General features: G+C 35.1%; 1 protein-coding gene across 1 annotated transcript; it reads right to left on the bottom strand.

Annotated features, from left to right (window-relative positions):
• Positions 1-5,858: 5,858 nt before the first annotated feature.
• CARF (calcium responsive transcription factor) lies at positions 5,859-53,750 on the bottom strand. The gene is made up of 14 exons (XM_072617321.1): positions 50,337-53,750; positions 41,449-41,676; positions 34,326-34,446; positions 33,088-33,208; positions 32,196-32,280; positions 25,535-25,724; positions 21,699-21,822; positions 20,142-20,285; positions 18,593-18,826; positions 15,792-15,954; positions 14,063-14,138; positions 13,249-13,379; positions 12,466-12,832; positions 5,859-9,178 (listed from the first exon to the last, which is right to left on the bottom strand). Exons 1-14 carry the CDS (start codon positions 50,352-50,354, stop codon positions 9,105-9,107), a joined length of 2,076 nt encoding a protein of 691 aa, XP_072473422.1. The 5' UTR covers positions 50,355-53,750; the 3' UTR covers positions 5,859-9,104.
• Positions 53,751-54,079: the final 329 nt, after the last annotated feature.

Below are 54,079 nucleotides of genomic sequence, written 5' to 3'. Positions count from 1 at the left end.
TGGACTCCATAGCTTCAATGGAGTCAAAGTTCTGATTGACTTTCTGGCTCTAAATCTATGGTCTTTTAACCTATCTTACTTGTACATCTATTCCTCATACTCTTATGCCAGAATACTTCCTCCTTCAAGATAACTACTTCAAATAACCAACACAAGCACTGAGAATTTGTAAAGTGTTTTTCAAAACAATTATATTTGTTACCTCATCTATCCGTTTAGTACGAGTATCTCCCTTGCTCATGATTCAGTATCATTGAGTTACTATCCTCAAATACTTCTCTGTGAAATAAATTCCTTCTCCTGGGGTATTTTCCATCTCCCAAGACATTCCTTTAAGGATTCCTACCCCTGGATCACCTTTTCCAAACTAGATATTTCCTGAAAATATTTTTCCCTAGAATTTTTCTTTAAAGTGTCCTTTCCATTTTGAGAGTAACTTCTACCAGAATATTTTCCATGAGACAATCCCTAATATATTCCTATTTTTAAATGCTACCATCTCGCCTCTTGGCCCTGCATTAAATTTCAATGATTTATTACTATTTATTGACATGTCAGAAGCCACTAACAACTGTCCTTAGGAGTCAAACTCTATCCTGAATATACTATAAATTACTCTTTTAAAATTTAATTTTTTAATTTACAGTTATTTATTTTCTTTCTCACACTCCCCAATTTAAAAGAAAAAAAGAAAAACAAAAGTCTCATAATAAATGTGCAGTAAAGTAAAACAAATTCCCACATTGTCCATGTTCAAAAATGTATGTGTCATTCTGCATTTTAAATCCATCATTTACTTGTCAGAGGTGGGTAGTATAGTTAATCACCAGTCCTTTGGAATTATGGTTGGTTATTACATTGATCAGAATTCTTGAGCCTTTCAAAATTGTTTGGTTTTAGAATGTTATTGTTATACTAAGTGTTCTCCTGGTTCTATTCATTTCACTTTGCATTAGTTCATCAGTTTCCCCAGGTTTCTCTGAACCCATTCCTTTTGTCATTTCTTACTACATAATATTATTCCATTATATTGGTTCAGACACTCACCACTTGAGGGGACTCTCATAGTTTCTAATTTTCCTTTATAAAAAGAGTTGCAATAAATATTTTTTGTAGATATGGGTCCTTTTCTTTCTCCTTTGTTGTCTTGTGCATAGGCCTAGAAGAGGTATTGTTAGGCCAAAATAATTTCAAATTGCTTTCCTCAACAGCTCTATTAATACACAGCTCCATCAAAACAGTGCATTACTATGCCAATTTTCCCACAGCTCCACCAATATCTGTAATTTTCCCTTTCTGTCAATTTTACCAAACTGAGAAGTATGAGGGTAGGACCTCAAAATTGCTTTAATTTGCATTTCTTTACTTAGTAGTAATTTAGAACTTTTTATTCACATGGTAGTTGTTAGCTTGAACGTATTCCTTTGAGAACAACCTGTTCGTATCCTTTGACCATTTTTCAGTTGGGGGAATGGTTCTTATAATTTTGAATCAACTCCTTAAAGATTTTGGAAATGAGACCCTTGTCAGGGAAACTTGCTGCAAAGATTTTTTCCCCAGTTACCTGTTTCCCTTCTAATTTTTAGCTGCACTGATTTTAAGAGCTTTTCAATATTACATAAAATCATCTGTTATGTTTTCTACAATATATTATTAATGTAAAAATGAGTTCATATTTACCTGAAATTCCCATTTAACAGGAAATTGACCATTAGTTATCTCAGATATAGTTACTTTGACAATTTAAAAATCTTTACATATTGGCTCCCTTTTTGTTTTTACCAGTAGCATTTTTGTTGTCATTTTGAAAAAAAATTATCATCAACTTAAAACCATGAATGACAAGTAATCAAATAAATGTGCCTAAGGAATAAAACCATATATAAATCTCTTATCAATGAATAAAAACACATTTATTTTACTGATTTTTAACCACTTGATAGTATTAATGATTTTGGTGTGAAAAACTCTCATTTCTGGGTAGCTCTAGTTGCAGAAGAGGGAGGTGCACCTGCAGAAACATTTGCCAAGTCACATCTCCATCCCAGTTGCTTCCTAGGACGATGATGGCTGTGGGAGATCCCTAGGTTAGAAGTTAGACTGATGGTATGGAGGACACTTATCATTCATGACACATATCATCTTGGACTTAACTGTCAGTGGCAGTTGATCAGGTATTGGTGTTTGAGGTGGTGAGGAAGGTGAGACCCTTCTCAAGTCTAAAACATCTATTCAGTACTACACGGCAGGAACTTTATTAAAGTATTGGAAATACAAATACAAGCAAAAAGTTAATGCCCCTACTCAAGGAGCTCCCATTCTTATTTGGGAAGAAAGTATATAAAAGGAGTCTGAAAAGAGTACTGGGAAGAAGGTATTAATATGAAAGGATGGAAAAGAAGTCTGGAGAGGAATGCATGTATGGCTTTTCCTTAAAATGGAGGTTCTGAGAGGAACTTGCTTAGTTCAGAGGAAAGGAGCTAAGGGGTGGAATGAAATTCCAGGATGACAAAGCCATGGGTGCAATGAAACCCTCAGAAAGGTGAGGGGACCACAGGGATAGAGGAACTTCTAGGTGAGAAGTCTGCTATGGCATAGTGGAGAAAAAGTCCAGACAGTCAAGAGTAGAACCTGGGGAGGAATGAAGGAATAAATAATGGCAGATACAAGCATTTTCTTTAACATGTAGATTCTGGGAGGAACCAGTCAATCAGAGGAAGGGGTCACAGAGGCATAGTAAGAAAGGTGAGAAGGCTGCTGTGACACTATGAAGAAAAGTCAGGAGAGTCACAAGTAGAGTCCAAAGAGTAATAATCTATCTTTGCAACAAATAAGAGTTATTTAAAACCAACCAATGAAGTAACCATGTCTGGCAGGCAAAGCAACATTCTATACCTCTAGTCTTCCATCTCTACTGATAGTACAGATATGGGTTTCATCAAGATTGTTCATTGTGATTAATTAATCTGAGTTTAGTTGCATTTTAGTGCAACATCTCAGAGTCTTAGTTAAGGTTGCAAAATGTCTAAGAATGGTCATACTACCTCTCTGGCCTCATAACAGAGGAGAGAGTGTAACAGAGCTAGCTTGGGAAAGGATATTTTAGAGAAAGGTGCTAGGCTCAAGAAGTAAAAAAGACTGAAAGACTGGTTGAGGAAGTTGTCTATGTGTAGGTGGCAAATTTTTTAAAGGCTTACCTAGAAGCATGCTTATAGACAGTCAAGGGACTTTGCTGGCTCTTTCACAGAGGCTTCCCTTTTTCATTTTCCCAGATTTGATAGATTTATATTTGACAGTAGCAGAACTGAGAACAGCAATATGGAAAACAGCAAAATGGAGAACTGTAGAAATAGCAGATTGAAAAGCCCTGCTTCTACCTATCAAAGGAATGTTTGTGTGGACAGAAAATATTAAGTTTGTCATACAAGAGCTTCAGTACTTTCAATAAAAGAGAGAAAAACTGATATTTCACTTCTTAAATACAAAATAGCACAAGGAGACTTTTTTTGCAGGCCAAAATACAGTACTGTATTTTGTATGAAGCAATTGGTCTTTATTGTTGACAAATGTGCATAATAAAGCCAGGAATGTGGGTTAGGTGGGTGGAGTACACAGACTATCCTTGGCTAACCTTTGGTCCTGTCTCAAATTCATTTACAGTAAACCTGATAGAATCTAGAGGGGAGAGTGACAAGTATAAGTAGATAAAGTATTTCTCATGAGTTTAACATGAGCCACAAAAGTAAGATGGTTATCTGTAACATGCAGACAGCTTTAATCTATATTGAAGATGTAAGGGTCAAAAGAATAGATATAATGTCAGTCTGTAGCCCTCCACCCAGATTTTGTTGGCTTCTGGTGGAAGGTATGACTAAACAGAAGTCTGCCTACCCTTATCAACGCAAGTTCTGATCACTCTCCCCTAGCTGACTGAAAGCCCAGAAAGGTATTAACCTTATAATGTAGCAAGGTAGCACAGTGAATAGTGTGCTGGGCCAGAAGTCAGGAAGACTCATCTTCCTCAGTTCAAGTATAGTCTCAGATACTAGCTAGCTAACATATCTACTCTTTTCTGGGTTCTTAATTCACTTTACATTAATTCATGTAAGTCTTCTCATGGTATGATCCGATTTCTTTAACCAATCTGAAAAGACTTTCTGTAAACATCATTCCAATAGCTTTTAACAACTTTTAATACTTAAAAGTTCCTGACTGATTGAGATGTGTTCCTACCTGGTCAGGTATCAGGGCACTACATCTCCTATAATAAGAGAGATGGATTAAGGGACTTATTGACTCAAATGCCCCTACTCAAATATATTTTGGAATATACTATTCCTATTACAACAAAAGATCCTAAAAATCATTTATGCTATGTCAGACTTCAAGCAAGATACCAACTACTTTTACTCCAGCCTTCTGGATATTTCATTTGTTAGAAATCATCACAGAACTACAAGGATGCACAGGTAAATTAGTATTTATCAAGTCATTGAAAATAATTAGTAATAATGTTTAATTATAGAAGTCAACAATATTATTTAAGACTTCAGGAATCTGTCTGGATCTACACAATGGATGGTCTTTGGAGGCAGGGACTATTTTCACTTTTGTGTTTGTATACAAAGCACCTAGCACAGTATCTGGAATATTAAAAGCTTTCAAAAAATATTTGTTGAATTAAACTGAATCCAGGGAGTTCCACAGAAGAATAGAGGACTTTGTCCTAATGAGTCTTTTTTTTTTTTTAATCCTAGAAAAGAGGAAAAAACATAACAGCTGAAACTTTTTTACCCTCCCAAACTATAGATTAGATCCAATTTATGATCATTTCTGTGTGTAAAGCAAAAATTACCTTGGAAAAAAGGGACATTTTTTCTTTCATTTCCCCTATCACTGGTTTGATGAGTGGACACAATATTGCTATCAGACAACTGAGGTAAATTCTTCTGCAAAGTAAAACTGTCACCACCTAATGGGCAATGAATAATTAAAAATAGTTGAAAATGATCTTTTTTACTTATGATCTAAGGGCCTTAACCATGTTACCAGTTGATGAGAGGACGGGAGACCACGTTATATGATGAACAGTTGATTTACCTGGGGATGCTTAGCTTGGAGAAGAAAAGACTTGGATATGAATATGAGTAGGTGGTTAGGGGATTAGACAGGCATTTATGAAGGGGTGTCATCAAGACAGAGTATCAGAATTGCTCTGCTTGGTCTCAAAGGGTCAGAATTAGGAGCAATGATAAAAAGTTGCACTGAGGAAAACTTGAACTCAATGAAAGAAAAAGTCTAATAAGAGCTGTTCAAAAGTAGAATGGGCTATTTGAGAATAAGCACATTTCATATTACCATCAATTTTCAAGTGGTAACTGGATGACTTTTTTTGAGGGATGTGGTAGAGGGAATTCCTGACCAGGTCCAGGTAGGACTAGCTCCAGTTCTGAAAGTCTATGATTGTCTACTCAAGTAAAAAAGGTGTGGACCCTTTTTGCACTAAGGCTTGGCTACCATAACTAAAGTTGTTAATAATCACAAACATTACGGTCATCCAATGCTTCTGGACCATAAGTTAATTTGGCACACCTACTGATAGAAGAAAGACTTCTACCCCCACTGATAATGACAGTGAAGTAAGAGTGAAGAAAATAAAGTAAAGAGAGTAAAAGAAGAAATAAATAAAACTAGCAGAGCTACATACAAATGATCCTTTCCCCATCCTTAAAGGAATTCCTTTAGAAGTCAATGGCTGTTATGTTAACAGGGCTTTAAGCTTCTTCCTGGTCTTCTACTAGTTATACTTAATTAAGTACTTTCAGATTCCTAGAACATCAGTTTCACAATCAAAGTAGTCGGGTAACAAGATGTTTATTTTATAGCATCAAAATAAACAAAAAGCACCTCAATCTCCAAGGGAAATATAAAAAATTTTATAACAAGTTTTAAAAAAAGGCTTTTTTGGTTTAAGTTTAAAAAAAATTACATTATAACAAGAACACTATACATTAAGTTACAATAAATATACACTTTATCTCTTTTTAAATTTTATACAAGTTAAACAACATTTTTCATATCCACATGATTAAGCATGTCTCTATGGCATATAAAGAAAGAAATCTTGGATTTGTTTGGTTTAATACTAAAAACTCTAGTCAAGATAAGAACAAGGGACCCAGGTTTCCTATTTCCTGCCTTTTGGTCAACAGTTTCTGCATGCATAAGCCTTTTTTGTTTTAAAGATACTAACTGCCTTTATGAGAAACTGACATTGAGGGAAATTGTAATTGTTTAACTACAAGTGACTTGCAGTGGGGCTTGAAATAAATTTGATGGCCTGGAATATGAAGAGAATAATGATAATTAGTCAATAGTTCAGAAATTTGCTCAAATGTCAATTTTGAATTCATACCTGCTTATTTTAAATGCACTACCTGAATCTTATCAAATATTACACACAAAAAATCGTAATATTTTGCTACATAGCAATTAGGAAGAGAATGCCAACTATGTGGTTATAGAAAATGTTATGCCATTATGACAAATTCAATACATGCCTTAAAACAAATCTGAGACAATATATGTAAACACTTTTTTTTAAATAACAAAAGCCTAGGCACCTTCAAAGACAACACTGATATAACCTGAGCATGCACTCGGAGGACGAAGAATAATAAGTTTCTAGAACTTGTCTGGTAGTCAACTTTTGGAAGAACTACTCAACAAAAAACCCAGAGGAAAATACTGATAATTTAGTGTCTATCTATAAAACTAAAAGAAAGTAAAATCAAAGACTTAAATTTAAGCATTCTTTTACATTTGTTTTCAGGCTACACTTTTACCTTCTGTTCTAATAATAAAAAGCAGAGATTCAGCAAAATGAGATGAGAGGAATATTTGTATAAACATCTCTTCTGATTAAGAGTTAAGGTTATATTCTCTGAAATCTCTTTAGCATAAAGTTACAGAACAAGATACGCTTCTTAGTTAGCATTTCACTAACCAATTCAATAACTAAAAGGAAAAGAAAAATCTCCAAAAGAAACAGTGAAAATGTCAAATCAATAATTTCTATCATTAATAATCAGCAAGACCGAGATTTACTATTTGCAATCTTAAGGAAGAGGGTAATAAAACACCAGTTTGAGAGATGCAATGGAAAATAAAAGTAATTTTTTTTTAGTCTCCATATCCCTAAATTTGAAATTAATATGGACAAATTCGCTCAATGGTTTTAGGTGAATTACCACAAACTTTAGTAGAAATTTAAGTTTAAGGCAAATTATCAGTGGACTTAACACAAAATTTATCAAGTATAAAAGACTTAACATAATTAGATTTGGCAGAGTTGGAGTCATTATGAATGACCACATTAAATATTTTCATTCCTCAGGAAAGAATGTATTTTTTACTAAAGTTTTAAATTTAACTAAAAATTAAACTTCATATTAAATAATATCATGAGTAAAAATTAAATATAAAAAAGCAAAAATGTTTACAATTAAAGTACAGGTTCTATTTTTCATCTACCTGGAATGAAAGAACTCTCCAAATGTAGACAGACACTAAAATAATTGAACTGGATTAAGGATGAGAATCCTTTGTGATTTTAATCACTTTAAAAATCACAAAAAGTGATTCAGAGTAGTCAGAATATATCTTCAAACATCATTTTGCTTTGTCTATGTGAAAGCTCTGGATCTTTAATATCTAACACTGATAAACCCTTCCTTATAATTTTTTAAAGAAAAATTATAATTAAGCTGAATTCCTGACAACTATACTTGACTTTTCTGGCTTAGCAATATACTGACAATAGGGATTTATACTGAAAATGCTATGATGCTTGGCATTTGAAGTAAATATTAATACTTTAATTAGCAAATGCAATAGATCAATACATTTTACTATTATAAATAACAAATTTTATGCACAAATATTTTTAATGGAAATATCTTACTTCTAAATGCCAGTCAATCCATGAAGAATTTTGTGTGGCATGGAAAAAATGTAAATATATGCCCATTTTTTTTTCAATGTAATATTAAAAAAAATCCTCTGAGATCAGTTTAAAAAGCTTTGTAAATTGCCTGTAAACTCTGGGAACCTTTTCATGTACTCAAAAGTTCTCTAATTCCATTGATGGTAGTGTTCTAGCTATAAAGACAGTATATATGCTACATGTACTTCTATTGCTTTTCTGTGTAATTCAAGTTACTTAAGGATATAGGATTCTCTGCACTTAGAATATTCCAAGTATCCTTCTGAAAACTTAATTAACAAGTTCTTTGTAAATGGAAGTGCAAAAAGTTAAAGGGAAGTAGCTGAAGTACAGCCACATTTTACCCAAAGTGACTGTGGTCATTAGTAGTCATACCAGGTGAAACGGATTGCAACCCAAGAGAACATCATTCATAGCGTTAAAAATGATTTGAACAAATGAGATCCATTATATTTCATATTTTCAGTGTGCTTTCATTTGTCATCCATATTTTCTTTAGCCTTGGAATGTAACTTTCTTTCTTACATTCAATCTCTTCACATAAGTACCTTTTCCCACTAGTGCCAAACAGGCTCTGTTATCAAAGCCATGTCCCTCCTTTAGCAGTTTAAGCCCTAGCATCTTGCTTCTAAGAAGAAAAAAAAGGATAAAGAAAAAAGCCTGTCATATGACTGATGTATGTAAGAGCATGTTTTTGTCAGCCAGCCACTAAGCACCAAAATCAGATAAGACTTTCTATGAGCAGAAGAAGTATGTATGTTGGCACTAAACCTTTACAAGTCATTCATTTTAGCCTACTTTTTGAAATATTGGTTAAATCAGACAATTTAGAAACAGCAGATCTATCCAAAATTGAGAAGAGAAACTCTCTTATAAGGGTACATAATGACTTTGAATTGTCACAAATCATTTTCAGTCTCCATTAAAACTATTCTATACAATGTCTTTACAATGACACTATGAAGAATTGCGCACCATTTTGATACCACCCACTTTCATTTCCAAGAGAGGTCAATTTTTCAAAATTTTAAGTCTTAAAAAGTCTTGAGAAACTTAAACCACAGATGAGGTATTTCTGTCCAAGATATTATTTACTTGCTCAGATAATGTTGGTTTCACTGGGCTCTTCTTTGATTTGACTCACAGAAATAGTACCTTGTAGATTTTCTTCAACTTTAAAAACAAACAAAAGACAGATATTAAGGTCAGCACTTTTAAGCTCTTTAGAATTACATATTTTTAGAAGCTAAGCATGACAAGAGTTTAAAACATGATAGTAATTTATACGCTAGGTTGTACACTTGAGAATGCAACAATTTTGTGATTTATAACATTCATGTCACTCATTTTTTTGTGTGAAAAGATGAAAGAATTATATTTCTTGAACATGATTAACAACAGAAAAAGGAGAGAGGAGTGTAGACAAAATTGTAAAGCTATTCTTCTTTAAATATCTCTTCTAAGAATAACCAGTTCATTAAATGAGAAAAAATAAACCCTAGTAAGTAAGACTTTTCAAACAGATGTTTGTTTAGCCTAATTAATTTTTAAAGATAGGATGCCACTGAATATTTATGTGAATAAAAGGAAACATAGTTCCCTTTCTTTGAAGGAAAACTTCAGATGTTTGTACAGTTAGGAACATATGCTGCAAATACTTATACATGGTACCATTTCAACAACCTTTAATTATAAAGGTTTCCATGCTTGTGTAGTTAAATGTTAATGGAAATTTTCTGCTGATCAAGAAACTCTAATGTTTGTCCTAATTTTGGAAAAAAAAAAAGTTGCACCTTTAAAGAATGTTTTAACTTGATTATCTGCACTATTCACTTGTTCTATCTACCAGAAAAATGAAGCTTCAGTACATATAATTTCCAACCTTAAACTTATTTTCAAAACAATTGAAACTAAATAAATCTAAGTTTAGTACATAACAGTAGTTCTACTGAAAACAGGAAAGCAGGAGATCTCAGATAAAATCTTCATCTCTCTCTGGGATGTCAATTTTTTTCCCAACTGATGAACAGAACAGAGGTTAAAGCAACCATACATTTCTTGAAAGGGAGGGTTGTGTGTACCAAACGTATATCCGTGAAGCCTTTAAGCCTCACAACAGAGAAGCATTGATTATCTGGTTTGAGTAGCTCTGGGAGTTCTTATCAAATTCAAGTGGCCTCTCAAATTCTAATTCAATTCAAGAATTCCTGGGAGTTTACTTCAAAAAGGCCGTCTTGTTAGGCCTGCCGCTGAACAGACCTCTTAGAAGCCCTCTGCCACAAGGTTGTGAGCCTTTAGTATTCTTCAGTGACATATAAGTAAGATGCTTCTAGTCAGTTACATAGTATTTAAAACTATTTCAATCAGTGGTTTTTAAAAATGAATGTTTTCTGAAGGAAATTACCACAGTTCTTCCAACTAAAAAGTGAACAGGGAAAAAAAGAAGTGAATAGGAATGGAGATGAGGATATAATTTCAGAATAGTTTCTACAGTGTGTATTTTGTTTTTTCTCAAAAAAATTGTAAAAATTCCTCCTAAAAATATCCAGCTCAATTATTTGAGTAAAAAGAAGTGATCCAGTGAGGCCAGCTAATAGTAATTATCAGTTTTACAAAAACATATCTTATGCTGTCGGTGACTGGCTAAGTTGATTAGAGCATGATGCTAATGAGGCTAAGGCTGTCAGCTAGGACTGTATGATTCCACTGGTCCTGCTGGCCTCACTAATCTCTCCAATGTGTGCCGCTGACTATAACGGAGAGTGGACCATAATGTAAAGGCATCATACAAATTCACTACCATCACTGAAAAGACAATTGAGAATTCATTACCTAATGACAATCCATAGAATCAGAGGAAAGCCCACTATTTCTACTTCTGATAATAAAAACTCATTACCAGAAACAAGTGATTAAAAAAAAATGATTCTCACTTTAAGTCTCTGAGAAATGCAGTTATATTTTCAGTTATTTCTATGGAGATACTACCTAAGTCTCCCATTAAAATGCAGGCTTCTTAAAGATAGCATATAGGCTGCTCAGATGATAGAGCACTGGACCTGCAGTCAAGAAGGCCTGAGTTCAAATGTCACCTGAGACAAGTACTGGCTGTGTGACTCAAAGCAAGTCATGTAACCTGTCCCAGTTTTCTCATCTGTAAGACAGGGGTAATGATAACACCTCCCTCCCAGGGTTGTTGAACAATAAACTGAGATAGCATTTATAAAATACTTTTTGCAAACCTTAATGTGCCACATAAATGCTGGCTATTACTGAGAACTGGGACTTTCTCATTTTTGTCTTTGAATCCCCAGTGCTTAGGCCAAAGCCTGGCTCATGCGAAGTTTTTAATGAATGCTGGCGACTGAACTGACTCCTCCACTGTTGGTCATTTTTACATCGTTACAGCTGATCATTCTAACATGTTGTTCTTGATGATTTGCTAATAACTTTCACATGAGGTGATATACTGACTGTCTTGTTTTATAATTATACTATTCCTTCTTTTTTTTCTCTGAATTCACTGTGGTCAGCTCATGATCTTTCCACGCCTGTAAAATGTTACCTTGTCTTTAATTTCCCATGCTATTTTACTACTCTTGCAAGAAATGCTTGTTACTTGTGGCTGCAACAGCTGATTATGATGTCTGTTTTAGGAAAGAAAAATTTACACACCTGCAACAATCCGAAGACAAAAGCACTGGAGACAGGAGTCCCTTCTTTTCCTCTCTACCTTTAGGGGTGGTTTGTCTACCCTAGATGTCAGACTTCAAACAAATAAACTGCTGCCAATAAGAAAAGAAAGGAAGAATCTCCTCCTCTCAGTTGCTGTTGTGGTGTACTTGAAATTGATAAAGCTCATTGCTGCTCCCCAGTAACTAGGGAAAATGGGTTCATTCATCCTTTCCAGATATACTGAGGTCACAAAACTCAACCTTAGTGGTTCCTAGCTAAAATTCTTATTTCTTTTTCTTCCTCTGATGGTTGACTAATGTCAATTCTACTTTTTCTTCCTTTTTTCCCTGAAGTACTTCAGTCCCTTCACTTTATATTTAAGGCTCATTTTACTATATTGTGAGTTCTCCCATTAGAAATGTCTTCATTTTTATTCATAAAGTAGATCACTCTTAACACCTTCAAACCCACCCATGAAAACCTTTATTGGTTTTGCACCTTTATCAATTTAGTTTTTGAGCATTTATTGATTTTAGTTTTGATTAGATTTAGTGATTTTAATTTTTGGACTAAGAAGCTGGGAAGGATAACAGAAGGAAGAAGCAGAGAAAAATAAAGTACATGTTTAATTCTAAGTAGTGAGATTTTTTTTCCTCTTTCTTTTGCAGTCTTATTGAACTTTACTGAGATTGTAAATCCACTGAGCGGACTATAAATTTTTTGTTTTGACATACTAATTTCACAAATATTAAAAGTAATAATAATGTAGACTGGTTTCAACTTACTAAGAGTTGGGTGGTTGTTCACAATCCTGATTGGAATGGTTTGTACATCTCCCCAAAAAATCTGATGAACACTTCCTTCCAGGCTTCCTGTATCCTCAACACCTCCAACTGCTACCAGCTGGCCCATTGTAACAAGGTTCTGATCAGACCCTGGAAGGTTACTGAGTGTAGAGGAAGCAGGATGACCCTGTGTCAGGCAGGCTCCTGCTTGAAGGTTATGTCCTTGAGTGAACACAAGAGAATGGTTCACTGCAGTACCTCCTATTGAATCCAGAAGGTTTGCAGAAGTAGAATGAGAGTGGCTATTTACTGATATCAAAGCAGTCGTTCCATCAGTAGAGGTGAATGCTGGTTGTAACTGTAAACCCTGTGAAACATAAAAATCAATTACCAAAACGATTAACTAAGGCACCTTTTTTTCTTACAGGTTATTGTTCACCATTCAGACACCTGTTTAGGACAAAAAAAAAAATAATACTGGTTAAGGTCTTTTCTTCTAAAATTCTTTGAATCTATCATTATATGATACTAAAAGGGAAAAGGAGAGTATACTAAGAAGGTGAGGACTAAATTTCACTTTATTCATATTCAATTCAATTCATACTCAATATATCTTCAATCAATGGAAAGGTGCTAGGTTATTTCTAAAATGGGAATTTATAAGGAATAAATTCTCTGTGAAAATTATCATAACCTTTCCATCAAGAAATAAAAAAGAAAATATAAATGCTTTGAAAATCTGAATGGAAATAATTAAACTTGACTACTTTGTTGAACACCTACCTGCAACTGTGCAAATATTTTGGGCTGAAATGAAGAAAGTGAAGAGAGCAAGTGGGCTGTCTCTGGAGACAAAGACTCCCCTGTCCGATTCGCTTCCACTTTAGTGATAACCGATTCTCCTGGGGAGCTTCCTAAAGTATATCACATCACCAATAAACTGTTAAAATAAGAACTATTTCTATTGAATTTCAGGGCAATTTATTCCAGTCCCTCATCATTTAAGTTGGTTTGAAAAACTGGATTATAGAACTTTATAAGATCATCTTGTCAGTCCATTCTTCATGATTTTACGTAGAGCTACACCTAAAATTCTCCAGATATATAAGAACCCTATCCTTTTCTTTTTTTTTAAGACCCTTAGAAAAGAGATTTTGTAATCTCCCTTCATAATTAATTCCAGGACTTAAAACTTTAACTCTCTTACTGCCACCTCCTAATGTGCATAATAATCAGTAACTAATCAGTAACACTATGCCTATCATGTATATTATGGGTAGATAGGCACAAAGCTTTTTTTATGTAATGATAACCAATGTCTGAAAAGACTCTTGGAAGATAAAGATTGGGAGAAAAAAAGTAACAAATCGCAAAAAGAAAGAGGAAAGCATATAACTATTGGGTCAAAGGGACCTTTTTGCTTCAAACCACCTCAAGGTGGTTGCTGATGGAACTGTCTCAGCCCTCCAGTTAGTTAGCTTAGCCACAGATTATCTTTTTTATTTATAAGAAAACATGCAAATTGGTCTTCAGGAAAATTTGGAATTCGTCAGATACATTTAAAAGTATTTTAAAACTACATTCAGCATAAGCCTACCCTCGGTGGATGGCGATGCAAATGTAACTGTTACAGTCTCTGTGAGAATGTTCCCACTGTCTGTGGTCCATTGGAACTGAAATGAGAAATAAACTATTCAGTAAAGATGTGAAAATATACATATAAAAGAACGATATTGAAAGTTATCAATAATTGTTATCCTTTATATTTTTCCAACTGCAGTTATCTTTTAGTATGTAGTTACTTAGATTATTATGCTATGACGACCGCCAATGTATTACAAAGCAAAAATACTGATAACTTCCATATAAATTTCAAGATTTTAATGTCACTGAAAAAGTGAAAAAAGTGTTACAAGGTAAAAAGTAATAAGAATGACTCTAAAAGCTGCAAGAAAATAATATTCCACTGTGGTATATTTCATCTTCCTCAAGTGTACCTAGAAATCTGCAATCACCTTCGATATGCAAGGTATCCCATTTGAAAGGTAACCAAGAAGAAATCGAGAAGCCCCACTATTCCAGTGACACCTCTTATGTCTCTTCCCTTATCAGAAGATAAATGGAAGAACAGAGAAATGGGTTAAAGAAAGGATTAGAGATGGGAACCTAAACCTTTCCTCACTAGGATTATAGGGTAAATGAAGGATTACCCTGGTGCTCTGACACCTTGGGCTGACAAGACATTTAACCATGCTAGTCCTCAGCTTCCTTATCTATAAAACGAGGGGTTTTGATTCAATGGCTCCATCTATATCATGTTTGAACATAGCTGTTTTCATATTCTCTCCCCCATTATACTGTGAGCTCAAGAGGAGGGATTGGTTTTTGCCTTTCTTTGTATCTTAGGCATTTAAGAAAAGCTTGCTGACAACTGGGAGGGCCCTGCCAGTCCTCTAACCTTCTCTCTCAAGCTTTGTTTTTTCGGTTAAAATGCCTATTAATCACCTACTAACTCTATACATTTCATCTGACTTAATACGAAATTGAGCTTTCATTCTTCCCAGACCAAAAGATCTCGGAAAATCTAGACATACTACATCTGTGTGGTAGGGGGTCTGAGAATAAAGAGAGTAGGATGGAGTTCATTATCTTTTTTGTGTGAGTCACACATGAAAATCAATCTCATTACTTTATAGTTGCAATTACATGTAAATTCACCTGATTATTTCACTGTCCTAACTATACCATCAGTAAAATTTGGGGAAAACTTTTTTAGTCACAGTTAGGATAAATTTACATCAATAAGTTGTATGGAAAGTGAAAACAATTAAGGACCACTTGTCTCTACTGGGATGAATCACTTAATCCTTAAAGGGCCTCAATTTCCTCAGTCTAAAATAATGAGATTGGACTAGATCTTGCAACTCTGTGATTCAATGAGTCTCTGAAATAATGTGGTTATTAAGGAGAAATCTGGTAATCCATCTATCCTCAGGGATTTGTTTAGATAACAAACATCCCATTATCTCCTATTAACCCTTATTTATAATTTTCTTCATAAAGAAAACACTCAGGCCTAGCCTTTTAAATGAAAAAAAACTATTAGTCCTATTTGGTCAAGAAAATAGTGCTATAAGTTTAAGAGAAATAACATACATTTTCAGACTGACTTCTTTTTTCACAACTTATTTATTTTTGTTACAAATAAATTCCAAGAAGTAAACTAAATTCTGGTTAACATCATGAATGGAACCTATTATGGACACAAGAGCAAAAGAAAGCTAAGTAAGAACCACAAAATAAATCAAATGTACTTCAAATCATACCGTAGCTGGAGGAGTTTCTGAATTATACACCATCTCCCCATTTCTCAAGGACTTCTGGACCTCATGAATGTGATTTTTTATGTCATTCACAGTTGGGAAAAAGGACAAATTATGTCTTTCAGGTATCTCATCAGGCTTGAACAATTCCCTCTCTACAAATTTTCTGTGGATATATGAAAAAGGAAAAATAATTTAAAACATATGTGAAACCAAAACCGGAAAGATTTTTTTCCATATAAAGTATGGTTTATATTTATAACCTTTCCATATTTTCCCACTTTTAATTTTTCTACAAGAGTGTTTTAGAGTCCACATGGGTGAGAAAACTTTAATGCTTTCTTTCTCCAAATGGTTATATGCAAACTAGTTTGGTATTTTATGGTGATAACTGAAAAGAATAAACCTTTTCTGCCCCAGGAAAACCAAGGGAGGATCAATGAAACAGTTGAGTGGAATAGTATGTGAAACATAATGTGCAGAAAGAGATATAGCCAGAAAATGGTAATTATACCAATTAAATGTGAAGTACATGATGAAAAAGAGCATACACATAAAAAGCTGGAGTCATTATTAGATAAACCATGATTATTAGTTAAGTAACATATTAGTTAATACAGAAAATATATTCATGTCATGCCACAACACTATCCTTAAGAATCCATACTTATACAATATTTTCTAGGTGAGACCTATTGTGACAAAGCCCTTCTGACACTATTAGGAAGTCTCTAAAGGATAGGGTTTGAGGTTTACTAAATTCTGAATTTTACCATGTTATATTCATGAAGGGATTCTTAACCTGGAATCTATTAACTATGCAATCCAAAAGTTAAAAAACATTTTGGTAACTGCATTTCCATATAATTGGTTTCTTTTGTAATACTATGTATTGTATTTTATGCATTCAAAAATATTATTCTAAGAGAGTTCCACAGGCTTTACCTGCCTGCCAAAGGGATCCATCACACAAAAAAAGTTAACTCTAGTATATATTAAATATGAAGTGAGTAAAAAAAAAAAGATGTAAAATGAGTAAAAAAAAAAAAAAATAACTGCTGATCAGAATCATGCAGAAATGTTACTGGAATTTCCCCAAAGCAATGCAGAAGAGAATAACAAACATCAGCCTGGATTGGAGGATCATTAATTGATTTTGAACCTTACATCTCTAATATTTACTAGCTATGTGATCATGGACAAGTTGCTAAATTTCAGTGTGAAAAAACTCTCTGAAACTGAGGTTACTGGTCTGTAAAATGGAAATTATAATGATATGTTTAAGTACCTATCTCCCAAAGTTGATAAAAGAAGTAAATGAAATAATGCATACAAAGTATATTGCAAACTTTAAAGTACAATACACATGCCAAGATGTGTGAGAGGAACAAGCCTTCTGGTTCTCAAATCACCTAATTTTAAGTGAAAAAGCTTAATTATTTGTTGCATATCAAAGAATTCTGAACAGAAATCTACAGGTCAATTTCCATTAAAAAGGGACCATCCAAATTCATCCACTATAAAAGGACTACCACAAAAGGTGCCTCATTAAATATCATGTGAAATATTTGGGCCCCTGGGTAGGTCTTAGTATTGAAGGCACAGAAATTTTTCTATGATTATTTCCATTTTAGTGTGATTTGAAATATATATACTATTTTAAGTTAGTTTAGAGATAGTTAAATTTGCTAGACTTTAATACTGTGTACATAGTTGGAAACACTGGACGTCACAGAACTATGATTTGCCAAGACTCTGCTGGGAAATTGTTGGTTCAGGAAAAGTTACAGTTTTTAATAAAATGACAACATCTGGCTTGTCTACTCGGTGAAAAGGATCCAACAGCACATGGTGTACTGGATAGGGAACTGGATTTGAAAATGTGAATTCCTGCCTCAGATACTGCACAACCCCAGACAAGCCATTCAACCAGGCTTAGTTTCAGGTTCCTCATCTATAAAATGGGGATAATAATAAGACCTACAATTCATAGATAACATGTAAAGTACTTTGCAATTTCAAATACCATGTAAATGTTAATTATCATCACTTATTATTGCTATTTATTAAGTGCCCTTGATACGTTAGGTACCAAGGAAACAAAGACAATAACACAACAGTCCCTGCCCTCATGGAACTAACGTTCTGCATTCCCGGGGTGGGGAACTTGTGGCTAAGAGGCCACATGTGGCCTTCTAGGTCCGTGAGTATGGCCTTTTGACTGAGTTAAAGTTTTATAGAACAAATCCTTCTATTAAGGGAATTTATTAAGGGGATTTATCAAGGTTCCCTGCCCCTGTGTGTACAGGTAAGTATGATAAAAGGAAACATTTAAGAGGGAGAAAGCTTTAATAAGGAGTAGATACCAGAGCTGAGCCACAAAGGAAGACAAAGCATGTAGGAGGCAGAGCTGAAGTGGGAGAGCATTCCAGGAAAGAGGACAAAAAAGAACACGTGGAGGCAGAAGATGGAATACTGAGTTCTGGGAATGACTAAAAGTCTATTTTGACTGTAATGGAGATCTGTAAAGGGGAGTAATATGAAATAAAGTTAGAGAGTTTGTATATTACCCTATAAGCAATCAGAACCCACTATTCTTAAAGATTATATGGTCTTAGTGAGATTATTTGAGCACCTGTATGAAGATGGATGAGAGACCCACGAAGGGAGACCAACAAGGAATCTACACATGTAGTCCATGCACAAGGTAATGAGGGCATGAACTAGAGTGGTAGCTATGTGAATGGAGAGGAAGAAAAGATGTGGAACACTTAACTTTAACGCTTATCTCACTTCCACTATACCTTAGTTGTTTCCTCACTGCATAGACTTGCTCTATTCCCTGAGATACCAGTTCTCTGATCTTATCTGCTACTTGTGGATGTAGGCGTGAGGATAACGTACAGTTCTCATCCCGAACTGTATCTTCCTCATTCTCAAGTGAAGACACAAGGAGAGGGGAAGGAGAAGGAATGAGGCAAGGTTTCTGCAGTTCATGATACTGATGGGCCTTTCGGGTTGGCAACTGTACATACCACCTAATAAAGAGGAAAAATTTTAAATTAAGGCATAAAACAGAAATAAGAAAAATCATTTCTCACTCAAACTATCAAGAAGTCTAGTAAGACAAAACTTCAAGATAACACAGTTTTATAGCAAATTATAATATATGCTCTGTGCAAATTGTGGCAGATTGTATCCCAAACAAACAAAAACCTTTATAAACCTTGTGATAGACCTAAAATTGAAGTGGTGGTGGAGATCAAAGCATTATACACAAGTAATTTTCTATTGAGTTCTATATCATTGGAATTTTACCTCACAACAAAAAGACAATAATGTTAACCATCATATCCTGAAATGGGTATCACCCCATTTACCCTCCATTTTACCCCAATTAAGCTTCTGCATTGCACCTACCATCCTTTCATCCAAAGAGTGGATGTGATTCAGAGCCTGTTGAGCTATATGGGATACTCTTCGCTCACAGGGGCACAACAACACTGCCTCCACAGCACTCCCAGCTCCTGTTGGCCCAATGAGCAAGGGAATAAACTGGAAATCAAACACAGGTCTCTTGTATGGCAATGCAGAAAATAGCCATAAGGCAAATGAACTGCTTTGAAGGATAGTATTTTAACTGATGTTTTTATACTACATGGTTGCAATGATAACTTGATGAAATGAAAATTACTTACAAGTATAACACACATTGGATCAAAAAAAGGTTTCATTCTGCTCATTTCCCATGTAACTAAATCTTTTAAAGGCCACATGAAAGCAGGATATTCTATGGTTAAATAACAACAATCAAATCTGGCCTAAGCTAACAAAAGTGAGAAATTTAGAGATAAGGCTAACACTACTTTCTTATTTAATATCTGAAGTACAAAGGGTGAAGGCAATGTGTCATGTTAAACTCTTATCTTATTGCAGTTAGCTTCTATCACATTATAGCAAATTGCTGTCAGGTAAAATTTCTATTAAGGAAACAGAATAACTTATTTAAACTCAATCACCTTTTTCCTTTTTTTTTATTTTTGGTTGTCAGGAAAATCAAAGTTGGGATTTTTAATCTGGTTATAAGACCTATAATTAGATCATTTTGAAAAAAAAAAGTTGAGATTTGGAAAACTCTTTGTTCATGTCTATTTATGATACCATTTGTTAATTCTAAGAATGGCATAAAGAAAAATCATCTTTATCCTTAGCAAACTACTAGTGAGAATATTTCTTTAAAAAGAAAAAACAAGCTAGGAAAAACTGATAAACTGCCCTCCTTGGACTTGTAGAGGGGTTCTGGCAATTTAGGTGGCAAACTGAAAATGTCAAAGGACAGTATGAAACTTATACCTGATAACTCCTCCAGCATCTATCAAATTCTTCTTCAGCATGTTAAAGGCTTTCTCCTGCTCCATTCTGATGATTTTCTTATCAATTTTGGGGTCAGTGGAAACTCGATACTCAGGAAATTTTTGTACCTTTTTAATGTAAATCCTAGAAAAATGAAAGGGTGGGGATAGTATATTATATAACATCCACAAGGAATTCTAAATTATCAAGCATACCGCCTTTAGGTATACTATCCATATGTGTGTATACACATGTATATACACACATGAACAATGATTATACCTCTTAAGAGATTTTTAAAAAAATAAATTAAGCACAAAAGGTTATTTTTCAGTGTAAAACACTATATATTACATAAAATTTCATGAATGTCTAATAATGATCATTTCTGCTGGCTACTTCAGTCAACTTAGGCAAGAATCCGAGCAGCTTTTGTTAATATATCAGAGACCTATTTTTCTCTACTACTACTACAACCTCTCATAATTTTATTACTTTAATAATCTACTAGCTGTTTTTATTTCCAATCAAGACCTATTCAAAGTCACCCTCCACAACAGATTGACATTTTGCTTCATTATATCACACATTCTTCCTACAATGTTTTCTTATTGTCTTGTGATCCAATCTGAAGCTTTCAGTCAGGTGTTCCTCCATAATCTGATCCTACATGACCTAGCCAGCCTTATTTCTGTTTCTGTCTTCCTCTTCAAACCAATCTTTGTATAGTCCCCCAACATAGAATGTTCCTTCCTCTTCTGAACTATGTTAAGACACCCCTTCCCCCAACACACATAGACACACAAACATCATACCCCACCCACCTTGGTTCTTCTCTAAATTCCATCCTTCAAGACCTATATAACATCTATGAAGTATTCCCTGATAACTTCAGGTCACACCATATTCTCTCATGCATATCAAAATTTACTTGTTTTGTTTTCAAAACATTTCATATGTGTACTTTGCTTCTTGAACAAGACTATGAGTTCTTCATGGGCATGGATATTATCTTATATTTTCACATTTACCAGTACCTAGCAATTTGTTAAGGAAACAGTGGGTACTCAGTAAATATTTGTTGGTTTATGCAGAAAAAATCATTTCCTCACCTATAGAGGTGTTTCCCCGTGTCAGACTTGAAGCCAATTCACTGGAAAATATATAGAAGCTTAAATTTTTATACCCTTTGCATGTCAAAATTTTTTAAAATTTCCTTTGAGATTTAAATATAAATATTGCCTAAAATTAATGCTACAAGTTTAAATATGAAAATTCCTATAAACTGAGTTAACAATATCTTTAGAATATTTTGTGATATGAGATCTGATGTTAAAATAAAATATTACGAAGTCCCACAAAATCCCAATTACTAGTTTGTTCCAGTTTTGCCTTTCCTTTTTATGGAACTTTGAGGAACACTTTCAATATCTGAACAAAATAATGAAGTAACATTTTAAAAACTTGTTAAATTCTTCTGATCCTTAGTCTTTTTATGCTTCTAATAACAGTGGTATACTCCTTGCTGCATGGGGTCCTAGTCTAGCTGAAGCTTACCGTGCTGGACAAGTGGCTTTGTAGAGCTGACAGGAGGAGGTGCTTTCCTGCTCTCCATTTTTTTTGGCCTGGAAACCTTTCCTCCTTGGCCCAAACTGACATTCCATCACTATGGCTCTGCTCCCTATGGACAGATACCAACTATTATGTCATTAATTCAAGTATCCATCTGTTCTAGCCACTAAGTTGAAAAATAAATTGTCAATGGTAATGTCTTTTTCATAATTATCACTTTAGGGAGAAAGGATAGCAGTGGATGCCCAACTAAACTTGACTGGGAATGCAAACTGTATCTTTTTTAGGTTAAAATATATATCTTTAATTTTTTTTTTTTAGCTAAAATGTATAATAAAGGATCCCAGACATCTTACATGTAAACTAATAACACATCTTTAAAGTTGACAAATATTTTTGTTCATTGTTTTATAATTTTAATACCTTCAGCAATAGTTAACCTGATAAATAACTGTGAAAACAAAAAATCTAAGCTTTTATTTCACTGACTATCCTATTTCATCTCAAGAGATCTTCATTTTAGTTACAAAAATTACACATAATAAAAATAACTGATATTTATATAGCACTTGTAGCTTTACCAAGAACCTTAAATCCATTATCTCATTTGATCCTCCCAATCACTTCTTTTTTCAAATTTTAATTAAATAATTTGTTTTCAGTTTTCAACACTCACTTCTACAAGTTTTAAATTTTCTCCTCCTCCCTCCCCGAGATGGCATGCAATCTTATATGGGTTTTACACTTACATTCTCATTAAACACATTTTCACATTAGTCATGTTGCATAGTAGAATTAAAATGAATCTCCCAACCACTTCTGAAGTAAGGAAATTGAGGCCCAGATAGGATGAAGGCCTAGCCCATGGTCTCAAAGCTAACACATGTCAGAGGCATGAATCAAAACTACATTTCTCATAACATCAAATTCTTAGCTGCCCCCATGAGATGACAGGTTTACATTATATAAACCCTAGGTCCTCTTCCAGCTTTAAAGTCATTATTCCTATGTATCCTTGGGAATAGAAAAGTATATATTAGTGTGGTGGTGAGATGTAAGAGGCTTCAGTTTCTAAAAATGTTACCCCAAAGCCCTGTTTCACATTCAGTAGGAACCTGGTTTATACAGATCATTTTTTCTTGGGAAGGAGACTTTTTGAGGGAACAGAGAGGAGAAAATAAAAAGTAATTATGAAATATATAAGAAAAGTTATTAAATTGTTCATACTTTTTTGATCCAGAGACCAGGTTTACACTTCAAAGAGGTAAATGGCAGTAAAAAGGCTTACATGTATAAATATTTTGATAGAAGTATCATTTACAAATATAAAAAGTTGGAAGCAAAACATAAAGTCAATGGTTGATCAATGTTGTATAAATTTTGACATGTGAACGCAATGGAATATTACTGAGCTGTGAGAACTAACAAATAAGACCAAAGACACATGAAGATCCTGGTATAATGTAATGCAGAAGAGTGAAAGCAAAGACTAAGAAACAATATGTACAATGACCATAACAAAGTGAAAAAAGGCCACAAAACTAAGACAACAGTTAATGTTGGCACCAAATAATTCAATTTAAAATGCATATCCTTCCTTACTATTAACTATTGGTAAGCCATAAAAGTGGAGAGTTACTTGTATTTAAAGTTGTAATCCTTCTTTCGAGTGGCTTTGCTTAAATATCTCCAGGAATGTACACTGGGGAAGAATTACTGGGTTATGTCTGTCATGTCAGAACCAAACATATCAATTAAAAATATTCTTTTAAAATAACATTTTGTTTTTTAAAGTAAAATAACTTGAAATTTTTTTTACTCAATTTAAAATCTAATTTTAAATTAAATAGTAAAGCAACTTGAAATTTCTGAGAATAAAATAACTTGAAAAAATGCAACAGAGAAACTCAGACCTTGAAGAATTATTGCAGGAATCCTAAACCCTTTGGGGAACCAGCTGCCAAGAGCTTGAAACATCCTTTCTCCACCCCCCACCCCACCAAGAACTTGGTCCCCTACTGGAAATTAAGAGAACTGCCTATGTTGTGCAAAGCCACACTTGGGTAGTATATGTTTCCAAAAGTATTAAAGTCTCTGTCATCCTTTGAGTCACATAACTCATTCTTCAAGGGGTATCAAGTTCGGGCAACAGGTTGCATACAATGCCAGCTATAGAGGTTGAGGTATTACTCCTAAACTATAGCAAATCAACTCAGAAGTGGGGGCTGTCCTTAGGAGAACCACATCAAAACACATTAAACAAGCTAAAAAAATCATACATTCTTTTCTTTTATTAAATGTTATTTGGCATTCTGTTAATTTGTATCTGAATGTGAAACATGGTATTTCAACTGATTATACTGATTGCCGACAAAATAACAGCCTCCAGGGAGTAATGAACAGCCTGTCAGGCAAGGCCTTTGATAATTACATAAATTTGTATTATTGCATACTTAAATTACAAGCCTGTCATCCTAGGATAGGATGACAAAAGGCTTAAAATAAACATTCTGGTCCACAGTCACCCGGGAAAAGAACTCTGGGATTAAGTATGTTCTCATATAGAAAAAACCTGAGCATGTGAGTTTTAGATCTTTTCTCCCTTCCATCACCTATAACATTTCAAGTGAATCTAATCCTCTAAATATTGCACCTGGGATTCCCCAAATTGGGTGTGAGACTTCCACAATACACCATTACCCATAACATAACTCATTTTGTCCTGCTTTGTTCTAAAGTGAATCTTTTGGAATAATATCAAACCACACTCTTAGAAACTGTGGTACTGATGTGTGGTTTCAGAAATGTGATCAAGGGAAATTCCAAGATTCAATAGTATCAATAATACTTTAAATATTTATGCAGTGTGAAATACTAGAATATTACAGAACTTTTATATTATGCCCCAATGATAGCAATTCAATGATTTTATGATGACCATTTTTCTAATCCCCCAAAACTTCTAGCAGATATAAGGTTAAGAAGAGTGATGTTAATGGGAGAAAGGAAACTCAGAGGAACTGATTATTTGTTTTAAATAATAATACTCTACTACTTAATTGTTTCCACTAAGGGCTCATTCTGATGCTTCACTGTAACATGGAGGTAGCACTAGGTACCTAAAGAAAACATCATTCAAACACAAGGTCCAAAAATCCCACCAAACTGGGAAAACTTCAAAGAGCAGCCAAGCAAAGAGTTATGGATCATCAGAGGACCAGGTTCATCAGAGTTCTGATCAATATCAGGAAAAGAAATAACTACACTGATGAAATCATAGTGCCTTTGAAATATTAATTTATATTAATACTGTCAAGAAAATTATCTTTCTTTTCTGCTTTTCTAAACTATAGAGAGCATTATGGATTTGTGTTAAGAAACAGGTTATTTCTAAATAAAAAAGTTGATTCATTTACTGACAGTTTTCTTTTTGGTTTAACTTTTATTTAAATCTGCCAACATTTAGATAATGAGAGCCAATATACAGTAGCGAACAGTGAAAGCTAGCACTGGAGTCAGGTCCAAGTTCCAACTCTGACACATCTTGGCAGTATACCCCTGGGCAAGTCACTTAACCTCTCAATGCCCCATGAAGCACCATGAGACTACAAATTACTGAAGAGTTGCCCATCTATATTGGTAGTCAGGGTTTCCTCCCCATCAGTTCCTTATATTAATGAAATCACAGGATTATGATTATGATTATGAAGGAGGTAAAAAACCTTCACTTAATTATCATCTACCAAAGTGAAAATGCATAATCTCAGGAAAACCTAATTGCCTACGGAAAACAAATTATTACACATACTTTTCAAATTTACCTGCATTGACAAAAGGGATTCCATCATATGGAACATACTGGGATTTCCACATTAAGCGTGTTGCAGGTTTTGCTGGGCTTGGAGATTGGCGTGTTCCCCAGATAGTCTTTGTCTGCTGCTTGTGAAGTGTTAGTACATTTTCTAATTCTGTCTCACTCACACAATAACCACGGTATGAATCTCCAATTTTCTGCATGAATTAGAGGTTAAATAAGAAAAATATTAACAAAAGAAAACTTGCTTTATTGCAAAAGAAAACTGAAATATTTTGAAATTTCAACAGGTAAATAACCTTTTTAGATTCTGATATAACCAGAATATTATTCTGTATTATAAAGTATTTAGCCCATTGCCTGGTACATAGTTGACAATAAATGTGTACTGCTTAGGGAGAAAAAAGTAGCACTCCATTAACGATTAAATAAGAAAATACAGTGGATATGGAAGATGCATATTCTAGACTAGGGAACAGAAACTTTTTAAAGCTGGAAGTACATATGCTTAAGCACCTAGCTTCTCACAGAGTAGTTAAATTGACATTTTAATTAATTAAAGCAAAGAGAAACAAGTGGACATTGTGGTACCTTGTCTCAGAGTAATATAAAATCATGTCACTGACAAGATACAACTTAAAAACAACTTGACTGTTTCTTTCCAGGGACAATGAATCCCAACTTTAGCCATAGAATATGTGCCTATACCCAGACTCAATAAAAAGCCCTACCAAAAAATTCATTCAGATAACTACTCTTCTCTGAGAAAGAAATAAGGGCTGCTCTTTAATGAGGTATATGGAGTTGTAAGACTATACACACTTTTCTCTCACAGATGACAAGAGTAGGAGTGTAGACTAATGAGGAATTAAAGGTCTAGCTCCTCTATTGTCAAATTATTTTAATTTTGGGGAATGCATTTAACAAATATATAGGTACTGGTATATGTCTTGCTATTGCTACACTTTTAACCCACAGCAAAAATGTCCCTTTACTAAAAAGAGTAACTGTTTCCATTTTTAAAATTTAATTGATTTTATTTTTAATTTATAGAATAAAACAAACATTTCCATAACAGTATAATAAAAAAGACAAGTGCAAAGTGCAAAAATATTATGTAGAACTTGCTATTTCTTTTAAACATATAATAAAGTTATCATGTCAATTTTTTTCTTCCCTTCCCCTATCCTGTCCTGCTCTAGAGATATCTATCATTAGACACAAATAGGTATAGATATGTGTATGCATATAAATAATGCATGGGCAAAATTATTTATTCATCAAACAGGAAGATGAAAATTTAATTGTGTCTGCAGGAATTCATATGTATGTATAATAGCTGAGAGCACTAGATTTTTCATTAAAATTAAGTGATAAATTCTGAATAAGATTACATAGCAAGACCATGTGAGGAAATAAAGCAAGTTTTATAAACTGATAGTATAACCAATGTCTAATTCAAACTATAGAAACTATAACATAATTTTACTAGATACACATCACAGCAACACAAAAAGATCCTAAATATTTTTTTAAAAAATTAATTTATTTTAGTTTTCAACATTCACTTCCATTAGATTTTAAATTTCAAATTTTCTCCTCTCTCCCTCACCCAAGGTTGTGTGCAACATGATATTGGCTCTACTTATGCAGTCATATTAAACATACTAAATACTTTTTAAAAAGTGACTTTTTTAAAAAGCACATACAAAACTTTTTTCTGTCAATAATTATAAGACAGACATCAAATTCAATGAAAATTCAGTGAAAATCTGTCAAGTACTCTGTTGTAGAAAAGGCACCACCTTTGAGGGAACATGACTAGAATATGGCAACAACCTTAAAATATAAGCACTGCTTATAAAAGATGACATTGCAAATTCAATTAAGGAAGTAAATGCACTAAAAGAATATCTTGTTATAAGACTTCAGGATTAGAAATTATTTCAGAATATGAAAAAGGTTGGACACTTCCCACCTCCTACTTGCTGAGTATTATAGCGATTCTTTAATATCAGCTATTATTAACACAAAGCTCTACTCTAATGCCTCATCATGGCATGGAGCTGACACTAGGTTTTTTAAAGCCAGTGAAGTCCAAAGTTAGACTTTGATTCTAGGTGTACTTTTTGAAAAAGATTCTCAGGAGAGAGATGTCTTTTCCTAGCAGACTAAACTCTTGATGAATTCTTTGGCCATGACAACTCATGAAACAAAGTAAAATACTAGCTGGCTTTCAGTACTGCACAGTCTTCTTTCATTTCTGCAGTGACTGTGGCAGAGCGTTGAAAAAGAGGCTAAGGGTGCTAGAATCACTCCATTTTCAGAATAAAACTAATTTAGCTGTATGAACTTTAAATATGAGATTCTTGTCCAGTAACTAACAAGAGAACATACTTCTAGAGAAATTGAATTATATCAATCTTGACATTCTCAACAAAAAATGAACCCAAAAGACAAAAAGAAGTTGAGGTTAAAAGGAAAGATGGCTACAAGTTCTTTCTGGAAAAGAAGAAAAAAGAGTTTCTCATTGCCTTTGGTTTTCTTCAAAAGTAGAAAGAAAACATTATTTCATGTTATACTTGGTCATTTTCTATTGAAGTTAATTAATGATAAGTATTTGTGTAAGAAGTATACCATTATGATCAGTAGTACAGTTTTATGCATTAGCACCTATTGTAGAGCATGATAAAACATGGAAATTATTAAATAGCTGTTAAGATCCTTTGAATTAAATCAATATATACTTCAGTAGTGAATGACTATCATGCAAAGGTTAGCGTGGGAGAGGACAGTAAAAAAAGACATCATAATTCAGATTAAATGCAATAATTCATCTTGGCTCCAGAGCACCAATGATCATATGCACTTCCTTCCTTTTAGTAGAGAGTTAGTGGACTGCAAGTGAAGAATATTGCATATACTTTCAGATGTAGTCACTGTGATACTTTGCTTTTCTTAATTATTTTACTTTATTCCAGAAGAAAATTCTTTTTTGTTTGGGGGGGAGACTGGAAAATACTGTAAGAAAAACATAATTTTTTTAAATTAAAAGAAAACAGTTCAAGAATAAGAAACAGGGCTTGGCCTAGAGATTATGCAGCAGCTTCAAATACTTATATATCATAAACACCTTCTTACTGAAGAAACAAATAAAAAAATGAAACTGATTATAACAGAAACTGATTAATGAAATAGTCATTTTCAAATCGACTGTTTTAAAACTGATGTTTTAAAGTAAAGATAAAAATCAATATCAAATAAAAAATTATAAAAATGAAAAAGCATGGTCTATAATTGAGTCAACTCCAACTAGACTATTTAACAAACTTCTGAAACCTTCACAATGGAAAATGGATAAAACAATGGATTACGCATTACCATTTCCTAAAAATGTTAACTACTATAAATCAGCTGCCACAACAGGAGACTGAATAAACTTAGAAATGCCTCATCTTTAATAAATTTGAAAAAAAAAATTGCCTCATCTAGGAAATATTGGGTAAACAGATATGACAGCAAAAGGAAACGTAAGTTTAGATTGTAAGGTCTTTGGAAAAAGATTCTATAACTTATTTGTTAAATTGAAGTAAAAAGCCATTCACTTCAATTTAACAAACATTTATTAAGTACCTTCTACATACAAAGCACTGTGACAGGCACTAGGAACACAAAACAAAACAAAACAATAAAAAGGTCCTGCTCTCCAGAAGAAACTGCATGTAGTCAGAATAAGTCAAAATGAAATATATTAAAAGTAAATACAAAGCACTTTTGAGGGTGGGAGAGAGCACCATCAGCTAAGGAATTCAGAAAGACATCACAGAGAGGAGAGCCTTAGCTGAACCTTACAGGGAACTAAAGATTCCAAAAGAGAGAAGTGAGGACGTAGAACATTCCAGACATGGTAGATGGCCCGCAGAAAGGCAGAAGATTGATGATTACGTCTGAGGAACAACTGGGTTGTAATGTAGAAGGGGCAAGGGAGAGAATGTGAAATCAGTCTGAGAAAATAAGTTGGAGTCAGACTGTGAAGTTTTAAATGCTGAATAGAGCCTTTATTTTGGAGGTAACAGGGACATAGCAAAGCTTCTGGAACAAGGAAGATCAGACTTGCGCTTTAGAAGTAACAATTTGGTAGTTGTTTAGAGAATGGATTGGATAGGAGAGAGACTGGACAAAGTGAGACCACTTACCAAACTATTAAAATAGTTCAGGGCAAGAGGGCTAGAATGAGCATAGCAGCTATGTGAGCAGAAAAGGATGGATATGAGAGATATAGCAGATGTAGGATATCTAAGACTTGGCAAATTATTGGATATTAAAAGTGAGGGAGAGTCACTCAATAAGCATTTATTGAGCGTTTTCTATGTGCCAGACAAGTACTACAGATAAAAAAAAAAAAAAAAAGATGGCCTTGCCCTCCAAGAGCTCACATTTTGAGGGAGACAAAAATATACACATTACAGAGTAGATGGAAGGTAATCTCAAAGGATGGGAAGGACTGAGAAATGCTTCTGATATAAGGCAGGGTTTGAGCTGACTCTTGAAGGAAACCAGGAAAGCCAAGAGGCAGAGGTAAAAAGAGAACATTCTAGGTGGGGAGGCCCATCTAAAGACAGAACTAGAAGAAAGAATATTGTGGGCAAGGAACAGAAAGTAGGCCTGGACTGTTAGGCCTAGAATGCTTGGAGAGAAATCTTTTTTTTTTAAATTTTGTTTTCAGTGTTCTACAATCACTTCCATATATCCTAGATTTTTCCCCTCCCTCCCCCGCTCCTCCTCACCTCCCTACTCCCTCCCTGAGACAGCATACAGTTTTATATAGGTTCTACAGACACATTCCTATTAAATACATTTTCATCTTAGTCATGTTACATAGAAGAATTAAAATGAATAGGAGAAAAAACGAAACAAACCAAAACATAATACAAAAGAAAATGATCTATCTCATTCTGTGATCCGCAGTTCTTTCTCTGGATGTGGAAGGTATTTTGCCTTAAGAGGCCATTGGGATGTGATTACTGAATGATACTTGAAAGATCATGATACCTGAAAGATTATGGCAAACAGGTAAAGCATTACAGGGTTAGAGAAAGGTAAATATTGTTCTTATTTTCATAAAAGAGATGAGGATTATGGGGCAGTGAGTTTCATTCCTGGGAAAATTCTTGCACATGTATTAACAGGATTAATGAACATCCAGGAAAGAAAGAAAAAGGTTCATAAAAATTAGTATGTATTCATAAATAAAAATATAACATTAATCTTATTTACTTTTTGACAGGTTATGAACTTCATAGCTCAAGGGAATACTGTAGATTTAGTTTACCAAAATTTTAGTAAAGTTGCTTGGTCAAGCATCTTAAGTTATTCTTGTGGAAAAGATGAAGTGTGGATTATATGATATTACAAGTAGGAGGGGTTCAGAATTGGTTGAATGGATGGACTCAAAAAAGCAGGCATTAATATTCCCATTTCACTTGGAAGGAGATCTCTAATGAAGTTCCCCAGAGACCTCTACTGACTCTATGCTGTTTAACCTTTTAATCAACGACAGCATCTTTATCAAACCTGCAGACAACACTCCGGACGATCTAGTCAGGATCAAAAAGGAACTGAACAGGCTAGAATATTGTGTTAAATCTAGCAAGGTAAAGTTGTTTAAGGATAAATGTAAAGTTTTATTAACCTTGGGCTTAAGAAATCAATTTCACAAGTATAACACAGGGGAGGTGTGGTTAGCTAGCAATTTGTTTGAAAAGGATCTGGAAGTCCGAGTGAACTTCAAGCTCAACAAGACTCAAGAGAGAAAATGGTGGTCATAAAAATTAAAACATTCTGCTTTGAGAACCAAAGCTTCCAAAATCAAGAAGATGACACTCCAGCTGTGCTGCGTTTTGGCTTGACAACATCCAGAAGATTGTGTTCTGAACCCCACATTTTAAGAGAGGCATTGATAAACTGAAAAGCATCCATAGGAGAATGGTAAAGGGCTTTGAGTCTCTGCCACATGAGGATCAGGTAAATAACTGGGATGTTCAGTCTGGAGAAGAGAAGGTGTAATGGGGAACATGATAGCTTTCTTCAAGTACCTAAAAGAAAGCCATATGGGAGGAGGATCAAATTTGTTCTATTTGGACCCAGAAGGCAGAACTAGGATTAATGGTTAAAAGTTGCAAAGAAGGAAATTTAAATTTGATGTAAGACTAAAAGGTCTAACCACTAGAGATATTCAAAAGTAAAATGGCTTCCTTTAGGATGCCGTAGGTTCCCTTTCAATAGAAATCTTCCAGCAAAGACTGTACGTCCACTTGTAAGGTGTAATGTAGTGAGATCCTTTTTCAGGTATGGGTTGGACTAGAGATGGTTTCTTTTAATTCAGAAACTCTGAAAGTCAGTAGATTTTAGAATCATAGAAACCAGGACAGGAAAGAGATTCAAAAAGGAAGAAGTAATTTACAACAATGAAATAGGTTAGTTGGAACTTAAACAGTCCCCGCACTGAGGGAACTTACAATCCACTCTGAAGAAACAATAGAAAAGACCAAGTTTACTTTGTTTATAATACTTCACATAAAATCTACAGATACAGAGAAAAAGTGCACTTTGACAGTAACGTCATCAGGATTCTCCCTTAATTTAGGTTAAGAAGATTTTTAACCTACCTGGCAATTCCGTAGACGATGAGCCCAAGTAGGAGTATGTGGAAGAAGTGGTTGCAGAGGGACAGGAAAAGGGTCATCAGCGATTCTAAAAGGACAACATACATATCAATGGCAAGGAGAAAAGGCATTGCTTTGCCAGAGTCAGAAACCCAAGTACTAAGACAAAAGATGAAGTTTCATAAATCATCACCAAAAAGGCAATGTAGAAAGGAATTTTGCAGGTCACCTATGGTTTTTTTTTTTGAGTAGTCATATATAATTGATGCAAAGTTACACACTTTAAGATTGCTAATATCTTCATCTCCCAAAACACTGAGTCTGATAGGATACTCTTCTTTAATACAACCTGCAGTCACTACAAAATCAGTTATATTAGATATTTGGTTCCTTTATTTATTACTTAGGGCAAATCAGTTATTTGATTTCATGGGGATTAAGGGAATCCAAACTAATTCTTCAAATCAGTGTTATATTTTGGTAGAAGGGGTAGGAACAAGTATAACTTTCTTAACCAAAAAACTGTTTGAGAAGACAAAAACAAAACAAGAGGATACAAATTATTAAAGTCAAATCACACAGAAAGTAACACAAGCAATGGTGTTTTAAGGTAAGAAATTAGTAACTTTTTTTTCAGAAAGCCTAGAGCAATCAATTCTTTTTGTATTTCCTCAATAGAAAATAGTCAGGTGTCAGTAATGAAAAACGAAACTTTGGCCATCGGCACCTTCTGAAACAGTCTTATTGTTTCCAACATACCTTTAAAAGAAACCAAGACTTACATACTTAATAATAAATGAATTACTAAACTTTTATATATAAGGTCCCCTTAGAACACAAATAATTTGGAAAAGACGTCCATGATGCTAGATGAGTTCTTTCCCTACAGACCTACCTAGCTGCTGCCTTCTTAGGCAAGGAGAGGGATGCTTGTGGATGAAGAATGTAACTACTGGTATTATCTGCTATAGCAGCCACCGCTACAGTCTGGAAGTGTCCATCAGTGGTATTCTCTTCTGAAATAGTTCAATAACAACAACACAAAATAATCTTATTTAATAATATCAAAAGAATTAGATAACTTTAACTTTTCTCTCTTTTGGAAAAGCAAGAATTGTAGCTAAGATAAAGGTGGCAAAACTAAAAATACTTTGTTGAGAATTTTCTAAAATAATTTGTTTTGAAATTTATAGTACTATCACTTTGTATTTATGTTTTAGGGTTTAAATTGAGAAGCCAAGAGATGAACAAAGAAAAAGCAGAAATAGTTGGGGCAACTATCATTTTACAATGTCATAATAATACTTAAAGTGCACAATTTCTGTACGTGTTTATGTCTTTCTTTTAAATAAAAGTCCCCTTCATAAAGTGTATTGTGACTGAGAACCTAGATTATGAATTAACAGTAATGTCATCATAATGCCACCCTACCACAAAATATTATTAAAGTAGCAAAGAAATAGAGCTATAATGTTATAAGAGAAGGGGATAAAGAAATGGGAAAACATGAAGCTGGGAGGGAAAGAAAAAATGCTTATTAACTGAAAAAAGTTTCATTAGAAACATTAGTGAAAACAAGGAAGATCAATGAGAGCGCTCTAAAAGGGAGAACTGAGAAAAGTGCAAATGAAGTGCAGAATAAAAAGAGAAAGAGTATGAAGCCCCTTTCAGCAACTAGGGAAAAAAGGAGAGTAGAAAGTGCAAGGAGCAGAGAGAAAACAGGAACAGTGGGGGGAGAAAAGGTATGAGTAACATGCTCATATACAAATATGCACCAAGAAACAAATGCAACACTCCTCCAGTAGCTGTTAGCTCTATGTCTGGTTATTAGCATTATTATTAATATTACTACTGTTAAAATTAAAAAGAATTTATTTTATGCTCACTGGTCCTTTGGGGAGGAAGCAGGAGTCAACCAGCTTCACAGAATTCCAAACTGAAATAGACAGCTAACCTAGACAGGGGTTGGAAAATGAACTTGAAATTTATTTGGGCCAAGCATCTTTATCTAGTTAATTAATATTCACAATCCTACCTGAAGAAATCAATTTTAACATTGACTTCACTGAAATGATTTTCTGAAATGTTTGATCATCACCCTCAAGGCCCCCAAACAGTACTTCTATTACTCACCCTGAGGACTGGTCACATCCAGGAGCTGCCCCTGAGGAATGATAACTTGTGCCATTCCTGTCTGAGTAGATGGAATTACATGAAGCACCTGTCCATTTTCTGATGGACTAGTAACAATCATCTTGAAAATAGGAAGGGAAAAAAATTAATGTATACTCCTACACTTGTTTAATAAAATTACTTTTTTGTTAATCATATCTTTCATGTGCCCCTTTTTCATCATGCATACTGCCTACTACTTTAATTCTAGATGCCAATAACCTAATCTCACCTGTACTATTATAAGAGCATACAATGTCTCCTCCTCCAATCCTTTCTTCAAAATACAGCTAGAAGTCTTCCTAAGCCAAAATCTGATTATACCCCTCCCCTGCTCAAAATCCCCCAGGGCTCCCAATAGTCCAAAGCAGAGGTGTGGGTGTGTCACAAATCTCGGGCAATCTGGTGAAATCTATGCACCCTTTCTTCAAAAGCATAAAATACATAGGATTACAAAGGGAACCAACTATTTCACATAATCCGGGTTAAGAATTCTCAGTCTAAAGAATAAAACAGCAACTTCACAGCCTGTTATTTGTGGCCCACCATTGCTTCTAACCTACCTTTCCAGATTTACTTCACTTTACTCCACTTCAATGTCCCAGCCAAAACAGACTACTACCTGCTACTCAATCTCTCCCTGCTCTTTTTCATCTTGATATACATACTCCATTCCTATAGCACATTCCCGCCTCATGTTTACTTGTTTAAATTCCTCCCTCAAGGCCCAGCATGAGCCATCATCTCCATAAAACCATCTCTAATTTTTTAATGCAATTTAACTATCCCTCCCATTTTTTACAGCACTTTGTCTCTAGATTCATGTCTTACCTATGTTTAAGTCATATATTTCACATTAAAACATAAGATCTTTGAGAACGGGAGTACAGGGAAGGCACTTGATGAGGTCCTTTGAATCTCTTTAATGTATTTATTATGCATGAAATTTCCTCCACTAAAATCTTAATCCATTGCCTAATTTGGATATGAAGATGCCCTTATTTTTTTTAAAGGTTATACCAGAAAAATTTTAAGTTCTGACAGGTCCTACCAAGCAGGAAAGGCTTTGAGTATAGGTTTACTGATCAACTTGTGTATCTGTTGTCTAAGATTGAGTTTAGCAAGCTTTGGAGAGGCTCCTCAACAGACTGGCCACAGGATAAATTTTTCAGCCACAGAAATTCTTTAAGACCATTTACAATGCAGATTGCATTTCAGTCTGCATTGGAAAAGGGAAAATCTATACCAATGAAATTGTAGATTCTTAATCTACATAATCATATGAGATCTAGTTATTTTTAAAAATCTAAACAAATCATTTGGCCAGAAATAAAAATTTTAATGCTACTTTAGTTATGACATATTTTTGCCCTATGTAACAAGCATGGTTATATAGTTACTTGTCTGACACTCTTAATATGACTTAATTGCTATTGCCCAAGAGGTGCTAATATCATATTAGGTCTCTTTTATGCATCCCTGCCTCTAGGTGGCAGGAGATACCATGTAAATTGCAAATAACCCATTAGTCATTCCACCTACTTATTCTCCTAGACTTCCCTCTGCATAGCAGGGCAACATGTAAACATTGCAGACACTTCATACTTTGAAAAGTTCTAATACTGGTATTTGATTTTGGGGGAAAAACTACACCAGAAATAGAATAACACAATTATAAACATTTCACAGACAAAATCTGGTCAATATTTCCATCTTAAGTCTAATAAATTTCTTTGACAAACCCAGACAGCAGGGGAAAATGATAAAAGTCCTGGATTTGGAATTAGTGGACCTGGGTTCAAGTTTGAGTTCTGTCACTGTGTGATTTGAAGCAAGTTGTCTTAAATTCTCTGAACTTCTATTTCCTCATCTACAAATGATGTTAATATTTGTGTGTTAGATCTCAGGATTGTGGTGACAATCTAAGATATCAATATGAGTTACTATTGTTACTATTACTACCATCAGAGGCCTATTACCCCTACTATTATAATACAGCCAGTATGGCAGTTTTGATGTCATTTACGTAACGTAGACACTGACAAGACACAAAGAAGGGCATTTCCATCTGCATCTGCAGTCAGCAAGATCTGAGCTGAAACCTGATCTCAGACACTTATTAGCCATGTGACCCTAGGTAAATCACTGTCTGCTTCAGTTTTCTCATCTGTAAACTGTGGGAAATAACTGCAGCTATCTCCCTGGGCTGTTATGAGGACAAAATGAGCTATCAATGAGCTATCTGTAGTGTTCTGCAAACCTGTAGACACCATTTGAATGGTAGCTAACATTATTATCTCTTTTATTCCTTCTTAGTGATATTTTGCAAGTACCAAATAACATATAGGATTTCTTCTACATTAGACGATAAGAATGCTGAGACTTCTCTTAAATCTGATACAATAAATGAAAGATTATATGAGAGGGAAAGGTTAAAGCCAATGATTTAAGAGTTTGATCTTTCCCATATTAGGAAGTACTGCCCAAATAGAAAAAAGAAAGTTTCCTCTGCATTTATTCCCTTTACTCTGAATACCTGTCTAACCTTAGAAAAGTAATTTGATCTCTCCGAGCATTCTTTTCTTCATATGTAAAATGAGGCTGCCTAGATGTTTTCTAAATGTTCTTCCAGACCTAACCCTACAACACTGATATTTCACTCTAAATCCAATGACCTTAAACAACAGAACCTATGCCATAAGTTCAGTGGGTATTCAAGAAATACTTTTAGATTATGGCAATATATTTCTACAAATTTATCTGGCTAGCATAATTATTTTACAATGAAGTCAATACAATTCATGCCCTTGTTACTTAGAGACAATGTGATGTGCTGAGAAGTGATGATTTCAAATCAGAGGAAGGGCCAATGCCATAGTACCTATATCTATATCTTTCCCATGCCATTTGAGATGACTGGTCTTGGCTTTCTGCTTTTCAAGATCTTCTGACACCTCCCTAGCTTTTCCTAGAAAAGCTACATAGAAGGCGAAGTATTACTTCTGTTACAAGTTCACGTTGGTCAGCTCCTTAGCACAGTAATTCTGGGCAAGTTGCTCACCCCTCTCCGTATGAAATGAAAGGGCTGGACTAAATGACTGAGTCTAAGGTCTCTTCTAGTTCTAAATCTACGATTCTATGCATCACTCTACTTGGGGCAAACCAAGTAACTAAACCATAAGCTTATCTTATAATCTTCCATTTAGTGTCTTCTCCCATTCCAATTTGTGGCCTAAGTGATAATCATATTCTCTTTAGCAATGGACAGTATAACCTATCCAGCTCACACTCTGAGACTTCTACCCAAATCCTCTTATAAGTCTGCCAGGGGGTAGCTACTCAATACACTGGGGGCCTTCCTCCTATTATCTTTCAGTCAAACATGAGCTATCAATTATCCCTCACTTCTATTACATTTGAAAACACATTTCTTTGGTGACATCCTTCCTTATTCCCTGTCCATAATATGCTACTACCTCTTCATGCCCTCCATTGCTCATGGGATCCTTAATCTCACTTCTCTAGAGATTGTAATACTCTGACTCATAGCCCCACATCACTGCTGAGAGAACAGTGATCCTAACAAAATGGGCCTCTGCTTTTGGTCATTGAAATAATTTAGCAATTCACTCCTCTCTCTTCCTCCTATTCAATTTTCAGTTCAGCTCAGGTCCATTTTCGGTTTCTCTAAGACCTACCTACATACATATTCTACACATACTCACATACATGCATACACATACACACACACACACACACACACACACAAAGATGAACTCTATAAATTGTCCCTCCAACTGCACGGTTTGACCACTGGGCATTCTTTATCCATTTAGTTTTTCTGATGTATATCATTAATCCAAATTCATCTGTGTGATTATGGATCTCACTGAGCAGCTTTAAAATATTCCAGGACTCAGTACAATCAGTACAAGAGTCATACACAAAATTGATTAATAATAAGAATCTCACCACTTGTGGAAGAAATCTGATTTCAACTATATAAGCCAAATTACCTCCAGAGTGGTGGTGATTCTCTGGCAAACACACATCTCGATGTTTTGTTAATCATTTGATATCAGTACTTAAAGGCTCAAAAAGGATCACCTGTAACATCTTTTAAGGACTCATAATTTTGACAAATGCAAGGAAGATACCATGTTGTAAGAAATCTTTTAAGGGAGATCTATGGAATTACATGCCTTTGTGCAGTCAAGAAATCATAAGGGCCGTGGGACTATATATTTTCTTTTCCAATATTGGGACTGTGTATTTCTACATGTTTCATTCAATAATAAATATGTGGTATTCTATGGAATATCACTTGTAAAAGCCTTCCTGTTTCCTCCCCAAATCCTCATCAAGGAGGCCATTTATATACATATATATATGTATATATATATATATATATATATATATATATATATATATATATATATATACACACATACATACATACATATATATATCATAAAAATTTTACATGGGTGAAAAGGGAAGCCTCTGGGTCAATAATGCTCTCATGGTGCCTTTGGGGTGGGGAGGCTAATAAAGCTGGATTTTTTCCCATGCTTTTCATATCTTCTTCAAGTGCCTTGTGAAACAATCCTGTACTGCCTTCAAAATTCTGTCACCTTCAGTACAGACCTCCTCTGTGCATATCTCTTTTCTTTATGGGATTTCAACTTGAGCTACGACTGTGGTGTCAAATAACCAAATTAAATTACTGCTTGATGGCAAAAGGAGTCTGCTATAAAAATCTTTAAAACTTTTCATTTGTTACTCTCCTTCCAATTTCATTCAAATGCCCTCAATGTAGCTTTGTTTAGTTGAGTACCTTGCCAGGCTTTATCATGTTTTTTTCCTATTGCTTCTATTCTAATGAGGTAACATTGTTCATAATCTCCAACAATCCTCTGTAGCATTTTCTAAAGAAGTTTATAATATAAACAGGTGTTTGCCTTAGTTAACTCTGGATGATCATTAGATTAAGTGCTTAATGATTAAAGCCTCTCGTCCTTCCTCCTGAACCATAATTTCCCACAATTTTTTTGGTGACCTCATCTATTCCAATCTTTGTGCTGAAGTCACTGAATATAATGTAAGCACGTTTATTTAATTTCTTTGTAAAACTTCTCTACCTCCTCATTCTCTGCAATAGATATTGATGCAAAAGCTGCAATTTTCATGGTGGTCTTTCTGAAAATACTTATCCTAAGTCCTACAATCTGAAATGACACAGTTCATGAAATGTTTCTTATTACCTTTGGGCACAAGATAAAAGCTTTAGCAACTTGTCTACATGCCTCTCTAAGAAGAAAATATAAGCCATCTTTTTATGTAACTACAATTTTCTTCTTTCTTTTGGTTTGGCTTAAAGTGAGAATGTTGACCATTACAACTCAGTGCTTCCAGTAACATACATACTTACTTGTTGGTTATGAGAAAAAGATCTTACATTTAGAATATAAACATCTAAGTTAATATTTATAAGCTGCCTAAAAACTGTGATTCTTAGCATCTTCTCCCTTTTCCACCACTCTGCCACTGAAGAATTGGAAAGGGAGTCAATATGACTGAGAACCATTTGCTATTTTTTTTTGATTTCTGGTTTCCTGCAGTCAAGGAATTCATCACCAAGTAGCCAGTCAACCAACAACAAGCCTCTCTGTACTTAGCTAATCCTTGGAAAACTGATGTAGTGTGTTGTCAGGTTTACACTCTAAATCTTTCTACCATGATAGAACTTGCCAAAGCTTACACTCTGCTGGTGTTGCCTTTGTGAACTAAGCTACACATCATGTGACTTGCCGCCACACCATCATGGCACTGTTATGGCTAGTTTAATGTAGACCTATGCTAAACCTTTTCCTATCACTTATTCACCCATATCGAAATCTTACAATAATTCCCTGTAGGCTTATACACAGAAACTACGTAAATATATGTGTGTGTGTGTGTGTGTGTGTGTGTGTGTGTGTGTGTGTGTGTGTGTGTATACACACACATATATATATATATATACAGACACACAAATAAATTTTATATTTCTTTTAAAGTTTTTCACTTTTTTTTCTCACATGAGCATTGCCTCTGAACTTTAATAATCTTAAGAATTATAGATTTAGAGCTAGAAGGGAGGGCAGAAGATGTGTAGTTCATTTTACAAAGGAGGAACTGAGGCTCAGAGAGGTTAAATTACCAGCCCAGATTTGTACAGGTAGTAAAGAGTCAGCATTCAAACTCAGGTCCTCTGACTCTGAAACCAGAGCTCTTAAGAAAACATCCCGTTGTTCATTTTATTCTTTCTCCTACTTATTTCCAATCTTTCTTCCATATTCCTCATATTCCACATGAAACAATTCTTTAAGCCACTGGATCATAAGCTCTATTAAAGAGGAACTGTGTTTTCTTCAACTTTCTAACTTTCTCAGCACTTGCTACAATGCAATGCACACAGAAAGTACTTAAATGTTTGTGGAATTAATAATGTCCTTCCCTCATGCTTATCAGTTCATCATCTTACTAGCCACCACACACAAGTAATGTCTAAACCCATTTGCTGTAGGAATTTGAACTGGAATTACTGAATTGGGAGGGATAACTGCTTATTCCAGGAAAACTAATGAAGAATGCAACTTTCAATGACAGTCTGTAACCATCATTTTTAATTTTATAGTTAACGAAGCTTGCCTTACTAACAGAAATAGGTTCTGGTACAACCTAGCTTTGAACAAATAGCAATTGATGAAAGGAGTAACATAACGCAATATTTAATAATAGAACTCCCTGGCCAAGCAACTCTCTCCCCTGGGTCCATTGCATCATTTACAAAACAAGGGTGTGGGGAAAAATGTTCTCCAAGGTCCCTCTGAGCTTTAAATTCTGTGGTCCTAAAAAACTGAAATGAAAGAATGTATGTAATATTAGCTCCATATTGTCATTTATTGGTGATTACTATTTAACCTCATCCCTATAATACTTTGTTGGAAACGTAAGATCTGAAAAGCAAGGTTGTTTACTTTACAATTTATTACACTTACGGAAACATCATGAACACTAGATTGTTTTCAGATATACTCACCATCTGTGTATTATAATCCCCTACTGACTGAAGCTCATATTGAATAGGATGCCCATTTTGGTCTACTAGATGGAACGGCTCTGTGGAAAGAGACTGTGGCTGTGACAGCTGGACTGGTACATGCTGTGATGGGGGCGAATTATCTGCCACACCAACTGTGATGGGCAAAACTGCAGAAGAATCATTTTGTCCAAAGGAAGCATCCCTGGAATCCATGCAGGTTAGGTGCTTTTGTATAGGAAAAACAAAATACCACTTTCAATCCTCCTGAAATATACTGTTTTACAAAAATCCCCATAACACCTAATAACAAAAAAATCCAATTCAAATACATTGTATTTTATTATGCAGTTGTCACTTTATCCAAATAAATAACTCTCAAAAAGTACACTGACATTAAGTTAATGATTTTTATATGTTATGCTGTGAAAGACAGATGCTTTAGTTTACTAGAAAGTGGTATAGTTGTGAGTATACTACATTGTCATCCCATTCATCAGATAACATAACTACCTCATTTAATAAATTTGTGAACTCCTTCCGTTCCTCCTCAGTAACTTTATATACCTTCTTCTATTCAGTTTAGAACAACATGCTCATTTTTGAAGATAGCTCCTTCTCCAAAGTGCCACAGCAGAGTGTGAGTGATCAGGTTGTTCTGTCCCACACATTCTCTGGGTTTATGCTATCTTTGTTATTGTACCTTCACACTTATCAAGTACTGCATGAAACATAAAAATAACCTTAGCTAGCTTACATTTGCAATTTATAAATAATCTGATCAAAAGATTGTCATCATTTCGCTATGTGATTTAAATTTTCTAATGCATCATTTTATGCAATTTTCATTTTTATTGACCATAATTTAGAGCTGAACTTAAGTTTCATCTAGTCCTGCCCTCTTAATTTTACAGGTGAGAAACTGAGGTCCACAGAGGCTAATTTGCCCAAGATCACAGAGTAATCAAGCAGCAGACCAAGGATTCCAACCCAGGACCTTTGACTCCAAATCAAGCATTCTTTTCATTGCCTCCCTTAGTATCATCTCTCTAACTTCAATAATGAAATTCAGTGAGTTTTCCAGAAAATACCTTATGAAGGCATATAACATTTCTATGTTGTTGTTGCTGAATAAATGAAATATAACTTATTCTTAGGCAAGTTAAGTCACTATATGGCTGTTTTTTCCCTCAGAATGAAAATAAGCTGCAAGGAAAGTGCTTTTTCAGTCTAACTCCCACCTGAAACACCTGAGCATCTCTTTCTGACTCTTCGGTGTTATTACAGTTGACTACTAATAAATCATGAGACTGTTCCATACTGGCATCATGGCCAGTTCCATTTTCTTCCATTAAAAGACAGCTGAAAGAATTCAAGTCAAAGTCAATTAAAGTATTTTAAGTGATTTTAAAAAATACTTAGCTTCCCCACTCCCACAACACTAAATTAACAGTTTTCATTTTGCAGGAAATTTAAGATTTGATTGAATAATTTGTCCACACCTACTTAATACTCAAGGGCAAATGTTACTACTATGTAATTCCTACATCTCTTAGGTCACATTTGGCTTTCAAGGATGCTAAGGAAAGAAATTTATAACATATTATATTTTCAAACCATTCTTTTCTCTTTCTCATTTTACAGATTCTTGAGTCTAGAATAAAGAAAGTGGTTTGAATTTGCACTTAGGCAAGGACTGATCTCAACATCTCATTAATATAAATTTGTGTTTACTATACAGAATAGAGCATTGTCACAGAACTCATGTCACTGATTAAAAGAACACACAAAGAAGCCAAATAATAGCCAAATAACTGCTATCAGGACAATCAACTTGTTGCTAAGTGATCTTATGTGTTAATGTGACAGCAGGTACTCTATACCTAAATAATAAATTTCAAGTCTTTAAATTCAGACTATATCAAACAGTAACTGGTAGAAGTCCATTCTTAAAACAACTACTCATGTTTTCTCAGATAAGAAGTCTTTAAAAGTGGTAGTCAAATAGCAACTCTTTTGCCCTTTGCCAAGAAAACGTATCCCAAAACAAAAATATCTAAGGTGCTACATGGAAAATTAAAGACTACATTGTTTTCAACATGTATATACAAACTTTTAATTTTATTAGGTAAATTAAAACCCTGGGATTAGAAATTATGCACCTTATAAAATGCTTCAGGTTTATATTTACCTTTTCTATAAATATCTACTTTGAAACGTAACGCCAGGTTTTATTACACATCACAGCAGATGCATAATTTTTGTTCAATTAATAAAAATCTATCAAATACTGCATAAAGCAGAATCTATGATGGTACCTATTTCTATTTCCCTTGATCTTAAACTTTATATAGTCAGTACATCCTAAATCCTACATATTTCATGAACAAACAAAATGTAAAAGTAATGGGCTAAAAAAATTTCTAAGAGATACCTGTAAAATTATTTACACAGAGCTCCATACAGATCCTCATTTTTTTACATTTTACAAAACTGATAGAATTAAGGTGTCCCTTGGAGCTCAATAAAGCATAGAAGATGAAAGAGGAAGAAAGAGACTCCAACATGATGAATTTCCAAAGGGAAATCAACTTTGATGAAAGAGGACCATTAATTCTGCTTGCTTAAATGTTTATCAACATGGAGAACTGCATCTGGAATAACTAAGTTTTACTGTGAAAGACGAAGTGCAAAACTTTTAGTTAAGCCACTTGCTAAAACGAAATCATTATCATCATAAATTCAGCAATTTTAAAACAAATTTTATTTATTTATTTTTTTTTTGTTTTGCATGTTACCAATTTTATTCTGTGTACTGCATTTTATGGGTTATTTCATTGTTACTCTGTTAGGAAAAGTCCTTATTATAATAATTAAGGTTTTGTTATAAAGAATTGTATGAGAAAAGTATATTTTTAGCAATCTCTAGCAAAAAAAAAATAGTTTTTGTTGGTTGCAGAAAAATAACCCCCATTTACTATAGGCTCAGTGTATAAGAATTCACATTTTTCACTTTCATGCAGTTTTTTAGGAATATTACCCCCACAAAAGTTGAGGAGTTATAAAGCAGACCTCATGTTTTTCTCTCGCCTCCCCTCTTTATCCCTCCACTAATGAGTCTTTTGTTTGCCTCTTTTATGAGAGATAATTTGCCCCATTCCATTTCTCCCTTTCTCCTCCCAATATTTCTCTCTCACTGCTTGATTTCATTTTTTTTTTAAGATATGATCCCATCCTCTTCAATTCACTCTGTGCACTCTGTCTCTATGTATGTGTGCGTGTGTGCATGTGTGTGTGTGTACTCCCACCCAGTACCCAGATACTGAAATGTTTCAAGAGTTACAAATATTGTCTTTCCATGTAGGAATGAAAACAGTTCAACTTTAGTAAGTCCCTTATGACTTCTCTTTGCTGTTCACCTTTTCATGGTTCTCTTCATTCTTGTGTTTGAAAGTCAAATTTTCTTTTCAGCTCTGGTCTTTTCATCAAGAAAATTTGAAAATCCTCTATTTCACTGAAAGGCCATTTTTTCTCCTGAAGTATTATACTCAGTTTTGCTGGGTAGGTGATTCTTGGTTTTAGACCTAGTTCCTTTGACTTCTGGAATATGCTATTCCATGCCCTTCGATCCCTTAATGTAGAGGGTGCTAGATCTTGTGTTATCCTGATTGTATTTCCACAATACTTGAATTGTTTCTTTCTAGCTGCTTGCAATATTTTCTCCTTGACCTGGGAATTCTGGAATTTGGCCACAATGTTCCTAGGAGTTTCTCTTTTTGGATCTCTTTCAGGTGGTGTTCTGTGGATTCCTTGAATATTTATTTTGCCCTCTGGTTCTAGAATCTCAGGGCAGTTTTCCTTGATAATTTCATGGAAGATGATGTCTAGGCTCTTCTTTTGGTCATCGTTTTCAGGTAGTCCCAAAATTTTTACATTGTCTCTCCTGAATCTATTTTCCAGGTCAGTTGTTTTTCCAATGAGATATTTCACATTATCTTTCATTTTTCCAATCTTCTCGCTATGTTCTGTGATATCTTGCTTTCTCACAAAGTCCTTAGCGTCCATCTGTGCCATTCTAGTTTTGAAAGAACTATTTTCTTCAGTGAGCTTTTGAATCTCCTTTTCCATTTGGCTAATTCTGCTTTTGAAAGCATTCTTCTCCTCATTGGCTTTTTGAACCTCTTTTGCCAATTGAGCTAGGCTAGTTTTCAAGGTGTTAATTTCTTCAACATTTTTTTGGTTCTCCTTTAGCAGGGAGCTGATCTGCTTTTCATGCTTTTCTTTCATATCTCTCATTTCTCTTCCCAGTTTTTCCTCCACCTCTCTAACTTGATTTTCAAAATTCTTTTTGAGCTCTTCCATGGCCTGAGCCCACTGGGTGGGCTGGGACACAGAAGCCTTGATTTCTGTGTCTTTGTCTGATGGTAAGCATTGTTCTTCCTCATCAGAAAGGAAGGGAGGAAATGTCTGCTCTCCAAGAAAGTAGCCTTCAAAAGTCTTATTTCTTTTCCCTTTTCTGGGCATTTTCCCCAGCCAGTGACTTGACCTCTGAATATTCTCCTCACACGCACCTCGCCTCCTGGTCCTCCCAGCCAGCGTTTGGGGACTGAGATTCAAATGCTGCTTCCAGCCTTAGGGCTTTTGGCGGGGGCAGGGCTGCTATTCAGTGTGAGAATTAAGTTCAGGTGGTCAGGTCAGGGCAGGGCCACCTCTCAGGCTCAGTTTCCTCAGGGGGTTTATGCACAGACCTTCCACAATGGATCCAGGCTCCCGCCTGCTTGGGGAGCCCCTGTCTGCAGCCACCTCTCAACTTCTACCTCCCGGGGGGGCACCCCACTCCCCTCTCAACCCGCCAAAGAGACTCTCTCACCGACCCCCGTCACCTGTGGGCGGAGGGACTTGTGCGGCCACTGGAGATCCTGTCCCTGAAGCCTGCTTGGGTCTGTTTCTCTTGGTGCTGTGGCCGCAGCAGGTCTGGGCTGGGCTGGGCTCTGGGTCTGCAGCGCAACGGACCTTTTGCAAGAGTTTTGTAGGTCCCTCTGTGGGTGGAGGGACCCGCGTGGCCGCTGGAGATCCTGTCCCTGAAGCCCGCTCGGATCTTTTCCTCTCGGTGTGCGGCCGCTGCAGGGCTGCCCTCTGCTCCCAGTCCCGGCGCCCAGTTCGCAGTGCGAAGGATCCCCCCGCGAGAGGTTTGCAGGTCCCTCCGGAAGAGAAATCTCCCTCGCTCCAATATTCCGTGTCCTCTGGGTGCAGAATTCACCGTGAGTTGGTCCCCTCTAGCCGTTCTGTGGGTTGTGGGTTCGGAGCTATGTGTATGTGCGTCTTTCTACTCCGCCATCTTGGCTCTGCCCCTCCAACAAATTTTATTTTAAAGAATAAAGATATATTGGAAATTTTCATATAAAAATACATGAGGTCAAGACATAAAACTATTACTAAGAACATTTATTTTTAAAAAATGTGTGCACCATGAAATGTGACCTAATATTTTATATTTTATTGGTATAGCAACATGAATTGTAAAAGTTCATTACACAAAGAGAATGTTATTTTCCCCCCTCATCTACAATAACCGGAACTTTCTCAAAAAAGAATAGAATGATCCTTCCTATACAGACCATAGTAACCTAATAAATGAAATTATTACATGACACAATTCTATCAGATTTCATTTGAACAATACTATCCAAATATTTTTGTTAGAATATAATTTTGAAATTTCCTTTCCTTCTCCTTAAAGAGAATTAGAAAATCCAAAAACCTTGAGCCAGAAAGGTTTACAAATATTGCTGGTTCCTCATTACTTTAAAACCAGAGACTTCTTTAGCTATCTAGCAAGTAGTTTTATAAGGTTTTCTTTCAACTGAAATATTTAGGAATGAAGGTTAGTATTGATCACTAGAAACATTAAGACTTTAGTTCAAATGGTCTTTATCAGATAGGCAGAAATAAAAATATTCCTTGGGGGGAAGGGAAGGAAAGTCATCTTTAAGCAAGTAAACTAGAGGCCCTGCTTGTTCTTTAAGTCTTAGGACTCTTTTAAACTGAAGTTTCAGTTTTTATAAATTGCACAGGTCCCCTTTCTCAACACACTGTTGCCAGTACAGTGATCTGGAAAACATTATAGTTTTTGGAGAAATGCTCTTTGAAAAGAAGTTGTAGTTTAGAGCAGTTGATCCCAGCAGAGCAGACTCCCAAGGTAAGCTAGGTTACTAGGTGTGCTTCCCCTCACCCCCCAAAAATCACCCAAAAGGTAGAGCTTTTTTTTTTTTTTTACCCTTCATTTATAGATTTATATCAACAAATATACTTTTAAAATTCAATTCTGGTAATTCATACTTTGATAAGACTGATCTTTCCTTATATATCTAGCTGGTATTTAACTATATCGTAAGAATACAAACTGAAAGCAGCCTCAGGAAAAGACACTCTATAGATGAGAGCATCAGGCAGTCTTGGAAGTAATCAATCTTCAAATAAAGACTGGAAGACCACCTATCATTCAAGATATTCTTGTTCAAGTTGGATTAGATGTGCTCCTAGGCCCCTTTCAGGTGAGAGTCTAAGTATAAAGAAGACACCAGGTAAGAGAAGGGTTCAGAAAAAGAAGTGGAAGGATTCCAAATGCAAATTTCACCCATTTTAAAAAATGTATATAAGGCTGGGCCTGTGGCACAAAAAAGAAGGAAAAACCTATTCTTTGTTCTCTCAGCTTTTATACTACACAACACGTAAGATGCAGATCTCAAGGCAATATCGTAAGTACGGTAGTGAAAGTACATTATGAGTTGTGACCTTTAGTATCAGGGTAAGCAACCTAATCCGTACTCATAATATTATTACTATAAGCAAATACACTTCAAATTTCAAACTGTCTTAAAAATGAAGTTTTGGAATACATTATTCCACTATGGTATGACCACTATGGTACAAAGAGTAATGAAATTAAGATTTAATCAAAGAACTGTTTGGGAAAAGCAGCATACCTGAAAAAAGATCTGAAGCTTTTGAACTTCTTCAAGATAATAAACTGATAAGATAATTTGATAACCAAAAAAAAGCTAATATAATCTTAATTATAATAATAATAATTAAGAGGATGTCTAGCTTTCAGATATAAGGTGGAGATCCCACTGTACTGTGCCCTGGTCAGACTGATCATAGCAATCTGTTCTCAATGCTCCATTTGAGGAAGTATCCAGAAGATGACAACCAGGATGGTGAAATACCTTGAGTTCATGCCATATGGACAGTCACAAGGCAAATAAGAGGGATTCAAGAAAATGGTTCAAGGAACTGGGGTTGTTAAGACTGGAAAAGTCTCAGAGAGATATAATAGTAGTCTTCAAGTGTTTGAAAGGCTGTTATATGGAAGAAGGGATTAGTTGAGGTGGGGAACCAGTGGCCAATTTAACTTCTAAATCCTTGGGTACAGCCTTTTGACCAAGTTTTACAGAACAAATTCTTTTATTAAGAGGATCTATTCTATGAAGTCTGAAGTCATTCAAAGGGCCACACTTGAGGACCTAGAGGGCTACATGTGGCCTCAAGGCCCCAGATTCCCCACCCCTGGATTAGACATTCTGTTTGACTCCACAGGATAGAATCTGGACCAACAGGTAGTACTTGGAGAGGCAAATTATGAAGTGATGCAAAACCAAACTTCCTAACAACTATTAAAAGTGGAATAGAGTGGAACATGTAGTCATGGAAATAGCACATTACTCGTTACAGAAGGTCTACCAATAAAGGTTGGATTGTCACTTGTCAGGTACCTATGTCTTCTGACTTTCCTTCCAACTCTGAAATTCTGTGATTCCCAGTCTCAACTCTCAGTAATGTAATTAATTAGCTCTGTGATCTTGGGGAATTACCTTAACCTCTCAGTCTCAGTTTTCTCACCTTTAAAAGGACAAAACTTTTATTTACCTATTGGGGTTGCTGTAAACAAAGCACTTTGTGAATTGTAAGAGTATAATGAATTGTGAGGACAGCTGGGTAATGCAGTAGGTAAGAGTCAGGAAGACCGGAGTTCAAATGAGATCTCAGACTCCTTATAGCTGCGTAACCCTGGGCAAGTCACTTACCCTGTTTGCCTAAGTTTCCTCATTTCTAAGATGAGTTGCAGAAGGAAATAGTAAACCACCCCAGTATTTTTGCAAAGAAAACCTCGAAAATGGGGTCACAAATACTACCGAACAGTAACAATAGAAATGTGAGATACTATAATTCTTCTAGATAAAGACTGACATTTATACAGTGCTTTAAGTTTGCAAAGGGTCTTCTTACATGATTTCATTTGAGTCCCACAAAATCCCTGTGAGATTCATACCATTATCTCATTTTACAGATGAGGATACAAACAGACAGAAATTATCCTTCTCATTTTATAGATGAACAAATGTGGGCTTAGAAATGATTTATCCCAGGTCAAACAGAAGAAACAGAACTTGAACCTACATTCTCTGACTCCAAGTATGATTTTCTTTTCACAATCTCTCCCAGAGGTCACAAGCTAATATGTACTGGAAGTGACATTCAAACCCAAGTCTTACTGACCTCAGTTTCAACATTATTTCTATTAGTCCATGCAAGTTTGAAGACTGTCTGAATGTTTTTGAGTGACATAAAAAGATTCCTTGACATACTATTCTTCTAGATAATTTTGCATGCAAAATAAATAAAAATTTTCCTTTCTCCTCTTAAATACAATACTGTATCTTTTTTTTTTTTTTTTACTGGATCTGTGATTTCATTGGGCTAGGAGGTTCCTAGGGAGGAAGTTACTGCATTACTAACTTTAATTTATATAATATTACTTCTCGGTAATCTTAAACACCTCAATGTTATCATGCCAAGTTATTTAAATATTATAAAATATTACTTACCACACACAATAGTTCCATGTCAAGGCATAGTCACTTAAGGATCAGCATGTTAGGTATCATGTCCATCCATAAAGGAAATCTTCTTCCCCAACTGGTTACCATAAACAGAACAATATTCTAAGACAAGGTACAGTTTTGACTTTTTAAGCATGTGAAATTGTAAAAATTATTCTTTACAGGCTCTATTACTATCCGCTATAACATTTCCAAAATGTAAATACAAAAATTATCTCCCTGCAATGACTAAGTTAAATTGTAGACTATTAAGCACCCAGAAAGGTATTTGTCAAGAACTGTGAGAAAGCATAAGTACAATAGCCCTGAGTACTAAAGCCCAATAAGTGCTACCTCTACATTTATGCCATGGTTATATTTATGCCTTTAGAAAAAATCTGCACACAACAAAATGAGCAATTTAAAATGTTTTTTCTTCTAGTACACAAATGGCAGAAAACAACAAAATATATTTCTATGAGATTTTAACAGACTAGCCTAACACTAGAAGATAAAACTTCCCAAGGAAATGGCTTTATTCATTTAAAAAATTTAGTACCAGTTTAGGTTTTCGGGATGCAACAAAACCAGGAACATATAAAAGGTGAAAATAACTTTAAATTATTTGGTTAGTCTCCATCTCCATTATGGAAGGAAGTGAGATAGGAACAGACTCTAGTAATTACAGTAGCTTTCTAGAACATTTCTAAAAAGTATTTTTTAAGTAACTCTGTACAAGAACCCTGTTAAATAGTTAACAGTCAAAAGTAGGCAGACTATTGTCCTGAATGATTTGTTCAAAATTACCTCAAGAACCAGTGATATACAAAAACAAATTCCAGGACACCTATATCCCAGATAATTGGCTGATGAATTTAGAATATTTAAGTGGAAGGTTTCATTTTTTTCCCTTGTTAAAAGTATGGGCTGTGAAAAGTTGCAAAATTTATAAAAAAATTAGGGAAAAATTAGCATAACATCACATAATTACTAAATTTAAAAAATATTTATAAATTGGCTCCTGAATTACGACTCTTAAAAATAGTGTCTAAACAGTCTGAAATTACACAATTGTATCTGAATAGTCTAGGTAATAATAAATGCTGTTCCTCAAAACTTAATCATATCTAAATTTTGATCACAGAAGTGTTGGCTTCTCCTTAGCTACCCTGGAGTCCTACTTTTCCATTCTATCTTTTTCCTCTGAGTATCCATATATACATAGTTCTATGCTCTCATACCCCTTTAGTGTAGAGGATGCAGAGGAAATGATGGTTACGATGTTAGCAAGAAATGACAAATTAGATAATTTTTAAGGTCCCTTCCAACTCTAATGATTTATAATAAACTATGCAACCTTCATTATAATCCTTTCAATCACTTTAAACCATCTGACCCTCTGCAATTTCCTAAATGAGTACTACTATTATAAGTTAAGGAGGCTACGAAATCATCATGGATGATTTTTGGATGCATTGTGTTTGCTCCCATTTTAAGCAAACCAATTAAAAAAATGGATGTGACGTTCAACGTCTTTAAGGTATAAGCACTACAATGAATGCATAGTTTTTCAGGCTTGATAATGGCTACAAAGAGAGAATACAATATATGAAGTAATCAGTTCTGCCTGTTTGTCTCAACTTGACCGAATATGCTGCATATTATGGATACTGAACAATATCAACACGAAATTTCTTCTCTAAACAGCCATAATGGGACTCAGCTGAACTCTAAACAGAAGTCAATCCGACAAATGAGGAGCAGTTTCCTGTTAAGGGACATATGGATGGATATGAAATCAGAAAGACCAACCTTTAACACACAGTAACTATAACCACAAGCAAGTTACTTAAACTTTCAGTGGCCCAGGCAGCTCTCAAAGACTCTTAAATTACACAGGAATTGCCACTCTTCCTCTGTGGAAGGAGTTTCTATGCAAATAAAGTTAAAGTTCTGGAAAGTCCCCAAAAGGTAACAACCAGAAAAGCATTTTTTGTTACTGATTAGTAAAAAGACAATACATAGATTCCTTTTCAGTTCACAGAATCCTAGAAGCAGAACAAACTTCAGAGGTCATCTAGTTCAGTCCCAAGTACATGAATCTCTTCTACAATAGTCCTGAGAAGTCCTTCCCATCTGTTCCTTCCTTCATCTCCAGTGTAAGTCTCTATATAGTATTTCCTAAACAGCATACTTCATTTTTGAACAGCTCTGTTATAGTTCCATTCAGTGGAGATCTGCCCCTCTGTAACTTCCATGCATAGATACTAGTGCTGTCTGTCCTTTTAGATCAAGCTAATTTGAAGCTGAATTCCTCTTAAACCTGACAAGACTTCAACATCCTTAGACTGAAACCATTTACATTGTCTTTTCTTCTGGAGCCTAAACACTCTTCAGCTCATCCTCATTTGGCATGGTTTTGACCTTCAGTCTCTTGGCTTGTCTTCCTGCAGTCCCACTCTAGCTTTAGGATGTTATTCCTAAAGGATCACATCCACCGTACTCCAGATGCTACGCTTTTATTAAATCTACCTTATCTCATTAGCTGCTTTGACCACCCTGACACATTGCTGACTCACACTTCATGCATGCAGTCTGTCAAGACTGCCAAAACCACCTGGCTGTTTTCACAGGACACTGAAAAAAACCCCAACTGCAAGATTTTACATTCCTTCTTATGAAACTTCATCTTTAGACAGGGATCAACATTCCAGCTTGTTTGTGGTACTTTTAGGTTCTGATTCTTCCTCCAAGACATTTCTATCACATACAGCTTGTTTTCTTTAAAAGCAGCAATTTGGAAAATTAACAACTAAGAATACACCCTGATCTTATTTACTGATATTTAAGATGCTTTAATTTTAAAAACCTATCTTCACATTAATTGAAATATCAGACTTGCTAATAGAAAATCAACCGTAAGACCTAATTTATCTAATACCTATTTATGGCGTGGGGGGGGGAGAAACCTATACATTTCAAAGCAAGAACTATGCTTCATTAAATGCCCAATTTTCCTTTATTGAAAAAATTAACTGAAAATCAGAATTCAGTTGTTTTCAGGTCTTCCTGAAGTAATTCAATTATTCAATAATTCAACACAAGAAAAGTTATAAGAGCACTGTACAAAACGTAAACTTTGCGAATAATCAGAAACAGACACATGATTTCCAATAGTGAAGTGCTGTTTCCTTTTTTACTTTACTGGTATACGATATGGTACAAAAGGACTCTTTAAGCTACGTGCCTTCTCCCTCAAGAGTCTTTAAACATCCAATATGAAAGGCTGAATGGATTTTCCCATCCACTAAATGTTTATCAGAGACTATTAACATGAACTCCAAGGCTGCTTCTCTCTTAGTCCAATCCAGCCTCTCCCAACTGTTTCCAACATAAACAATCCCTCCAGCTGTGCCTGACAATCACGGTGGGGAAGTCCACGTGCCCCTGGCAGCATCTTCCTCCCTCCACTGCCCTACGCCCCCCTTTTCCATTGCCCCCTTTCTTCTCCCTGGCAACCCTGAGGCTACCACACTCTCACCTCCCGCCTCAGCACTGCCTTCCCCTCCTAGGCAAAGGGAGCTCTGACAACTGCCTGTAACAGCATTTCCAAGCCAATCTGACCATGGCACCCCTCTGGATCTGGACATTTCCAAAGTTAGGCACCGAGGCCAGCCAGGAAAGTCTGGGACACAGGGGATGCCAAGGGACCTTCCCCTGGACGTGAACAGACGGCACCCCCCATTCCC

This window comes from Notamacropus eugenii, chromosome 6 (assembly GCF_028372415.1).
Source record: "Notamacropus eugenii isolate mMacEug1 chromosome 6, mMacEug1.pri_v2, whole genome shotgun sequence".
Classification (NCBI taxonomy): Eukaryota; Metazoa; Chordata; class Mammalia; order Diprotodontia; family Macropodidae; genus Notamacropus; species Notamacropus eugenii.
The sequence above is the reverse complement of the archived record's forward strand: the minus strand, read 5'-3'. Positions and strand labels throughout refer to the sequence as shown.

Coding starts and splice junctions, on each gene's coding strand:
- CARF (XM_072617321.1), bottom strand. Junction 32,281..33,087: donor CCTAAGAAGGCAGCAGCTAG/GTAGGTCTGTAG, acceptor TTGTCCTTTTAG/AATCGCTGATGACCCTTTTC. Junction 25,725..32,195: donor ATCGTCTACGGAATTGCCAG/GTAGGTTAAAAA, acceptor TAATTCATGCAG/AAAATTGGAGATTCATACCG.